Here is a 72089-nt window from a genome sequence, read left to right as displayed (position 1 = left end):
AATATTTTTTATTGCTTAGGGAGTCACCGAAAAGTTCCGTACGTTCAAAACGACCAGTATAAAAGACGGAAACCAGAGCACGGGTGTAGTGTTCGGGTTAGTGTGGTGTTCTGTTGTATTGATATTTGTGTGTTCCGTGTATGTGCTCAATGTATGTTCACCTGATGTTAGTAATAAGCGTAATGTGTGTATAGTAGAGGCTCCCCAAGCGCAGTAGTGGCTTGAGAAGAGCTAAATATTTATTTGTAGAACATGAATTGGGCGGTACCTAGCGCCAACTAGCCTAGCTACTTGCAATTAACTCTGCTTGACACCGCCATCTGGTGGCTAGCGAATTAACCTTTCACGCTACGCGATAAACAGCGGCTTCGAGTTTGTTCTTTCGAGAGCGGATTTTGGTACCGCGGATTGAGTTTGCCCTTGTCCGTGATGTGCGGTTGACGAAGGAATTGTGACTCGAGGAACACCAAAGGTAAGACGCAATGTGCGCGAAGTAACTGGGTATCGGTTGTCTCCGTTTAACATCGCAGTGCTGTCGACGAGAAGACTGAGTAACTACTTTCGAAACGCAAGTTTCTGTACCTGTGGGGGGAATCTGGCTTCGGAAATAAACACAGTTTGCGGAAAGCTCGTGTTACGCTTTGTTTTTGCTGCTGCTCTCGTCTTGTACAAGAGACGTAGCGTCCTCGTCAAGCCTTATTGGGCTCGATTTGCTCGATTCGGGGCCGCCATATTGAGATGCAAGCGACGGAGGAACTTTGCTCCCCTGCTTCAGGGACGAAAGTTTCTCCCTTTCTAAAGGAACATAGGTTATAAGACCGTTCCTCCCCTAAGGGAGGACTATCCATACCCTTTTTTCTAAGAGTGCAGCCAAAGGTACAGCGTCACGCCTTTCGACTTCTTTGTGCGTTTGCTACCGCCGGCCTAAGCAAACACGAACAGTGGGTGTCCCATTATCCTGCTTTTTTTTTTTTTTGTTCTGTATTGTGCGTGATTATTTTAAAGATAGCAAGCGCCGTGACGAAGCACTTTTTTCGTTCCGTGTTTGGTTCTGTCGAGTCATAGCGCCGGATGCGGTCGAACTTCGAAAATGGAGTAAATTTACGAGGTTTCCCCGGAGCAGTGTGCCGCCTTGTACCGCAATGCCGCTATGACGTAGAGCTGCCCGAGAGACATAACAAAACTGTATAGCCAGCAAAGCGGCGAAAGCGCGCGCCGCTCGACGCAGCACCTGATAAATACCACAAAGCGACATTACGTCACATCGCGATAATGGAGCGGAAATAAGCCTCATTCCCTAAAGCATCGACGTTATTACGCGGATCATATATTCCAGGATAATATTTATACTTTATGCTTCGCCTAATACTCATGGCAGAGTGACTATTTTTTTATTTTCCAGCTCAGCGTGTGCAACTTGCTGTTGCTGTCCTTTGTGCAGTGCCGCACGGCCACGTTAATGCCACTTCCTGAAGTTCCACCGGTATGTTTACATTGAAATAATTAGGGTCGTATTTTTTAACTCCAGAATATTTAAACACATAGTTTACTCCAAAGAAATTAAAAACCCAAGTATATTTTGAAATTATTATTTTTTCTAAATGTACCTTTATGGCATTGGCCAGTATGACATCAAACATTTATTTCTGTCCAGTGCATAATTTTCAAAATCAATTTGTAACGTGCTTCGAGAAAGATCCGGCATAAATATTGCTATATAATTTTTAAAGGTATAATACAACAAAATTTCTGCGCTTATTTTTTGGTCTATTCATGTTCAAAGGAACAGTATCACCTCAAACACAACAATCTCTTCTTGAAAAAGACACTAAAAAGGAATTTCAAGACAAATTAAACGATTAACAAAGAGCGCCTAGTGTATGTCGCCAGCGCATCCTTTGTAATGCCCGTCTAGGATCCTTGACAGGCAGTGGCAATAACTGTCTCCGCTCTGGCCACCACGAGAAAAGAAGGAAAGTAGGAACTCCCCTCTCCCTGAGACTCTCTTTCGCGCATCCCAGACGTCACTATTTTCCCTCTGCAAGATTATTGAAGATTGACCCCTTCCTCAATATTCGTACACAAGCCAGCTTTGGGGTTATAGTCCTTCTCACCTTACGTCCGAGCGCAGCGGAAGCTAGAATCTATCGGAGCCATTTCAAAGCCCTCTGAATGTCACGTAACCTTGGAAAGAGGAAGATTAGAAAGTTTTCGCATATCGTTTCCGCTGTCCCGCAACGCTCTCCGTAACCAGCTATGCTAGCCGGAACTCTACAGTCAAGGCCATCGGTGCGCCTGCGCAGTAGCGGCTTTTTCGTTGCGGAGGGCTTAGCGGAGGGAGAAACGCAGTCTACGAAAACTCTCTAGTGACGCCCAGAAACCGTATCACAGACTACGTCCACAGAGCGAAATCAGCTAGGATAGCTCGTAGCATCTGCTGCGCCCGGACGTAGGGTGAAACGGATTATAGTTGCGGGGGCGCGATCACTAGCATGCTTCGGCCGCACGGTGGCGGGAACGGCTAGGACATCTTCTCGACGTCAGCCTCGCTGCAGCTTTGCTCGTCCCGAGACAATCTACGTCACGATCGCGGCGGATGTTACGTGCTCTCCACCGGCTTGTCTCCGAGTGCTTGCAAGAGTGGGCCGTTTATAACAAAAATTACAGCCTCAGGCTCAAAATACAAATGAGCGATTGTCATTTACGGACATAGTGGATCATACTCAGCCTATTCCTGAATACGATGGGTATATTTCAAAATTAATTGTAGTGTCCCTTTAATAGTTGCAGGTTGCAGGCTCATAACCTCCAGGAGAAAAAAAAAACCAAAGCGACACACGTTAAGTACTGAAAGATACTATTATGAGGAGAAACAATAATAGACACTTTTTTTAGGGTACGCAAAAGCTATAGAAAAAAAGGTTTCCCAAAAGAGTAAGAAAATATCCGGAGATATTGAGAGCTATGTAATATTAAATAGTTATAAATACTCTACCCAAAATACAGGAACATTCTGCAATATAGTTTGTTGAATACGTTTATAACTCAACTGCAAAAATCTGTCTCTCAATATTTGTATCATTATTTTACGTGTCTGAATTTAATTTTGGGCAAACGGAACAATATATTTTATCACTTGTCACCCTTAATTTGAACGATTCAATGTTTTGCAACAGTCGTCCTCATAAATGTTGTATTTGTATATTTATTTGTTTATTTTACCTTCAGGGCCAGATGCGTTACAGAACAGAGTGACAAGAGAATAAACAAAGTAACAGTGCACAATACAGAGTAGTGGAGTGACGGGGAACGCAGGGTTTCGAACACTTGCACAAGAAGAACATAATAAAGAATTGATGTAAGATATGCCAGTAGATGATTCCAATTTTCATTCATTTTATACTCGAGCGATAAACGATGCAACCTATTTGTTAAGACGGCAAGATGGAGCCCATATTTTGCGACGGAGAGGAAAACATGCTCAAACCAATGATTTGGGGTTATCAGTTGATTTCTAAGTACAGTACTGTGATGAAACATCTTTTTTAAAAGACAAGAACTAAAAATGTTGCACCGGTGTGCGAGGCTAACTAAAAATAAAGTATTTTTTTGTATTTATGGTACGCTAGTGGTGGCATATTAATTATCTAACACAAAACGCGGGGACCTATTTTGAAATAATTCAAGTGAGTCAGTACCGGGATCCCAGATGGAGGCAGCATACACAAGTTTGACTGTAATCATGTGTTATGAAGAAATAGTTTTAACAATGAAGAGGTCAGTGCAAAATTACGTTTAAGATAACCAAGCAGCGTTTAGCGTTATAAGTCACGCAATTAGTATGTAAGTCCCACGGAAGATCGCAACTAAGAAAATTCATAAGGCTGGTTTACGCATGTGAGTTCGAGTGCGTTGCAACCAACACAACCACAGCTGCAGCTGTTAGGCCGCTTGTGACCGCCATCCCAGCTGCTGCGCTGCCTGTCGTAAGCACTCACAAGGGGCTTAAACACAGGTTGTGTCGGAGTCGGTCGGGAGTGTGTGAATCAGCCTTGGGATATTTGTAAGAGTTTACGAGCTCTAGTGTTGTATTATTAGGGTTATGTGTTCAAGTAAAACTAACCTTACGCCTCATGTGCATTAATTTACTCTTGCTAATGTTTAGTTATATTGGCCAGAGCTCATACCCTTTCAAAATTGAATCTAAATCGTGCTGGGAGTCAGACTAATTATATATTGTTCAAGAAATTGCACAGTCGTTAGCAAATAATTGGGTTGAGGTGGGGACAAGACGGGCGAGATCGTTAAAGGGGCGGTGCAACGATTTTCGGACTTCGGTCAAAGATTTCTGGAAGTTGCCCCCTGACACTTCTGAAGTAAAGAACAGAAAACCGATTTCGCCTGCGTGTCCTAGTTGTTGCGTAAAAAAAAAAGATAAAGATTGGCATTTCGGGCACCCCTCAACTAACTCCCAGTCTTCAGGGTCACACCTGGTCGCACTCCCAGTGACGTCATTCAGAGTGCCGTGTAGCTTCCTGTGTGCAATCTCGGAGGACGCTTCCCCTTCCTCTCTCTGCGTACATTAGCGGGCGCTATGCTGCAGCTTAGAGCCGAGCGAGGTCACGTAATCTTTCCGCCGTAGTTCCTTCGGCTGCCACTCGCGGATGCAGGTGGGGAAAAAAGCTCGACTTTCGCTTTGCCATTATGCAGCGGGATCGCGACATTTTTAATGAAGGAAGTGTTTTCTCTATCGTCCGGGACACGATAAACAACGTAAAAATGACAAGATGCAAATTCTTGGAATCATAAAATCGTTGCACCGCCCCTTTAAGTGAGAAAAAGCAAATGACCTCAAACTTTGGAGTACGCCGTCAGTAACAAATATTAAACTAGAGTTAATTATATTATAATTTACAAATTGCAAATGAAATGCTAAAAATGCGACAATTCAATTAAACACACCAGGGTCACTGTTCAGTTTATTTCGTTTATGAAGAAGATGCGGTGATACCTGGACAAATGCTTTTGCAAAGACAAGAAAACGCGTTCCATGTAGGATCCCTGATCAAAAGCCACTGAAAGTTGTTAGAAATGCTGAGTACTTGTGTTTCACAATACATATTATTTCGAAATACATGTTGAGAAGAAGAAAAAATGTTTTGGATTCGAAGAAGGCAACAGGTTGTGTGTAGATGATGCGTTCGAAGACTTTAGAAGATATTCGAGTAAATTAGATAGGCCTGTAATTGCCATGGAAATGCTTATTACAGCTTTGTAAATATGTTTTTTTTTTATTAGAAGAGCAGTGGTGTCGCATTTCAGTTCAAATATACTTTCAAGTGTAAAAGAAAAGTATTGATTTGTCGCTTTAATTGATTTTGTCTATACCAGTGGCTGAAGGTATCTTTTTTATCTTTTGTGTCAGCACCGGAAAACAATAAATATAAGGCTTCCTAAACCGAATGGCCGATTTGTATCATACGAGTGCCCTTGTGTAAAAGCCATGTGTATGAGAACTTTCTTGTGTCCGATAAACACATAAGAAAAATACAAAATATATAAAAACATATAACAACCATATGAGAACTATGTAAAAACTATATAAGATATATAATAACATATAAGAACCATATGAGACAATTTTAAGAAACTTCTCATAAGTTTCTTATATGGTTATTATATGTTCTTATATAGCTTGTATAGTTTCCATAGAGTTTTTATTTGGGTTTATATGGTTCTTATATGTTATTTTATATCTTATATCGTTTTTACATAGTTCTGTTATTGTTGTTGGCTTGGCAATGATTTTATTAGAAAGACAATAAAATACTGAGTAATTTTGCGGTGCTACATTTCCCGATCTTTAAGTTTAAATTTTTTTACGGGAGCTTAAAGCTGCTTGAAAAAGCTTTTTTTTTTTCGTTTCGTTCTTCATGAACATTTAAAAATAAACCAGGGCCTAGACACAAATTCAGGCGCCACAATATTGAAGACCAAGACGTCTTGAATATATCTCTTACAATATTTTTTTCCAGAGATTCTCATTGTGATAAAACTTTACTAAGTTTGTGGCCCATCAAAATGCCATAAATCCAGCTGTCAGCTGGCGCCATCTATGAGCGTGTCGCCAATACTACCTCTTGAAATTGCGTAATGTGTTATGGCGCACCGGACTACTTACATCTTCAAGGTCGGTCCGTTCGCGGTCGGCATTTGGGGAGAGAAAATCTCCCAAAAAGGAAAGCTGTCTTTTTTTTTTGACGGGTTGGTGATTAGCGCGAGCGTGACATCACCCGAGCACGTCGTTTGCGAGGATGTTTCGGTCTTTGTTGGTGTATTGGGGTCGCACAAATGCGAGTAAAAAGTTTCTACTCTTCTTTTTCTTTTTTCCTTTTTTGTTTGGAAACGAAGATATTTCGCGGTTAGCACGGGTGGGGGATTCCGTGTTTTCGGTGGTTTTTTTTCGTGAAATTGGGCGGGTGTTTTTCGGAGTTTAGTTTTCGCTGGGGATTCAGAGTTTATCGGAGTTTATTTTTTGTTATATTCAAAATTCTTTGAAATTCAGAGTTTATTTTACTGTGTAAAATTTGAAGAATTTTAATTAAAAATAAATAAGGTCCGGGCACCATGACCAGTTGTCCCGAAGGAACCTAAAAGTGATTAAAGGCTAACCACTTTTTTCAGTAGTTCTAGATTTCAAAGGAAACTGAAGTGAAATCTCCTGAGGACCACTCACCTTGTGCTCTTATAATGTTTAATGGTAAAATACCGTCTTTTTCGCCGTTTATTTTGTCGCTGTGAACTCGAAATTTAGAGTTTTTCGAATTGACAGAAAATTTACCGGCGAATGTTTTTCGGATTCTTCCAGATTTATCCGAAAACACGGAACCCTAGCCATAAGTCGTCAATCGCCCGAGCGCGACGTTGGGAGGATGCTTCATTCTTTGTTGGCATTTTCGGTCACAAAAATGGGGGTGAAAGATTTCACGCTTCAAGCGGTTCTTGCGTGAGGGCTGAAGTTAGCAACTGCAGGTTAGCAGAAGCTACCTAAGCGTAAATGAATTTATACTGTTTTACCACTTCTTTGCCTTTGAAGTAGGAGAGGTGATTTGTTCTGGCGATGTCAAATATTCTACAGACAGGCATTTATAATAGTACCTTTATTTTTTCCAACAAAAACAATGTTGAAAAGGTGACTTGGGAAAAAAAATAGAAAAACAGCTTGACGAGCCCCAAACCACCTACACCAGCAGTCGCGATGCAGGCACTAAAGATTTATACAAAATTGAAACATGACATGTGTACTACATGTTTGAACAACTTTACAAAGAAAGAACTGACGCTAAACAAGATAAGTAGCATATTGATACAGTTTACACAATAGTGTATACACACACAGAACGTTAAACACCACTGAAATAAACGCGAAAGAAACCATCGATTCAAAAGATTTTAGCGCTTTTCACGGACAATTTGGCTCGAAATAAACATTTGAAATAAACATTTCTCGTAAGATGCTCACCGATATATTGCTAAGCTCAATGCCTTGCCTACTAAGCTGGTTAAGGGTAGAGGGCAAAGTATATTTTAAACTTTGGTGGCCGTAGTTTGTTCTAAAAAAGGGTACTTCCCAAGGTTCTTTAATTCGTGTTGGGTACCTATAAATTTTATCTGTTAGCTTCGCTAAGTTTTTAAGGTGACATTGGGATAAATTTGTTTCTATTTTATACCTTGCACATAAACGATATTTATATAAATCAAAAATTTTCATCACACCAATCTTACAAAAAAGATCATCGGTTGGATGTTCTAGTGGCACATTAGAGATACTTCTTAATATCTTTTTTTGTAGCATAAAGATTTTGTGGAGGTTGGTATAGGTAGTAGTGCCCCATATGAGTTGACCATAATTTAAATGTGAATAAAATAATGAATTATATACTATTAACTTTGTTCTAAGTGGTAGGATGTGTTTATGACGGTATAGAATACCGACGATGCTAGATAACTTTGATATGATATGATTGATATGGTCGTCCCATAACAAGTTTTCTTGAAAAATAACGCCCAAAGTTTTAAACGCGGGAACAATTTCTATTTGAGAAGAATTTATAAAAATATCCTTGGTAATATTAATATGTTTATTCTTAGGTCGGAATATAACTGCCTTTGTCTTACCGGCGTTTATTTTTAATGCATTATGTCTACTCCATCTATTAAGCTTTTCTAGTGTTTCGTTCGCGTTATCAATGAGCTCCGACACATCATTACCATCAAACAATAGGCTTGCATCATCTGCATAAATAAAAAATTGAGTTGAGTGACTAATATTTACGATATCATTTATATATACATTGAATAAGAATGGCCCGAGAATGCTTCCCTGCGGAACCCCCGATTCAATCGGTTTTATTTCAGATGAGTGCCCGTTTATATGAACATACTGTCTGCGGGAAGATAAATATGAACGTAGAAGTTTTGATACATGACCACGGAATCCATACATATCTAATTTCTTTAGTAGCAAATTATGATCTAGATAGTCGAACGCTTTAGTGAAATCTACAAATAAGCCGAGAGTGAGTTTCTTTTGTTAAAAATTTCTAAGTATATGTTCTTTTTGCGCAAGGAGAGCAAGTTCTGTGGATCGATGCTTTCGAAAACCAAACTGCGACGAGCTAATCAAGTCATGGTTATCAGCAAATGTTGTCATTCGAAGTAGTATAACCTTTTCCAAACCCTTAGAGAAAACAGGAAGGATTGAAACAGGTCGATAATTGCCCAGTTCGTTTTTATTTCCTTTTTTATATAACACTGTTACCTTCGCTAGTTGCATTTGACAAGGAAACACACCGTTTATGAAACAGAGATTGAATATGTGTGCTAAGGGAAGAGAAATAAGATCAATTACGTATTTAACTGGTTTGATCTGCAATCCATCGGAGTCGCAACTTTGGCTATTTTTTAGTACATTAAAGACAGATATTACCTCTGAAGCCGTAACAGGCATAAGAAACATAGATTCATTATTTCGAGCATTAATATATTTGCAAGCATCTGACTCTGGACGTTCTTTAACTAGATTTACATAATAGTCATTAAACGCATTTGACAATGCTTGTCCTGACAGCTCTTGATCATTGTGGCTGATCTTTAAAACTTGCTTCCTGGCGCACTAACGACCCAACACAGAGTTTAGTTTTTTCCACATAACGTCGACTCTGTTATTACAAGAAAGAAAAAAGTCACAAAAATAAATTTTCTTAGCATTTTGGAGTTCTTTGTTTAACTGGTTTCGATAACGTTTAAATACTATTAGTTGTTCCATTGATTTTGTTTTTACAAATTTTTGATACAACGCGTTTTTAGTACGAATTTTTGTGCGCAATTGTTTTGTAATCCACGGTTTATGACTTTTCCTATGGGTGCTTAATTTTTTATATGGAAAGCAGCTTTCATATATTTTTTTGAATTTGTTCAAGAACAAATCATATGCTTTATCTGCGTTCGTTTCATGAAGGACATCGTCCCAATCCACACAAGATAGTTTTTGTCTGAATTCGTTCATGCTATCAGGCGTTATATTTTGAAACTGTATAGCTAATTGACCATTATATTTTATGTTTATTGTTTGATTTCTCTTTATACACAAAAATATACCCAAGTGATCGCTTATATCAAGTATCACTACGCCAGATTTGATATATGATGTATCGTAGCTTGTAATGAATAGATCTAATAATGTCGATGATTCCGTTGTAATTCTTGTAGCAGTATTTATCATATTTTCACATCCATTTGATTTAATTAACGCATCGAATTGTAATTTACATGTCGTATCAAGTCGCATATTAACATTAAAATCGCCTCCCAAAATTACGTTGCATTTATTTTCATTCGCGAACTCAAAAAAAGACTCTAAGTAAGCAAAAAAGGAAGACAAGTTCCCACTTGGTGGGCGATAACAGACAGCTATAATGCTCTCTCCTATCAGTAAAGACAGCATCTCGTAGTCATTGTGAACGCAGCAATAATCAGATAGCATCTCACAGGAAATGTCAGCCTTTACTATTAGGGCAACGCCCCCGCCACGACATTCTGTGCGGTTTAAAAAGTAACTGTTGTACATTGGTAGATTTAAAACGTTAGTATTGTCCGTGAACCACGTCTCTGAAAGCATAATTATATCAAACGAAAATTCGAACTCATCAAAGAATAACTCAAGCTCATCTGTTTTATTTCGCGCTGATCGAGCGTTCAGATGAAAGCATTTAAGAGAATCGATATACTCGTTTCCTAAAAAAGATTTCACATTCGAAGGAAGAAAATAATCACTGGACATAAAGTTCCGTTTATTCAACACACTATCCGTGCCATCCATTTAAAAAAAAAAAAAGACTAACATCTTAAAACTGAGTGCGTGTCACATGAGGCATCACACCAGCTTCTCTAAGTCATCCAAAGACCTGATCACGTGCACTTGCTCGCGATCCTTCTTGCGCACAAGGACGTGGCCGTTTTTGTACCAGACGTACCGATAGTTCGTTGTTTTGGCCCATTCTTTTGTCTCCCAAAGAAGGGCTCGGTCTTGTTTGGTGAGATTTTCTTGAATGTAAGCATCGTCTTTTGATTTCCTTAGAATCTGCCGTTTACTGAGCCATTCATCTCTGATTGTCTGGTGAGCGAAGCGAACAATGATGCCTGGTATTTTATCTGCTCGAGATGATAGGCGATGGATAGCGGCCACTTCGTTGAGATCTAAGTCTGGCACTTCAAGTTTTTTTGCAACCTCATTCACTTTGGCAAGCAAATCCTCGTTGTCAGTCCTAGGAATTCCGTGAATTTCTAGATTTTGTTTTCGGCTTCGCCGTTCCAGTTCGTTCACTTCCTGCCTAAGCCTTTTTATTTCCCCACCGGAGTCTGTTTGTTCCAGAGTTTCTACTCGTTTCTTCAGAAGTTTTGTCTCTCTTTTCTGCTCAGCAAGGTCCTTGAGCACTTCGTCGTACTTGTCCGACATTACCTGCATCGATCTTTCTATGCCACTCACGGTTTCTTTTAGGCACATTAAACTATCTAGTTTTCCATTGATGGAGGCCAACATGACAGCTAAGTTAAGTTCGCTTTCCTCCTTGGCACCCTGACTTTCACCTCGGGATTTTACAACTTTGCACGTTGGGCAGCGCCATATCTTACGTAAGGCACTGCCTTTTGCCCTAAAAGTCGCTTCGGAGATGCCGGAGCAGGGACTGAGGTGATACGCGTATCCGCAATCCAAACATGTTAACCCTGAATCAATATCTGACACTTCCCTATTACACTTTGGACAAATATCAGCCATGCTTCAGCTATTGAAAGTAGACAGTGTCAGCAGCGGCAGCAGCGGCATGCACCAACAAGGTATGGACGTAGTAAAAAAAAATTAACCAACCTGCAACGATAGCAGTCACGATAAGTCTTGCAGTTCGGTGCGCTGCCGCCACTGCTGTGAGCCGCACAAGGGGGAAGCAGTTCTTTTTCACTTCGGCGGCTAGTGACGCAGTCTTGTGACGTGGACCAACCGCAGCCTGTCGACGAGAGCACTTGCAGAGGCGATCGCTGCACTTTTATGACGTTGATGAACGGCCCGTGCTCCCAGTATGACGAGGCCTGCAACGATAGCAGTCACGATAAGTCTTGCAGTTCGGTGCGCTGCCGCCACTGCTGTGAGCCGCACAAGGGGGAAGCAGTTCTTTTTCACTTCGGCGGCTAGTGACGCAGTCTTGTGACGTGGACCAACCGCAGCCTGTCGACGAGAGCACTTGCAGAGGCGATCGCTGCACTTTTTTGACGTTGATGAACGGCCCGTGCTCCCAGTATGACGAGGCCTGCAACGATAGCAGTCACGATAAGTCTTGCAGTTCGGTGCGCTGCCGCCACTGCTGTGAGCCGCACAAGGGGGAAGCAGTTCTTTTTCACTTCGGCGGCTAGTGACGCAGTCTTGTGATGTGGACCAACCGCAGCCTGTCGACGAGAGCACTTGCAGAGGCGATCGCTGCACTTTTTTGACGTTGATGAACGGCCCGTGCTCCCAATATGACGAGGCCTGCAACGATAGCAGTCACGATAAGTCTTGCAGTTCGGTGCGCTGCCGCCACTGCTGTGAGCCGCACAAGGGGGAAGCAGTTCTTTTTCACTTCGGCGGCTAGTGACGCAGTCTTGTGACGTGGACCAACCGCAGCCTGTCGACGAGAGCACTTGCAGAGGCGATCGCTGCACTTTTTTGACGTTGATGAACGGCCCGTGCTCCCAGTATGACGAGGCCTGCAACGATAGCAGTCACGATAAGTCTTGCAGTTCGGTGCGCTGCCGCCACTGCTGTGAGCCGCACAAGGGGGAAGCAGTTCTTTTTCACTTCGGCGGCTAGTGACGCAGTCTTGTGACGTGGACCAACCGCAGCCTGTCGACGAGAGCACTTGCAGAGGCGATCGCTGCACTTTTTTGACGTTGATGAACGGCCCGTGCTCCCAGTATGACGAGGCCTGCAACGATAGCAGTCACGATAAGTCTTGCAGTTCGGTGCGCTGCCGCTACTGCTGTGAGCCGCACAAGGGGGAAGCAGTTCTTTTTCACTTCGGCGGCTAGTGACGCAGTCTTGTGACGTAGACCAACCGCAGCCTGTCGACGAGAGCACTTGCAGAGGCGATCGCTGCACTTTTTTGACGTTGATGAACGGCCCGTGCTCCCAGTATGACGAGGCCTGCAACGATAGCAGTCACGATAAGTCTTGCAGTTCGGTGCGCTGCCGCCACTGCTGTGAGCCGCACAAGGGGGAAGCAGTTCTTTTTCACTTCGGCGGCTAGTGACGCAGTCTTGTGACGTGGACCAACCGCAGCCTGTTGACGAGAGCACTTGCAGAGGCGATCGCTGCACTTTTTTGACGTTGATGAACGGCCCGTGCTCCCAGTATGACGAGGCCTGCAACGATAGCAGTCACGATAAGTCTTGCAGTTCGGTGCGCTGCCGCCACTGCGGTCATGTTTACTTATATTAAAATTTGAAATGTTTACTTATATTAATTGCGGAAAAAAAACACAAGTTCGTCGATTTTGTTTTAATTTCGACATTCGCTTTGCTTAAAGTTTAGGAGGCTGGTTTCTACCGTAATAAATGAAACATCGCGAAAATTTCTTTAGTGAAGCTAAAAAGAGAAAAAAACTTTTTGGTAGTAGGTGTCACACGTTGCTATTTGGAAGTTGTGAAAGTCTCGCGGTGAACATTCTTTATTCGACCTTAACCAACACAGTCTTAATTCATTCAGTATTTATGAAATGGAGGCGAATGTTTTGGACAAGAACCCGCACACATTTTATTGTGGTGTACGTCGATTCCACTGCCTTGGCTGCGATGAGCCCTTGGCCGGCTGTTACTGTTGTGCGGCGGAGAAAATCTCACCGGAGAGCGGGCGGCGGAGAAAAGCTCACCGGAGAGAAGCTCATCGGAGAGAAGCTCACCGGTGAAATGCTCACCGCGAAACCGAAAAATGCGGAGAAAAGCTTATTTACGAAGTATTTTATTCAATATTCAAATTTTAATATTTTCAGCATTGTTCGCACTGCGGTGTCTATATTGAGCAAAGTACGTCCGTACTTTGTCCGCGTTGAGCAAAGTACGTCCGTACTTTGCTCAACGCTTATGCTGCGATTTTTGCATGTTCGTGTATTTGTAAAACCAAGTGTTCTTGTGCAACCCCAGAAAAATAGATTACTCTCTAAGAAAAATGGGGAGCGGCAGACGAATCCAGTTTTGAAGAATGCGAACTAATAAAATGGGGAACGCGTCTTTTTTCCCTTTCTTTTCTGTTTAATTTCACATGGAGACTAGGACATAGCCTCTAAGCTGATTACTACGAACAGCAACAGTGACTCTGTCTTGGCACCCGACGACTTCTGACATCCCCAAAAGCATCAAGTTCGTCTTAGGCCACATCACCGAAAGAGGTCATTGTTTACTACAAAGCAAAAGAAAAACGGAACACAATATTGCCGCGTGCGCAGCTGGCCAGGTAGGCAGAGCGCCCGTGGCCTAACTGTTACCGTGCTTGTCTTCCACGGGAATAGCTGAGGTTCGATGCCTGGCCAGGGATACACCGTTTTATTATTTCTGTACTTTCACGTTATGGTAAATTTGAGAACCCTGTTGCTTATGCAAGGTTAGAATGTTCTACGCGCCGAACCTTCTACGCCGATTGTTCCAGAAGCCCACGCGTGTAGCTCAGCGTGGCCAGGAGTCAGTCTCGATCCTGCTGTTTCGCCGACATCGACGCCAGCGACGCTATACTTCTATTTCATTCTCCCATTAAACGTTTAGTTTCTCTAATTATTCACAGCCTCATCACTTGTCATTCGTGGCAAATGATGAGCTCTTCTCTCGTGAGATTTTCTCCGCCGGAGAAGAGCGCAACCCCGAGAAGCTCACGGGAGAAAATTTCACTGCAAAACTGAAAGATGCCGAAATAAACCCACCCAAGAATTATACGATCAACCTTTTAAATTTAGTATTTCCGGCTCTACTCCGGGGGCCCTGGAGAACACAAACGGAGATATATACGAAAATTCGTGTATTAAGACACCAATAGGAATGAAGAGGCAAAAGTCCACAGTTATGCAATGACGAAGTGACCTCGTCATTTTACCCGACGACCACAGACAGCCCCCCAAACTGTGTCAGAACCCATCCGCACCAAAAATCATAAGTTTCTCTCTCAAAAAAAAAAAAAAAAAAAAAAAAAAAAAACGATAAACGGAAAATATTGTTGTTATTATTCATATACCGAAAAAAATGCCATTTCCGAACACTAAAATCGTAGGTGAGTTTCCACCACATTCATCAAAAGGCCGGAGAGCTTTTTTCCGCGTCGGTCGGTTTTGCGGTGAGATTTTCTTCTATTAGCTTTTTTCCGAGATTCGTAACTTTGTCATGGGCCTGCATCTTTTTTCTTTTTTTGTCGGAACCGCGAAAAGTTAGCACGTGCCTGAAAGACGATGCTGGTTTTCAGTCATCCTATTATCAGAGAGCGAGGCATCTGAGGTTCTGTTGCACACTAGAATATCGACCGCACCCGGGACCGGTCATTTCACCGAACGCCGTTTCATTGAATGCATCATAAGTTTCTTCCAATAATATTTGAAAATTTTTACTTTCTTTGAAACCATTGAATCTTGCAAACTATGAAGTCGTTTCGCATTGTCCGCTCGTACGACAGACGCTTAGATGGCACGACGGAAAACACGCCTGGAGTTATAACCAAACGGATGGATTCGGTGTTTCCACCACTTCCCCCTCCACCAGCCCCAAAATATATGTTTTTTCTTCGCTATAAGGATTTTTTCTTTAAAAATACCGGTCAATTTTTGCGATTGAAAGTTTCGGTACGGGACGACACTTTTCCGATGAAACGGCGTTCGATGAAATGTTATAAAACCCTACTCGTTTCCCGTTTTTTTTTCTTCTTTTTTTTTTTTACTTCGGGTTTTTTTTTCTTTTTCTTTTTTTTTTTTTGATTATTGCTTTGCTCGACGACAACTCAGGCGCAGGTTTGGAGCCCTCCTCACCCCCCCCCCCCCCCCTCTGCTTTTTTTTTTCTCCCTAAAGACAAATCGGCAAAACACAAAGAAAATCCAGACTCCTCGGAATGCAATGCAACGACGCCTATTCCAGCCACAAGCCAGTGGACCCCCTCTAATTAACTTTGAGAGTAGCGCTATCCATAAGGACAGAACGAGCGGGTGGGTATAGGATGGAAGAAAACGAGAAAAGATGGACAACCGTCCTTGCTCGTTCTCTTTCTCGAGTTTAATTAGCGTTATCCCCAGCGCTAAGAGGGAGCCGGCCCGAAACAAGCCAGAAACCGAAACTCGGCTAATGTTTGCTGAAATTTGGACTATATCTGTCGGTCATCGATCTCATGTGTTTAAACTGAAATTGGTCATGTTATGCGAGAAATAAAAACACTGCGGAGCTGACCACGGTATATGGCTCAAACATTACTGATACTCAATTTCGCTTGACATCAATTCGAAAAAAAAAGTACTTTACTTATGATCTCGTAAAAACGAACATGACCCAAAAAGGGCTTAGCGCTCCTTGACGCTGTTACTTGGTGCCACAGCGTTTACTTATTTGAGTGATTTGCGGAGGCGGTGTCTTGTCCGGGCAAACAAAACAAAACAACAACAAATGCGATGCTCGGTAAAAGATGCTGGGGCCTTAGTGGCAATTCAGTTTTGTGAAGTAATTAAGCGGAACACGCACTTATACAAGTTAGAACCTTTTTTTTTTAAACATAGCATTCTGACAATTGAATCACGCTTTGATCAGAACGTATATAAGACGCAACACTATCTAAACTTGTGGTAATTGACTTTTTTTGGCATTTCGGCAGTACAACATGCAGTTCTGCTTCCGTGCAATTTAGAAATCGCACACCTATTTAGAAATCAGGGTGACCGTTGAAATAAAACGAAATCCGGTGCTCTGTAAAAAAAAAGATAGTTGGGACTTTTAATGGCTGTTGATTGCATCGTGAAATGGTTAATTTCGTTTCTTCTTTTTTTTTTCTCACAAGAAGATTAGACACTTTTTAGAGTGAGTAGCTTTATTTTTCGAAGCACTGCTTCGCTGGAATGAAAAGTAGGCTCTGAGGGGACGCTATTTAGGACGCAACGATATTCAGACAAGTGGCAGATTATTTCGCAACATTTTAATTTATGACACAACACCACGAAAGAAATGTATGCCATATTTCGCTTTTGTACTGAAAATATCAACAATTTACTTGCTATTTAGAAATCGCATCGTGCGAAAAATCTCGGAAAACTGAGGCAGATATTTTTTTCCGAATTAAAACCGGGCAGCGAAATGAAGCGTGCTCCAACCGCCTGTTTTTTCTTTTATCTCTCTTTTTAATCCGGTAAGAATGGGACAAATGGCCTTTTCGCGATGGGCTTGGGGGCCCACAACCCTCACTGCTATACTCTTTCTAAACACCATAAAAAAAGAAAAAAAAAAAAAAAAAACCAAGAAAGAAAGTCATTTTCGCGGTTTGCAGTTCAAGGGACGGGAGGGGGGTGGGTTAAGGGGGGAGGGGGGGGGGGGATTTCAGGGTCAAGCCGTCCGCTGATAACCGGAACAAAAAGTCAAGCTTTTTCTTTATTTTTGTTTTGAAATAGCACTATATCGCGTAAACAGGTGAGTGGAAAGGCTTCGTCCCCAGTGCCATCTGGATTTTGGAAAAGTTCCCATCGGAGATGAAATTCTACTGAGATATCCTCTTAAAGGGATACTACAACGAAATTTCGGCGCTTATTTTATGGTCTATATGTGTTCAAAGGAGCAGTATCACATTGAAAAAAAACAATATCTTATTAATAAAGTCACTAAAAGGAATTTTAAAACGAATTAAACGATTAGCAAAGAGGAGCTGGTGGATGAACATGATTGTAAACCTGAGACTGGGGCAGAAAAGAGAACACAACAGAAGGTAGACAAAGAGGGGGCAACGTCTCATTGAGACGTTGCCTCCTATTTGTCTACCTTCTGTTGTGAGATGTTGCCTCCTCTTTGTCTACCTTCTGTTGTGTTCTCTTTTCTGTCCCAGTCTCAGGTTTACAATCATGCTCAACTTACACCAGCTCGCCCGCACTCGGACTATTTTTTAGCTGGAGGATGTCGCTAACGCCTCGTTTGTAATGCCCGTCTAGGAACCTTGACAGCTAGTGACGGAGGTTGTCTCGCTTCCGGTCAGGACGAGAGAAGGGGGAAGGAGGAACTCCCCTCTTCCCGAGAATCCCTTTTGTGCGTTCCAGAAGTAGCTATTGTCCGCCTACAAGATGATAAAAGATTAACCCGCCACTCAAAATTCGTACAAAATCAGCCGCTTCGGTGGCTGGAACGGCGAGGCCATCCCCTCGACGTCAGCCTCGCCGTAGCTTCGCTCGTCCCGAGACGACCTATGTCACGATTGCGTCGGATGTCACGTGCTCTAAGCTGGGCCTTCTCCGAGCGCTTGCAGAAGTGGGCAATATAAAAAAAAAATGCAACCACCAGGTTTAGAGTACAAACGTGCTATTGTCATTTACGGATATTGTGGATCATATTCAACCTATTTTTGAACACGACGGATATATTTCAAATTTCGTAGAAGTATCTCTTTAAGGGCGTGCCTGACGTGGAGCCACATATCCACAAATTACTTTTTCTTGAGTCATGGCACATTCAGCATACACCGGGGAACATAAACATGTGCCTGGGTGCCTCGCTAATCGTATACACCCATGGCCTGTGTCCCTGGCAAGCAAAGCTGCCAAAATGAACACACCTGGAAAAGAAGAAAAAAAGTATTTCGATCGGCAAAAAGGAGAAGAAGAAAAAGCTACTGCGTCTTTGTGCTATTTACTTCACCCTACTGAAGAAACGCAATGCCTTTTGGAACGTTGGGCTGTACTTTTTGAGGGCTTTAGTTGGAGCTCATTCCTTTTAAATATGTAGCTTTACCCAACCAGATAAAGCTTTGACTAATAGGTTTACTTTCCAGGTCTTATAAACGCAATTATTTAAATAGGGGAGGGGCATTTATATAGAAGGGATCACTGAGAAATATGTGAGCCGCCTCTTTATTAAGGTGTAATTTCGGTGACCCGTACTAACCTCCTGTAATTACTGTAATTTACCTCGGGTTCAAGGAGCCTTAAGTTATATAAAGGCAAAGCTATAAATGAGACATTAAGGTTCTGAAAGGACAAAGGAAATTACATTTTCAATGAAAATGTCGTTACTTTTGCCGTGTGATGGCTTATAAAGCTATTTTCAATGCTCTCGAGGCGGGGGGATAGGCTGGCAAGTGCAACTGCGCAGTCGTATATTGAGGCAGTAATATTTAGTCACTTGCTGTTAGTACGCGTCCCAGGCAGCACACTTGCTTGGGCAAGCTGGGGCCAGGATTGGGCCTTGGTCGTAATAGACTGGACCGGGGCCGCCCAGTGAATTCGGTAAACTGCCAGCCTGGCACTTCGCTGCTATTTCTGGGCCCGTGAATTCCAAGGAACTGCCAGGGAAGCGCTTTCCTTGGCGTTCCTTGTTTTTCCGTGGTCCGAGCAGACCAATGTAGCCAGACGGCCGCCAGCGTTGAAGGTTCAGTGGCGCTTCATTGTATTGCCTGGCCCTAAAATTTCTCGGACCTGCCAGGGAATGGGTTTTCTTGGCGTTCCCTGTTTTTTCTTGGTCCGAGCCGACCAATGTAGCCAGACGGCCGCCAGCGTTGAAGGTTCAGTGGCGCTTCATTGTATTGCCTGGCCCTAAAATTTCTCGGACCTGCCAGGGAATGGATTTTCTTGGCGTTCCCTGTTTTTTCTTGGTCCGAGCCGACCAAGCCGAAGCCGACCGAGCCGAGGCCGAGGTCCGAGCCGACCGAGCCGAGGCCTTCCTTGGTGTTCCTTGTTTTCACTTGGTCCGAGACAACCAGTGTAGATAGCCACCGATTGAGTACTTTATCAAGCAATAGCGCAAACAAGCGACGGAGATTTTTCACTGTCGCTCGTGGCGTCGCTCGGTTCTGGATCCGTAGTGGTCGCTTGCTCCCGTCGCATAAGTTTTGATTAGCGATGTTTTCTAGACATTCAGAATCCAACCGTCCAACGACGCACGAGCGACAGAAACCTCGATTTGGCAAGCAACGAAGGAGGGCGACGAGGACCCGCTGTCGGTCGATCAGTCGCTCGACGAGGCAAACAGCATGAAAGCGACGGGAGCAAGCGACCACCAAAGCGATGAGCGTTGTCTAGAAATCCAGAACCGAGCGACGCGACGAGCGTCCGTGGGAAATCTCCGTCGCTCGCTGAACTGCTTACAAGGGGTTCAGCCTTGACGCGTATGTACTTACTACACCGAGCCCATGGTCTCACCGCCACGACCGGCGCCAGTGGTCACCGGCACATGAGTCGAACTTCCCGTCCACTGAGCTCAGCCAGGCTCGGCGACCGCCGTCGGACACTCGGCACAGTGAACTCGAAGTGACCCGGGCCGGCGCACGGGCGAGGCTCGCGTCCCGACGCATGTAAGCGATTTCACGAGCGACAAGTGACGGCGACCCGCTTCGCTGTTGCTCGGTCAGTCGCGCGGCAAAGCAAACCGCATGAAAGCTCTGGCAGCGAGCGACCAAGGCGATGAGCTACGTTTTCTAGAGATCTAAAAACCGAACGACGCGACAAGCGACAGTGAAAAATCTCCGTCGCTCGTCGCTGACTCACCTAGCTTGTGCCGTCGCCCGTATCGTTGCTCGCAACTCGCATACATGCGATTCATGAATTGGACTGGCCACTACGCATCTGGTCTCAGGTGCTAATTGGAAGCTCTTACTTAGAAATCAACTTTGCAATATCAGACGTATACAAACATATAATTAAGAGCTTAAAGGTTGAAGATATTATATAGGTACAACTTGAAAAGAACTTTGTGAAGGCACAGACAGACGCAATGTTTTGCAACTTCAAACCTTCAAATTAAGTAATTTAGAAAGACATCCAGAAACTTAGGCTTCCGGAAGGTTCATTTTCCAAAGACGTACTGCTCACAGACAGTAGGAGAAATCGCAGAAGGCACTTGGCAAAGACCAATTGAAATTCAACCACTGCTACGAGAGCCACCGCAACAAGGACTGACTAATAATGACGTGCGGCAGAACGCAAACATACTTGACAACTTCATGCAGGGCAGTGAAATGAACATATGATGTGGAAATTTAGCCAATTCTCTGTTGCCAAAAAGTCAGTCATTGCCACAAAACAATACTTTGCTGCTGTATGAACACAACAAACTCATGCTTGTGTGAAAACATTTATTTCCACAGCCCCCAGACCAGTGCAACGCAACTCGCAACACTTTTCGCAAAAAAGGAGAAATGTCCAGCAGGAACTTCTTGCTTTAACCAAAAATCAAAGATAACTATTCCAAAGACTCGGTTCCATGCACCGCTCCGGTGCATGGAACTCAGTCTAGCAGTAATTATGAACAACGCCAGTTTGAGAAAAGTAGGCCGTCACTCATTATGTTCACGTTGCTTTTTCGTGATTACGTCTTCGGCCTTTCTTTCTTTCTGGCGGACATGTCCACCAGGAAGTTCTTGCCAGCCAAATGTTGCAGCCAAACAGGCCCAACACTCAGTTCCACACAGAGGAAAGAGGAGACAGCCACGTCCGCATGAAAGCAGCTTGCACACCCACACACTGATCAACAACCATGCATGCGTTGCCGGGAAAGAACTTCCAAGCAGCCGCCAACACAGCCGTCGACAGCCTCTATGACAGGTTTCAGCAAATGTCCGGCAGAAAGTTCTGGCCAGCCAAATGTCGCAGCCGAACAGGCCTAACACTCAGTTCCACGCACCAGTACGGACTCCAGAAAAGAGGAGACAGCCATGTCCGCAGAAAAGCAGCTTGTACCCCCACACACTGATCAACAACCACGCACGCGTTGCCGGGAGAGAACTTCCAAGCAGCCACCAAGACAGCCGACGACAGCCTCTACGACAGGTTTCAGCAAATGTCCGCCAGAAAGTTCCGGCCAGCCAAATGTCGCAGCCGAACAGGCCGAACACTCAGTTCCACGCACCAGTACGGACTTGAGAAAAGAGGAGACAGCCATGTCCGCAGAAAAGCAGCTTGTACCCCCACACACTGATCAACAACCACGCACGCGTTGCCGGGAGAGAACTTCCAAGCAGCCACCAAGACAGCCGACGACAGCCTCTACGACAGGTTTCAGCAAATGTCCGCCAGAAAGTTCCGGCCAGCCAAATGTCGCAGCCGAACAGGCCGAACACTCAGTTCCACGCACCAGTACGGACTTGAGAAAAAAGGAGACAGCCATGTCCGCAGAAAAGCAGCTTGTACCCCCACACACTGATCAACAACCACGCACGCGTTGCCGGGAGAGAACTTCCAAGCAGCCACCAAGACAGCCGACGACAGCCTCTACGACAGGTTTCAGCAAATGTCCGCCAGAAAGTTCCGGCCAGCCAAATGTCGCAGCCGAACAGGCCGAACACTCAGTTCCACGCACCAGTACGGACTTGAGAAAAGAGGAGACAGCCATGTCCGCAGAAAAGCAGCTTGTACCCCCACACACTGATCAACAACCACGCACGCGTTGCCGGGAGAGAACTTCCAAGCAGCCACCAAGACAGCCGACGACAGCCTCTACGACAGGTTTCAGCAAATGTCCGCCAGAAAGTTCCGGCCAGCCAAATGTCTCAGCCGAACAGGCCGAACACTCAGTTCCACGCACCAGTACGGACTTGAGAAAAGAGGAGACAGCCATGTCCGCAGAAAAGCAGCTTGTACCCCCACACACTGATCAACAACCACGCACGCGTTGCTGGGAAAGAACTTCCAAGCAGCCACCAAGACAGCCGACGACAGCCTCTACGACAGGTTTCAGCAAATGTCCGGCAGAAAGTTCTGGCCAGCCAAATGTCGCAGCCGAACAGGCCAAACACTCAGTTCCACGCACCAGTACGGACTCCAGAAAAGAGGAGACAGCCATGTCCACACGAAAGCAGCTTGCACCCCCACACACTGATCAGCAACAATGCACGCGTTGCTGGGAAAGAACTTCCAAGCAGCCACCAAGACAGCCGACGACAGCCTCTACGACAGGTTTCAGCAAATGTCCGGCAGAAAGTTCTGGCCAGCCAAATGTCGCAGCCGAACAGGCCAAACACTCAGTTCCACGCACCAGTACGGACTTGAGAAAAGAGGAGACAGCCATGTCCGCAGAAAAGCAGCTTGTACCCCCACACACTGATCAACAACCACGCACGCGTTGCCGGGAGAGAACTTCCAAGCAGCCACCAAGACAGCCGACGACAGCCTCTACGACAGGTTTCAGCAAATGTCCGGCAGAAAGTTCTGGCCAGCCAAATGTCGCAGCCGAACAGGCCAAACACTCAGTTCCACGCACCAGTACGGACTTGAGAAAAGAGGAGACAGCCATGTCCGCAGAAAAGCAGCTTGTACCCCCACACACTGATCAACAACCACGCACGCGTTGCCGGGAGAGAACTTCCAAGCAGCCACCAAGACAGCCGACGACAGCCTCTACGACAGGTTTCAGCAAATGTCCGGCAGAAAGTTCTGGCCAGCCAAATGTCGCAGCCGAACAGGCCAAACACTCAGTTCCACGCACCAGTACGGACTTGAGAAAAGAAGAGACAGCCATGTCCGCAGAAAAGCAGCTTGTACCCCCACACACTGATCAACAACCACGCACGCGTTGCTGGGAAAGAACTTCCAAGCAGCCACCAAGACAGCCGACGACAGCCTCTACGACAGGTTTCAGCAAATGTCCGGCAGAAAGTTCTGGCCAGCCAAATGTCGCAGCCGAACAGGCCGAACACTCAGTTCCACGCACCAGTACGGACTTGAGAAAAGAGGAGACAGCCATGTCCGCAGAAAAGCAGCTTGTACCCCCACACACTGATCAACAACCACGCACGCGTTGCTGGGAAAGAACTTCCAAGCAGCCACCAAGACAGCCGACGACAGCCTCTACGACAGGTTTCAGCAAATGTCCGGCAGAAAGTTCTGGCCAGCCAAATGTCGCAGCCGAACAGGCCGAACACTCAGTTCCACGCACCAGTACGGACTTGAGAAAAGAGGAGACAGCCATGTCCGCAGAAAAGCAGCTTGTACCCCCACACACTGATCAACAACCACGCACGCGTTGCTGGGAAAGAACTTCCAAGCAGCCACCAAGACAGCCGACGACAGCCTCTACGACAGGTTTCAGCAAATGTCCGGCAGAAAGTTCTGGCCAGCCAAATGTCGCGGCCGAACAGGCCGAACACTCAGTTCCACGCACCAGTACGGACTTGAGAAAAGAGGAGACAGCCATGTCCGCAGAAAAGCAGCTTGCACCCCCACACACTGATCAGCAACAATGCACGCGTTGCTGGGAAAGAACTTCCAAGCAGCCACCAAGACAGCCGACGACAGCCTCTACGACAGGTTTCAGCAAATGTCCGGCAGAAAGTTCTGGCCAGCCAAATGTCGCAGCCGAACAGGCCGAACACTCAGTTCCACGCACCAGTACGGACTTGAGAAAAGAGGAGACAGCCATGTCCGCAGAAAAGCAGCTTGCACCCCCACACACTGATCAGCAACAATGCACGCGTTGCTGGGAAAGAACTTCCAAGCAGCCACCAAGACAGCCGACGACAGCCTCTACGACAGGTTTCAGCAAATGTCCGGCAGAAAGTTCTGGCCAGCCAAATGTCGCAGCCGAACAGGCCAAACACTCAGTTCCACACACCAGTACGGACTCCAGAAAAGAGGAGACAGCCATGTCCACACGAAAGCAGCTTGCACCCCCACACACTGATCAGCAACAATGCACGCGTTGCTGGGAAAGAACTTCCAAGCAGCCACCAAGACAGCTGACGACAGCCTCTACGACAGGTTTCAGCAAATGTCCGGCAGAAAGTTCTGGCCAGCCAAATGTCGCAGCCGAACAGGCCAAACACTCAGTTCCACGCACCAGTACGGACTTGAGAAAAGAGGAGACAGCCATGTCCGCAGAAAAGCAGCTTGTACCCCCACACACTGATCAACAACCACGCACGCGTTGCCGGGAGAGAACTTCCAAGCAGCCACCAAGACAGCCGACGACAGCCTCTACGACAGGTTTCAGCAAATGTCCGGCAGAAAGCTCTGGCCAGCCAAATGTCGCAGCCGAACAGGCCAAACACTCAGTTCCACGCACCAGTACGGACTTGAGAAAAGAGGAGACAGCCATGTCCGCAGAAAAGCAGCTTGTACCCCCACACACTGATCAACAACCACGCACGCGTTGCCGGGAGAGAACTTCCAAGCAGCCACCAAGACAGCCGACGACAGCCTCTACGACAGGTTTCAGCAAATGTCCGGCAGAAAGTTCTGGCCAGCCAAATGTCGCAGCCGAACAGGCCAAACACTCAGTTCCACGCACCAGTACGGACTTGAGAAAAGAAGAGACAGCCATGTCCGCAGAAAAGCAGCTTGCACCCCCACACACTGATCAGCAACAATGCACGCGTTGCTGGGAAAGAACTTCCAAGCAGCCACCAAGACAGCCGACGACAGCCTCTACGACAGGTTTCAGCAAATGTCCGGCAGAAAGTTCTGGCCAGCCAAATGTCGCAGCCGAACAGGCCAAACACTCAGTTCCACGCACCAGTACGGATTCCAGAAAAGAGAAGACAGCCATGTCCACACGAAAGCAGCTTGCACCCCCACACACTGATCAGCAACAATGCACGCGTTGCTGGGAAAGAACTTCCAAGCAGCCACCAAGACAGCCGACGACAGCCTCTACGACAGGTTTCAGCAAATGTCCGGCAGAAAGTTCTGGCCAGCCAAATGTCGCAGCCGAACAGGCCAAACACTCAGTTCCACGCACCAGTACGGACTCCAGAAAAGAGGAGACAGCCATGTCCGCAGAAAAGCAGCTTGCACCCCCACACACTGATCAACAACCACGCACGCGTTGCCGGGAGAGAACTTCCAAGCAGCCACCAAGACAGCCGACGACAGCCTCTACGACAGGTTTCAGCAAATGTCCGGCAGAAAGTTCTGGCCAGCCAAATGTCGCAGCCGAACAGGCCAAACACTCAGTTCCACGCACCAGTACGGACTTGAGAAAAGAAGAGACAGCCATGTCCGCAGAAAAGCAGCTTGCACCCCCACACACTGATCAGCAACAATGCACGCGTTGCTGGGAAAGAACTTCCAAGCAGCCACCAAGACAGCCGACGACAGCCTCTACGACAGGTTTCAGCAAATGTCCGGCAGAAAGTTCTGGCCAGCCAAATGTCGCAGCCGAACAGGCCAAACACTCAGTTCCACGCACCAGTACGGATTCCAGAAAAGAGAAGACAGCCATGTCCACACGAAAGCAGCTTGCACCCCCACACACTGATCAGCAACAATGCACGCGTTGCTGGGAAAGAACTTCCAAGCAGCCACCAAGACAGCCGACGACAGCCTCTACGACAGGTTTCAGCAAATGTCCGGCAGAAAGTTCTGGCCAGCCAAATGTCGCAGCCGAACAGGCCAAACACTCAGTTCCACGCACCAGTACGGACTCCAGAAAAGAGGAGACAGCCATGTCCGCAGAAAAGCAGCTTGCACCCCCACACACTGATCAGCAACAATGCACGCGTTGCTGGGAAAGAACTTCCAAGCAGCCACCAAGACAGCCGACGACAGCCTCTACGACAGGTTTCAGCAAATGTCCGGCAGAGAGTTCTGGCCAGCCGAAAACAACAAACGAGGGAAAGATAAGGAGTTACTGCATATGGAGGAGTGGAAAGGCAACATGGCCGGACTTGGAGGGCAAAAGAAGACACTGTTGGGACCCATGAACATCTGAGATCTGCAATCTCTTGACTGTAGTGTCCTGGCCATCGGTTCTAAAAATGTCTAGGGCAGATGATTTCATCGGAACATTGAAAAAGTTCCTAGCATTTGTTAATGAAGCGACTTCGCACGTGCTTTGAGACACCTCTAAAACGATGACTGGGGATTTCCTGATCAGGTAGCAGTCTCCTTTGTTGATGGTGTGGGTGACTCGTTTTGCAACAGAGAAGCATGTTGCTCCCGCATGTTCAGAAAGCCTGCGGCTAACTTGCGCCAAAGGGTTGCTATGTGTTCGCAGCAGGGGCTTGAGTTTTCCGAGAAAACTCTCGAAAGGGAATGCACTAAATGCGTCAAGCGGTCCGTGGACAAGGCACTCCTCGGCAAGGTGGCTCAATGTGTGTACATTGTAGGTTAAAAACCGTGCTCCGTAAAGTCCTACGGTGCCATACTCCTGCACAAAAAAACGAAGCAGGTCTCTGGCATAGGCGTTATGCTCAACGTGGTGAGCTGGTGATGCAAGAATTCTTATGGCCACATGCAAAAAGAGAAAATGTTCGTACTGGTGATCTGGAAGCAGGCCCCTCAGAACAACAGGTCCAACATACAAGAGGAAGGTCCGGAATTCTGTTGCCTTCCACCGGTCGACCTCGTCCACACCTCTGGGCTTCCGTTGGAAGTGTCGGGGGAATACTTTGGCACACGACTTTAGTCTTCTGTTGAGTTTTTCTTTCTGCGTGGTCCTCAACGATCCACGCCCCCTAACCCACGTTTGAAGCAGGCGGCGCATCACACCTAGACACACTAGATGCATGTAGTCTAGGGGGAAAAGTGAAATTATATCATTTTTCAGCAGAGTGAACGGCGAGTCACCCACGTGGTGCAATGGGTCCTCTTGGTCACGAAATGACTTGTCAGTTCGTTTTGGTGCTTCAAGTTCCGGGAATGTCATCCTTCCCTCAATGTGCCGACCCTTCTGGCAGCACCTCTCACAGCCATGATACCCAGTATGGCCCTTGACCTTCTTAACAAAGCTCCTTGCAGGAGCATCGCATATGACGGCTGTTAAATGGACGGTTAGGCACGAACCTTTGTAAACGAAGCCGTTGGCTGTCATCTCTTGAATTTCCTTCAAGAAGGGGTCAAGAAAACTTGAGAGGTCTGGAGGCTTGCCGCTGTCGCAAAACATACTGACAACAAAAGGGGTGCTTTCACCACAGTTTGTCAGGCGACAAAGGATTGGCCAAAAGCCAATGTTTGAACTCTTATAAAGAGGGAGCCCATCAATGTTTGCTTGGAGGAGAAGCTCCTGTGGCACTGTTTTCCCTTGCAGGGCTTGCTCGATACCTTTCTTCAGCCCAAAATGAATAAAAGTTCCATCCTGCTCCAGCGGGGCCTTCCTCTCGGTGCCGAGAATAGTTCGGGCATCTTTAGGGACGTCGTGGCCGAGTCTCCTTAACGCAGCAGCGGTCTCATTCACTGCTTCATGTGTGAAGTTGAAACGACGCGCTAAGATAGCCAGTTCCTCCGTGGCCGTGCGCGGACAGTCTTCCGAGGTAGCTCCGCTGACCTCGAAACTTGCGTTGCATGGCTCGTCTTCAGATGCAAGCGCGTCTGCTGGGTCGCAGCCTGTCGCAGGGTCAGCTCCACTTCCGTCAGTTGTGCTGCTTCCACAAGAGCCGGGGCAAGGTTCGTCATCGCTTGAAGCGCTGCTTGTTGCGTCCCTTGAAGAGTCGCTTGAAGCGGCGTCGGCGGTGGACCTTCCGGCGGCGGCCGTAGCGTTTGCGGCCGCAATCCTACTTGCGATTTCATCAAATTCCTTTCGCAATGTTCGTGGCTTTTTCCACCTCGAACTCATGCTGATCAGCTTGGTGAGGGGAACAAACGAGTCAAGTAAATAAAAAGAAAAGCGGTCGCCCGTAAAATAAAAGGAGCGCAGGGCCTGCGTGGGCCTGCGGAAAAGACGAAGGGTCGGGGGCGCGGGAAGGCACCTGAAGGAAAGAGTTCAGAACATACAGTCGATACAGTACTCGAGAGGCTAGGCCGCGAGCGGCTGACAACGAGGCATTGTAGTGAGCCACTGATCAGTGTAGTGAGCATCTGATCACGTATAGGTGCCTCCAACCGAGTAAAGCCAAGACAGAGCCACCACCAGCCACGAGTAGCCTGTGCCGCTGTAGCAGCTGTGCCGCTTATGCCCTTCTTGAGATTCCTCCTGAACGGTGACATCTGGGCACAACAGCTACAGAATTTTTCGTCGTTTTCCTATAGTAAAATTAAAGCTTCTGTCTTGCACATAATTTTACAAGAGCATGAGCAACTCAATGTCGAGCAAGCGGTGCTGCTCTATCGGGTGCTTACAGCGTCTACGTTAAAGAAGTGGTTTATTAAATCGGTCGTAATTCCATCGCTACGCAGCAGGGTCCTTCAACCCTGACTTTGGGCCTTGGGGTGGGTGGCCGTCCTGGCTACGCGGTCGCTCCAGTGCGAGCTTCCTACCTTCGATAGCAATCGGGCGTTTCGCGAGCCTCGAGCGTGAAAGAACTCCCTGCCGGTGTAGAAGTTGCTAGCGGGAGCACATGAAAATCACTTTTTTTTTTTATTTATATTGTCTCACTTTCGTTAGAGGACGTGAGAATGAACCCCAAGTTGGAGCCACACGCTCGAGCCACCAGCTTTATCAGTATTGTACCGAGGTTGTACCTATGGCTGTACTATCAGTGAGTGGGGCACAAGCGAACGTGAGCACTTCGCTTGAAAAGATGCACCGATGACATGATTGTTTGCTTTATCACGTAAGCCAAAGGACCGTGTTTTTCAGCCCAGGTAAATAAACTATAAATCACAGAAAGCTCAAACTCCACGAGAATGTACGCTAGCGGTTGGGATATAACGCGGAAGTTTGACAACATAACATTGCTTGGATCGGGTCACATAAGCCTAATATGTGGGCGCCAGCTGTGGCATCTATTTCCAGCGGGGGAAAAAAAAACTTCTCACCAAGAACGAAAACAATATTCTCTTTCATTGACAAGTTTTTTTGTTTGTTTTTTCTTTGATATGAGTCCCAAAATCGTCCGCAATGTCAAATTCTGTTTTTACGATATTAGGCTTAGGTGGACGTGTCGGCTCGTAGAGAAATTCATTTTCTCTGTCATTTTTTTTATTCAGATATCGTAACGTTTTCAAACTTCCGCGTTCTATCCCAACCGCTTGCATCACATTCTCGTGAAGTTTGAGCTTTTCGCGGTGAATATTTAATTTATCCAGGCCGAAAAACACTGTTCTTGTTTCTCGGGTGCTCCCTTACAAGTTCCAAAAACAGTGGCCTGTGACCACTCCTGGCAAAACCTCAAAACAGTGAGCTTTGCCTCAATAAAAACACAATAACAATAGACTATAGCACGTTCGTAGTCAAAAATGCTCCCAGCCGTCTTAAAACCCGAGACCGTGAGCTTTGTGAACTTAGTGAACCACCAAACTCCACATAAGGCTATTTGTCTCTCGTTACAAAAGCCTGAGTTTGTCATATGGGTGAGGCTTGAGCGCAGGATCCCTGGGCTTTGTTTAAGCAGAATGGCTGCCATGTGCTAAAGTGTGCTAACCTATGACAATACAATCCGCTGGGTACCTCAGCAGTTCTAATTTCAGCTGTGATACATCTTCGGTTTCTCTCAATAAAATGGCATCAAAGCAGTGCCATTGAGCATAGAAGATCTCGAATCCCAGACAGGAACTCACCGGACAATTAAGCTCACCGGATAGACGCTCCCCCCACCTCTTCCCACTTTGTAGATCGAACGCTGCAGAGGAGGCGACCTCCCCTCCACCATTCGCTCCACTAAAGAGGAAAGGGGTGGGAGGAGCTTCCGCTTCGTTCTTGACCTGTCACCGGCTATAGGCTCATCACTCCAACATTGTTGTAGTTCTTTCGATGAATATTTTTTACATGAACGGGCCGCTTCAACAAGTTTCCCGTTCGACTAATTCGCCTAGTGCGAACTGTCTTATTCGATGAATTGTCCGTCTACCAGTTGTCTGTCGGCGAATGGGCTTTTGACGAATGGTCCTAGACCCTGCCTCTTATGGGCTTTTGACGAATGGTCCTAGACCCTGCCTCTTATGCCTAGTTTTGACAGTCATGTTCAGTGCTATTGAAATGACTGCAATGGTAGAGGCGTTGGTTCGCCGTTGAGAATAAAGTAGCTTCGTGAAGTAATCACGAGTTATATGGTTGTCCAGGTTGCCTCAATCGACGTTCGCTGCGCTATGCCCGCAACCGACGCAAATGTCTGAACTAGTAGCAAGACCTGCATTCACCAGTGAAATGTGCAAAACAATATTTTTGTTTCACGCCCCTCGATGTGTTCGCGTTTGAATTTGATCAATTCAAACGTTGCGTTGTGCTTGTTAACAACAGGGGTGGATCCAGAACTCCCTTTTTTGGGGGGGGGGCAAAAAATTTGTAAGGATACTATTCTCCCATTCTTTCGTCTGCGCACCGGGGGGGTTCAACTAGGTAAAATTGCCTTCCTAGATGAGGGGAAAGGGGAGGGGGGAGTAGACTGTCTGGGGGGTGGCCGGCCCCCCCCCCCCCCCCCCCCCCCTGGGTCCGCCCCTGGTTAACGCGGCCACCAGATGCTAGGCAGCTCGCACGGTGCGAGCGGTGCGAGAAAACAATGCTCGCCCACTAATCAACGACACCTAATATTTTTTTGTTTTTTGCCAGATGGCGCGAGTTATCGCCCAACGCAATTTACGATTGTTTCCCTACATCCCTAGGTCCCTTTTCTCCCTCGGTTTCCGTGATTCTACAGGTCTGTCCCCGTGCCTCCCGAGTCTTCTTCCGAGCACGACGTACCGCACCGAGCAGCGCATTTTCTTTGTTTAATATTATTTAGATTTCGTAGATTACGTTAGTTTTTATATAGATTATTTCGTTTTGTGTAATTGTATTCTTCATCTGTGTCCCCGTGTTTCCTTCCGAGCACGAGGTTCCGTATTGAGCGACTTTTCTTTGGTTCGTATTATTTAAGTTTCGTAAATTTAGGTCTCCTTTCGGGCCCGAGGTTTTGCACTGAGCAGCTTTTCTTTGTTTTGTATTTAGATTTCGTAGATTTAGGTTTTTTTTTTTAGTACTATCGACTATCGTTTTTGTAACGATTATTTCGTGTTGTGTCCCCGTGTCTTCTGAGCACGAGGTTCCGTAGTGAGCAGGTTTTTATTTTTGTATTTAGATTTCTTAGATTTAGGGATTTATTTTTTTAGTACTTTCGTTTTTCGTATCGAATATTTCGAGCGGTGTAATTGTCTTTTTGCTGCAACGACGCAACAAGCTCAACGTCGACGATGTCCTGGCAGCCCGGGTAAGTGACCCCTTTATTACTTGACTTTCGAGCACGGCTGAAGTTTTAATGCGGAACTATGCGATTGGGCGTACTGACAGAGCAGAGAGCACAAGAGTTTGTCGAAGTGTGATTGAGACGGCGCAGTGTGTGCGTCACCGCGTTCCGTGCATCTTCGTCTCTTGAGCGCACAACGATGTTGCTGCTCGAGCGACGCTCGTTGAGAAGCTCGCGCGCTCAGTTATCCCGCTATTACTCGTGAAGTACCGTACGCTCGAGCTCCGCTTTGCTAGGGGGAGCTCGTGCCGTCATTTTGAAGCATGGGTTGGGCACGCTATCTCTGGGCACGCTACCTGAAAGCGTACGGTCTACCAAAACACCCTAAAGCCTGGTTCAGACAGTTGCGTTTGACTGCGTTTGACTGCGTTGCGGCAGCGAGAAACCAGGACATCCCTGCTGCTTATATCGCGTGCTAAGATGATTCCTTGAATTGGAATCCACGCTTCATACGAAGCACAGATGTGCCGGTGACTCGCTTTCCGTTCTCGACGCAACGCAGTCAAACGCACTCAAACGCAAGTGTCTGAACCGCCCTTAAGGCCCGCTTCACCGCTCATTCACACTGAAAGCGGATCCGCGTTCGCAAAGCGGTTGCGAACGCGGTTGTATAAAGATGCAGTACAATTGCACGCGCACTCAATGACATCAAGTGCGCGTGCTATTTCGCCCAGTGCGCGTGCAATTTCGCCCAGCAACTTTACGTCGCAACACCAGCAGCACGGACCTCCCGCATTCGCACGCAGCAGCCGAATTGCTACGACTTGCCATCATCATCAGGAAATTTTATTTTCCTTGCACTATTTAGACGCACAGTTACATGCTAAAAACATGTTTTTATATCTTTAAATTGCGTTAAAAATACAAACTCATCTTTCTGAAACAGTTCATTTCCAAAAGCGATTAATTTCAAACCAGAACCAAGTCTTCAGTTATCATAAAAAAAAAAAAAGCAAATTGGGTTACGGGGATATTTATTCACCGCATTCGGTGGGAGTTAGTACCACGAGGGCGCCACAGTATTTGGTGCCCCAGTAGACTTCCGGTAGTGTATTTATTTCTTCAGTAACACACAGCGATCGGAAAATAAGATTTTCCTTCGGAGAGGTACCTGTAATAGGTTTGTAAGAACCTACGCGCTTTGTAGAACGTAGTACAAATAACAAAAGGATGTGTGGCAAGAGGAAAAGAAGAGGAAACCGGAAGCGCGCAGGGGTCCGCCGATAGTGGGCGGCAGCGAGCTTGTTTGCAAACAAACATTGGTGAATACAGCCTGTAGTTGGTCAGCAATTTAAAGTTGCGACAAGTCACTTGCTGTAGATGAGCAATTTAGCCAGTGCTGTACACCGCTAGCGTGGGGTCTTTAACGTGCACCACGCAGTAGTGATACACGACCGCACGCTGGTACGATGCTCATCGAAATCGAAATGGGCAGGGGTGGGGCTCGAACCCAGGATCCCTGGATTCTGCAGCGTGAGCTTTCGCTCCACGCGCGTCGAGCTGGGTGTGCGCTTTAGCCCACTCGTTACAGGGGCCGAACCCGATTTCAGCAATTCGTGTCGATCTAGGGAAAGCTATGAAACAACCCGCCAGCAACCCCGAAAGTGCTTGAAAAGTTGCCCCGTCTGAAGCGGGCTGAATGGGTAGTATCCGTACAGTTGTCAGCCTAAATAAATATTAAGAATAAGTTTTGCATGCTCCGAAGTGGTAAGTTAGCGCGAAGATGTGACTCTGTAATGCCCTACTTGGTCGCACTGTTCAGTGCTTGGTGCTCTGATCAGTGCTGATCAGTACACTTATCACCAGTAGACAATGCTTGGTCGCTGCAGCATGAGTGCGGCCACCGAAAGCTTTGTATTTGCCATCTTGTGCCCACAGGAAGTCAGCCTTTTGAGCATTAGGCTAGATGGCATCCGTGCTGGAAAACACATTCTTGTTTGCCATCATTCGACAAAAAATTTTCTAAAACCCTGTGGTTACTATGTTATCTTCAAGAGCATGTGGACAGTTTTACGAAAGTGCAGCATTGCAGGAAAAAGGCAGAACTCGTCAAATGCAAGTCTCATGACATGATCAGAGGACATGCCTTGGCACGCCGAAATGCTGCGTCCTTGCCTTCGCACGCTTGGACACTGATAAAAAGTAGACGTCGTGTGAATGTGTTAACCATTCGGGAAGGTTTTGAAGGTGTGTCGCTTTTTACATGTCTTAGCCGCATACATATCACTCGCAGATCTCTGGATAGTCCAGCAGTTCTGTTTGGTTGCACTATGAGTGGTTGCTATCATGCGCTATCGGCAGTGTTTAAAATGTACTCGTATGGATCCTAATTACTCATGTCACCTGAAAACAGAGCAGCACAGTTATGTATGGGTTACAAATCACATTGACGCTTTTGAGCTATGCTATCAGGGGTGTCGGAAGTGGGAGATGGGGGAATCGAGAAAGATAAATTTCTATTCCCTTCCACAGATTTGGTTGCTAGAAATGTCCCGGAGGAAAAGAACGATCTTCTCCGCCGCTGTGTTCTGTCGGCACAAAATCAACTAATTGCTGGCCCACGAGTGCTGCAAGTTACAAATACAGTCTTCAGAGTAAAGTAAAACGCTGCTTCAGAGGCACATAAATCTTCATACACGACAGACCTTCAGCATCATCTACACGATTTCAATGCTTGTTCAGTATGCCCAAGTGTGCAAGGGTGGAGATGCAGCACTTCAGCATTCCAAGGCATGTTCTTTGATCCCGCCGCAAGACATGCATTCAATGAGTTGTGACTTTTTTATGCCGTGCTATGTTTTCATAAAGATTTCTATGTGTTCTCAAAGGCACCTATAACCAAGTACACAAGGAAAAAAAAAAAAATTCAGCGAATGATTGCTATTAAGTCGAAAACGTGTCTTTTAGCACACTGCCGCCCAGCCTCTTAAAGGGATACTGCAACGAAATTTCGGCGCTTATTTCTTGGTCTATTCGTGTTCAAGGGAGCAGTATCACATCAGACGCACCAATCTCTTGTTGAAAAAGACACAAAAGGAATTTGAAAACGAGTTAAACGATTAGCAAAGAGCACCCGGTGGCTGCTGCTAACGCCTCCCCGAGAATATATTTTGTGTGTCCCAAAATGCCGCTATTGTTCCTCTACAAGATTATAGAAGATTAACCCGTCACTCAAAATTCGTATAAAAGCAGCCGCCTCCGTGGCTGGAACGTCTAGGACATCTTCTCGATGTCAGCCTTGACGCAGCTTTGCTCATCTCGAGACAAACTACGTCACGATTGCGGCGGAGGCCATGTGCTCTCCGCTGGCTGCTCTCCGAGCACTTGCCAGAGTGGGCCGTTTATAACGAAAAACACAGCCATCAGGCTCAAAATACAGACGTTTTATTGTCATTTACGGATATTGTGGATCATATTCAGCCTATTTGTGAACACGACGGGTATATTTCAAATTTCGTTGAAGTATCCCTTTAAAACGCTTTAACTGGTCAACATCCCGTTGGTACATGATGGCCGTCTGGTGGCTGCATTCGCGGAGTGGAGAAACGTGATCTAACAATTGTCATAGAGATCAGTAAATTAATGCATTTTTTTTTAATATCAAATAGCAAACTTAATTTAATCGTAAGTTACAACAAAAATATGAAACTCTTCTCTTTTTTTGGGTCAGTATGCACACCTTTTTGTGTGAATTTAGGAAAAAAACAAAAACATTTGTGACATTTCATTTAACAGGCATAGGTAAGAAAAGAAATCTGATTTTTCTCTCATTTTTTTTCCCCAATAAAATGCTCTGATTGCCGGCCCTCAGGAACTCTATCTCATTCTTAGTCGCTTTGTTAAACCCAAGGTACATCGTGCAGTATTTAAAAATAAATAGTGCGGCACACCACGAACTCGGTGTGCCACTTACACGGGCTTGCACTTGAGCCCGTGCATTGCGAGCGCTTGCCCGTGATCATAGGTCAGTCATGCTCAAACCTTTGACGGAGTCGGACGTCTTTCATTATTGGCGGGTCTGCTGGGCCGCAGAAACCGTCCATCTTCAGTTCCACGCGAGTGAGCCCTCATCAACTTATTCCGTGTCCTCTTAGGCCCATCCTCCCTTTCTCAGCAGCACGGCCCTAATCTTGAATTATTACCCACTGCTAATCAGCTGTGGCTTTGCCTTGCAGTAACGAAAATGTTATATTCATTACAGAAAGGAAAACCGCCCTTTTTGTGCGGTTGAGTTTGTCGGGGATGACAGCGTGGCCGCTGTTCCGACGGCCTGGCTCGATGCTGACAAGACGATGTGTTCTTGGCCAAAAAACGTTCCACCGGCATCAGTGATAAAACTGGCCCAGTCTCAGGCCCCACCTGGGAATGAAGAGGAGTGGCCCCTCCACCCTGTGCGGGTGTTCTCCTATTGCAGTAAGTGGTGTTTGTATGATATCCTCGTGGCTTCAAGTTGTGAAATCTTTGCACATACCTAGGGGCATTAGTCATTGATATGATCATGTAGTATATCTAAAGGTAAACAATGTTTAGATTTGGACTGAGAGTGTAGTTTGCACATACAGGGATGCCTCGTTAATATGGACACCTCCGTTCCTTCCTAAGATTGTCCATAATGTAAGCTGGCCACATTAATAAGACAAAGGTTTATCTAGTATTTACCCAATTCGATCCCGAAAACTTTGTCTATATATATACACAAATTCAGCTCTGTTATGTCATGGTGCGGTGGTGGTGCGTCAGGCACACTTCCGGTCTGGGGCTGTGGGTGGAAGTCACCATGCGGGGCGTGCATGCCTGTGTTGTTTTAGAAGAAACCAGGCAAAAACTTGCCTTCTCGTCAAAATGCAGCAACTGAGGCTGTACCAAAACAGTTGCGAAAGGTTTGAAGATCAGTATTCATGAGTTTTCTGCCTGCTTGGTTCATCCAAAAACATGGACAGGGCTAGTGAAAAGGAAAACCAGATGGCATTGGACCACGATTGCTTGTACAGAAAGCACTTTGAGTTGAATTCGCGGATACTTATGGCCATCGAATTCATTTGTTTTGTTCCAACATGAATGTGAAAAAAACGGCCAAGTTGTTTGGACCACCCGCGGACTATGTTTAGTGTGTCTTCAAGTACGGACGGCTGCCTGATCGTTCAAACCGTTGTCTGCTCTTCCAAACGTTCCTGCTCGTTCAAACGACAGCGGCCCGTAGCGAAAACATTGACCTGGTAATTGCAATATGGAGTAAGCGCAGGCCTTCAAAAGACCTTTAATTTTGAAGGTTGGTCAAGGTAAGCAGGCTCAGTGTAAACAGTAGATACAAGATGTTGATAATTGTTACTAGTTGCCATCACCGACTTGTTATGTCTCATTCACTTGGACTGATTCTGCTTGCAATGTTTCGTATCAACGTCAACCATCTCCGCTACAGTTCATGCTTTTGCAGCTGGAGCGACATAATGACTGAAAATAGCAAGCAGAATCTCATCCTGCGAATCAGGCTTTAGCGTCCATTCTGCGGCGTCTACGCGGAATGAATCGCCACATGCAGTGAAACAAGCCTAGTTAATTTTGCTTAGGCTGCTAAAGTAGTCTGACTCTGCCAGGAGGACATAGAAGCAAAAATTGCAACATAGAAAAGAGCATGGGGACACACATCGACGCCAAAAACGTAGCATTCCAATGGTTTGTTGACAGACGACGGCAAGCTTGTATTGATCATATCATGTCGTATTGCACCTGAGACTGCGGTGGAAGAAATCGGAAGAACTTTCAGTAGAAGGAACAGACACAGAGAACGTCTCAATCAGAGAGAACGTCTCAAACAGACACAGAGAACGTTCCTTCTACTGAAAGTTCTTCCGATTTCTTCCACCGCAGTCTCAGGTGCAATACGACATGATTAGCTACCACCAGCTCACGTGCTCTCTCACCGTCTTTTCACTAATTGATCATATGACTGCTTTGAGTAATTTTCACTAATTGATCATATGACTGCTGATTCCAGTCTACGTCCGGCAGTAAGACCAGGGACTACGTCCCTGGTCTTACTGCCGGACGTAGACTGGAATCCTCGTCCAGCACCAGAGCCTTCACAGCCCGACAAACCCGCAGACACGATCAAAGATGACGTCTCAGACAGGTCAGACAACCAGAGAGCCATTCGGGAGTGACCAAGAATCCCCCATTTATTGGTGCAACCATAAATATAGACAGATGAAACAAATCATGTGACTTGTGATAACAGAAAGGAAAGAGTAGCTCGGAGCATTATCACAATGACATGAAAGATGCAGCACTTGATCTGTTTCAGTGCTCGATCTCACTGTGATGACTGCGAAATGCTAGTGCAGGTGCTTTGATTATTTTAGATGGTGTTGAGCTAGCCCATCGAACCTGACAGCAGCATCAGAAACTTGACTGGTAATGAAATGCGAGCTCTCTGGGAGTATGATTGCAATTGAAATTTCATAGTCAAAAATATGTATCATGTGGCAATAGAGCAGAGCTTTTACGTGCACGTTTTCCCTCACAGTTGCCATAGCACTGTCAGCAGCCAGTGTAGGAAACGAGCGTGAGCCTGGAGTATCTCTGTTCTTCAAAAAGCCGTAGTCTTGCACTGCACACGCACGAAAGGGAGCGTAGCACTTGCTAGGTCGCCATGTCTGTATTGAGTGACACACGTTTACATGTTCCGGCTTATAGGTCTTATGAAAACCCGTTAACACACAGATGCATTTGACTAGGACCGACTGAGACAAGACTGATTTTTTAAGCTTCTTGCGAAGGCCTATGACCAGCAGTCCAGCAATGGCAGCCGGTCGTAGGCAGTCGCAAGAGGCTAAAAGCTGATCGTGTCTCATTCATTCGTAGTCAAATGCAAGTGCGTGAATGGGGCTTTACATACAATGGACAGATTTGAAGCTCGCAAGCAGCAGCTAAAGTTGCTTCGGCTGCTCCTAGTGCACGCCATTTCAAAGTTGCACTCGCCCTACAAATGAAAGTGTCACCTTATGCGGCGAAAACCTGAGTGAGAGGAGAAGACGAGGTTGGATGGGGATGTCAAAACGCTGAACTCTGGTTGGAATGATTGATGCGTAGGTCTAAAGCTAGCTATCTTTGTCTCAACTGCACTCGTCGAACACATCAGAATGGGAATGCCAGCGTCCGGCATTGGGCTTTCAAATTCAAACACGTTTGATGAGTGCAGTGGAGATAAAAACAGCTAGCTTTATTTCTACCACTAATCATTCCAACCAGAGTTCAGTGTTCCGACGTCCCTGTGAGCTCTCGTCTTATTCTCTCAGTCATTTTCTCAACACATAAACCCCAATACACTACTAAGTACTTCAGTCATGGGTGTTTATTCTCTCGGCATTGCTGCTTTTTGAGCCAAAGTTAATTTTGCTCTGTGTAGATGTTTGTGGAATCGCGACAACTGATTGTGCAGCTGCAGATGTTTTGCATTTCTTCTGACCATGACTGCATATGGGGCCTTTGCATTAAATTTCAGAATGATGCAAGCAACAGTGCGCTTCTCATGCTAGCAGCAGACACCACACTGTGCTGTACATAAAAAAAAAAGTATTTGAAGCCTTTACAAATGCTGATCTTGAAAGAGTGCTGCTATCAGGCATTGCCCCCAAATGCCGGTTTCCCGGCAGAACACTACAATAATATATCCTTTTGGTATTGTAAGCTGTGAAAGGAACCATATCTAGAAAATTGTAAATTGGTTTTAGTGATTTTTTGCTCTGTTATGGGTTGGCATTGCAGTATTGTAAACCAGGTTTTGCACGAGCTAAATAATTAGTGGGTCTGTATCAATTTGCTTTCTCTTAAAGAAACATACAAGAAGGCCAAAAGGAAGGCCACCGAGGGGCTGGAGAACTCGTGCTTGGAAAGCACAGATGTCGGGGAGCCCGATGATGGAGGTATGTTGATCATAGCAATTTAACATTTTCAGCAGAAGAAATGGTTCTTTGTTTAACCTAATTTTATTCTGATAATATGTCTGTTCTAGCCACTGGGAGAGACAACACGGCGGACGCTCCTGTGCGTCTCTCAGTGCCCATTCCACGTGAGTTAGCCTACAGTAAAGAAAAATATATTTCATCTTTTTTTTACCTTGCGAGAGACACTGACAATGTATTTACACTTGACATTGATTTTGCAGCTACTGGCCTGGGAGGTGCCTGTGCAAGGGGTAAGTGTCCTTGCTTTATTTCCACATGTTTTACACATGAGAATCTACACGTTATTCATGAAGGTTCAAACCTATCTAGAACTGTAAAAAGTGATTCCTCCATTTGACTTTAGAAAACAGTTAATTTGAATTGGGATTTTAAGATTTTGTTATTTGAAAGATGCTCGTGGATACAAAATTCCTCTTTTATGTGAATATAAGCAAACAATAATTTATGAAATTAAAGAGAGTTTGTTTTAAAATCACGCCTAAACCTTTCTGATGTTCCATTTTGGCAGTATGGCAGCAAGAAAAAAAGGGGGGGGGGGGTTCATGCCTTTTGCATGCATTGCATTCTAAACGAGTAGATAAAAGTTGTCTAAGATTTTGGAAAGAAAAGGGGCACTCTGGCCAAGCCATAATTGCCCATGTGGAAAGTAAATTGTGATACTTTTCTCCAGCCCCTCCCAAGCGCAGGGCCCCAGACCCTCCATCCAGTAAGGGGTGGTCCAAAGAAAGTCGGGCTCCTACATCTCGTAAGTTTCACAGTCGGCTCTTTCCAATGATTCACAGATAATCTAAACTGACATAGGAAAGTTGTATATTTAACCCGCTTGTTTGTATTTCTAGAGATATCACATACAAGGTTATCAGCTATTTTTTAAATGTTCAACAAACTGTGGTTAGCATTAATCTGCTTCGCTCACTGATCTCTACGATAATTGCTGGATTGCGCTTCCCCGCTATTCGAATGCGGCCACCGGTTGGCCATCGTGCCACAGGTAATCAACCTTTTGGAGCGCAGCGAGGCTGGGCGGTAGCGTGCTGAAGATATGTTTCTGCTCGTTCGTTATCATTTGCCGGAGAATTTTTTGAAAACCTGGTGTAACCGTTGACAATTACCTTTAAGAACGCGTGGAAAGTTTTACGAAAGTACAGCACTGCAGGAAAAAGGCACAACTCGCCAAGTGCAAGTCTTGTCGGTGTCGCAACGTGATCAAAGCTTCCTTGGCACGCCGAAGTGCTGCATCTCTGTGCCTTCGCATCCTTGGATACCGGTCAAGCTAACAGCTTGGTGCTACTCAAAGATCAGACTTCACCGCCAGGCAAGGCGGTTTATAGAGCACAGCGCAGGCCTAATCATAAGATCCAGTAACATTCATACTGTAATTTTCATGGGTCAGTAAAGAGTCTAACCCGGAAAATTTTTTTATGTGCTTCATTATATAACAAGCATAAAGTGTTGCGTTCATTGGAACTGCTGAATGCCTCAAATAGCACACTTTATTTTGTTTGTAAAAATAATTGCATATATACTTACTGCAAACTGCTCTATTGTAACCTCATGCGATTACTCATGAATTCCACCACCTCGGTAAGTGCCCACAAGAAAGCCTCCCTTCAACCACCGCTGCCGCCCCCCCTCGTCCGTCGCCACTGCATCAGACTTATCTGGACCACGAACGCCGCAATTTACAAATGCCGCCGAGACCGGTTATAACGAAGTCAACGGGAATCGAAAATCACTTCGCTGTATCCGCTATTTCGTTATAACTGACTTTGGTTAACGAAGTGTGAAAGGGAATGGGAAATCGAGATTGCTTTGATGTAGCCGCTATTTTGTTATAACCGGTCTCGACACTACAGTCACCACAGTAAAGTAAAACGCTGCTCCAGAGGCACATAGATTTTCACGCACGTTGCACATGCAAAACACATCAACACGGCGTCGATTCTTGATCGCTATCCACGTGTGTGAAGGCACAGAGATGCAGCAGTTTGGCATACCAAGGAAATTTCTATCATGCCGCTAGACCGGCTAGACTTGCTTTCAAGGAGTTGTGCTTTTCTCCTCTGGTGCTGGACTTTTGTACAAATTTGCTCATGTTCTCGAAGGCCAACGAAGGTCACCATTTACGCCAGGTTTTAAACAACCTCTACGACAAATGACAATAAGTAAGCAGAAAACGTGTCTTCAGCACGCTGCCGCCCATCCTAGCTGCGCTCTGAAAGGTAGATTTTTTGTGGCAAGGTGACTGTGCGGTGGCCGCATTTGTGCTACAGCAACCAAGCGGGGATGCGCGATCCAGCAAATTGTCAGAGATCAGTGGCTTCACTCTTGAGCTGCTATGCCTCTTTCACTCTGCATGTAAGGTTCTTGTAACTGTTGGAATTAATGATTTGATGAGCATAAATGAGACAGCTGAGATGTTTCCCCTTGTCCACCGTCTGATACAGCCAGTGTTATTAGTTTAAAGGGATGGTGAACCGAAATTTGGATTTCAGAAAAAACAATGCAGGAAATGTAGGCGGGGCGCTACAATCCCTACACCACTACTCGTAAGGCGATATCTCGAATGGATGGCCGCATTTTTGGAAAAAGAGGTCCAGATTGAACTAGGCCGACGAGGCGCGTGACATCACTATACCGAGTTTCCTCCTCTCTCCGCTTCGCTCCCTCAAGGCTGTGAGGCAGAGAAGACGCGAGGCCGTTCCCTCTCCTTCTCGGAGAAACATGGCGACATCATCTCTCTCAAATGCGCCTCCTTTTCTTGAAAAATTTGGTCATCCGTTCAAGATATCGCTGTATGAGTGGTGTTTTGGTGTTTGTAGCATCCCATTGCACACTTTTACCGCGTGTTTTGTGTAATCAAAATTTCGGTTCAGCATCCCTTTAAAGGGGTACTGCAGCAAAATGCCTAGTCTATTTTATGGTTTAAATACCAAGCACATTTTGGCCACACCACAAAGATGCCAATTTTTAGTTTCAATTGACACCAAAAAACTTTTTAAAACAAAAAAAAAAATAAAAAAAAAAAAAATTTATTACCAGATTACACCTGGTGGATGCTTCCGAACGTTAAGTAAAACTTCACATAAAAGCAGTGCCACTCCCTAGAGGTATTGTGCTAAGCTCTGAGCGTGCATAGACTGTTAAACTTGGCGGAACTGAACTTCCCTTCTCTCCCTTGGCGGAACCGAACTTCCCTTCTCTCCCGTGCCTATTCAACTTCTGCGGGAAGCGGGCCTCTTGAACCGCCAGATTGTAACATGTTGACACTACCAAGTGGCACAGTTCACAACCACACCAGCCTCCTTGTAGCCTTGCCCGCGAAGTTAAACCTTACATCACGAGCGCGCTGTAGGTGCTGGTTTTCTCAAGAAGCATAGTGCTCTCCGACAGCTGCTCTCGATGGAATTGGCTGTTTGGAACGAAAAATATAACCATCTGTTAAAAATACTAACGTGTGATTGTCATTAGCTGACTTCAGTGATTACATTTAACTTCTTTCTTAACGTGGGAAGTATATTTTAATTTTCATTTCAGCATCCCTTTAAAAAAGGCTGTCTATACCGGCATTTGTGATGACACGTTTCACATGCACATTTTTTTGGCAGACTGCAGAAAATTTGCTGTCGCCTCCAATCTGCTGCCTCCGGTCATTCATAAAATTTTTTGCTTGCCTCGAAAACCGTTTATAAAAGAAGTCACCAAGCTTAAGCTTTGGACACCTTATGCTCATTTTGGAAGTGGAGCTGACAAACATACTTTGCCTCCCAAAAAGGTGTGCATTTGAAGCGTATCTGTCAGATTTCTTGACATTGACTGCCCTTGAGATGTTGGGCAGAGATGGACACTGGCTGTGCCAAAATGGCTGATATGTAGTTGCTGAAAAGTGTGAATGACTTGTGTGACGAGTTGAAAGACCTTAATCTGAGACTAAAACATACTTTACCACAGCCCTGGCAGAGCGGCAAGCCCCCAGGAGGCGGAATTTGGAGGCAGCTGAGGCAGCTCAGGTGGTTGAGGCTACCATGTCCCGTAAGCATACCAGATGTTTCATTACGATCACTGCTTAATATTGACCTGACCAAGTTTAGAAGACTGGCACAATCACATCTGTACATTTCATTTTTCCAATGCCCTTAGTATGGCATTAAATGCCCATACTCTCGATATAGTTCGACCACCAAAACAAAACCTGCCCATCACTCGTAATGCTCTGTTTTACATTTCAAGAATGAGATGTTTGATTGCCTGTTAAGAACAACATGTTTGACATCTTTACATGAACCGGTCATTGCTGATATCTACATAATCTCACTTCAACATGAATTGCAAGTCCCCCTGCTTTAGAAATAGGCCTTGGCTGCATGAATCCTTGTGCAGCAGAAGCACCTTTGAAACCTTAACGTGAATGGCAAGCCTTCTTGCTTTAGAAAATGTGCCTTGGCTGTATGAATCCTCGTGCAGCAGGGGCACCTTTGAAACCTATCTGTTCATACTTCTAGCTTTGTATGAGACCAGTTCTGCCTTTTGAACATTGATGCTTGTCATGATGGCAGTTGCACTGTGGCACCGACAGGTGGCAGCGGTGGGGGTCTTGTTAAATAAACGTTTTGAGGCCCAAGTCAGGCACTCGGTGCTTACACCAAAACAGGAGTGTTGGACATGCCTCGACGTGGCCTTGCCATAAGTCTGCAGTTATGGCAATACTCCGTATACAAACGATCATACTCCAGAATCACAAATTGAAGACCTCTCATGCTCCTAAGCAAAAAATAAACAAAATCGTTATGAAAGTGCAAGTATTGCCAACCTGAGCAAAGTGTACTATCGGGGAAAAATGAAATGCGAACAGAGGAGCGCGTGGCTCGCGGTACAGGCTGCGCCGCCTGGAAGTGAACCTCGGGGCGAGGGTGCGTGGCCTACTTCGATGTGTTCACGCCCCTCGATTGGCGCTCGCCCAGCTTCGGCAGTGCGCCTCTCAGTGCGCTGAAAGCCGTCACCGCTATCTTTGCCTGCTTGGCGAGTGCGGCGAGCTTCTTTCCACCGCTCGCGCTGAGCCAGCAAAGATAGCGGCGATAGCTTTCAGCGCACTAAGAGGCGCACTGCTGAAGCTTGAGGAGCACAGAGGGAGGGGCGTGAACACGTCGGAGTAGGCCACGCACCCTCGCTCCTAGGCTCACTTCCAGGCGGCGCAGCCTGTACCGCGAGCCACGCGCTCCTCTGTTCGCATTTCATTTTTCCCCGATAGTACATGAAAGCATCCTAGTTGCGACATGTCATTTCATCAACTCTGAGATAAAATAGTTTTCCATATGTCCAACGGTTGCGACCTCTTTATCAGTGGCATTGATATCAGTATCTTAAGGAACCCCAACGTCCGTCGGTATCAGTGCCTTGAGGGACCCCAAAGCAGACTTTGTACACATGATGCCAGCAGTCGCTTACATCAGTAAAAAATGTCGGTGACTGTGCAAGTAAGCACACACATAGGGCAGCAGGTGGCACCATTTAGCCGGCAGTAGTGGTGGCGGAGAAAGACCTGCGACCTTAACCCCTCCGCCACTCTGGGCTAGGTGGGGCAACCTGGTGCCTATAGCTTGGGTTGATTTGCATGTTCAAGCTAGCTGTTTTATTTTTATTATCAGTGACAGCTGTTTTATTTTTATTATTCAAATATCTAAAAAAAACTAGTGCCTGATTAAGAAAAGTGACTAATGTTTAGCTTGTTTTAAGAAGCTTACCTATTGTGTTGAAATCTTGTGGAGTGATGAGGCTGTTTCCTATGCTCTATTTCACCTTACACAAGACAGTAGTAGATGCTATAAACCATAATCACCAGTCCAGTGCCACAACGTATCATGAGGCTGCGCACCTTCAGTGACGCTGTGCCCCTTCCGAAAGTCTTGTGACGAGAGGTGAACTTAACATTTTGCCACCCTAGGCCTTCAACAGTGCTGCCCTCAAACCTCACCTCCCCCCCAAACCCTGCTTTCCATGGTCACTGGCCAAGGGGAGTGGTTGGGGGGGGGAGTAGCTAAATTTGGGGATATCATTTTCAAATATAGCTATACTCGTTTTCACCTTAAGAAAAAAATGAACTTTTGCACATTACTCATACGCTGCAAGTAGTAGTTCTCATACGATTTCGTTGTCAGAGGGGGCAGCAATGCTTTTGGCATTTGAAATGTGTACGGCTCCATAAGATAATATATATTTGATGTAAAATGTGCCTGCATGTATCTTAATTCTCTACATAAAGGGGGAAATTAGTAATGATCCGCTAGGAGCCGGACTTTTTTTTACTGTGGTCCTTGAGGTGATAACGGGTACAGATTTGGAGCTGGAATTTCTAAAGTAGCTAAATTTGAAGCTACAATCACGTCTATGATTTGTAGCTTTCTGGTCTCTCGAAAGGTGGAACAAAATATAATTTATTGCTTGGACGTAAACAATATGTGCGATGAAAGATCCACTGGCAGGACGGCCTACATTTGCTGCCATCAATTGCATAAGGCTTGGAAATATTTTTTTGAGCTATAATTTTTTTTATCATTGTTTTTTTCTTTTTAGTCTTAGGTGAAGTGTTGTTTTCAGCACGTTTCCTTCGTAGATCTCTGACCACAAGAATTTTCTTTGCCTCTATTTTAGCCTTCCAGTCGGAGCTACTGAAGGTGGTGCTGGATGTGCGGCACGAGGTGCACCTTCTCCGCCAGGACACGGCGCAGGTCCTGGCAAACCAGGAACAGCTGGCAGTGCGCATTGCTCAGCTTGAGCGTGCGAACTGCCCGCCTGATGCCCCAGTGCCGCCAGCGGTTTTTATTTTACCGCTGGCGACAATGGAAGATTTTGAGGCAGCAGAGAGGCGCCTCATCAACCCCCCTGATCAGGCTGTCCTGGTGAATATCAAACGTTTTTTCACTATATGTTAGTGCCTTGTGGCTCAACCGGTTTGAGAAATGGAGCGACGGCATATGTTCAACTGCTTCGTATCTAAACTTTACCAAAATGTTAGCTTAACCATTATCTCTATTTAGTCACAGACAGCCACTTATTAAGGCAGCATTACGATTGAAGATATGGCCTTATTGTTTTCACACCTCTACATACTTTTGAGTCAAGAACAGGGGCATATAGAATGATTAAGGGCAATCAGTGCTCGCTGGAAAGTATAAAATGAAGGGAAGAAGGCAACAAGAACATCAAGAACAGCAGGGGCCAATTACCTGATCTATTAATTACTTTCAGTAAAAGTCTGGATCGATCTTCAGTATGATGATAATGCAATAATTGCAGAGGTGGAAGCTAGCTGGACAATAACAGTAGTAACTCTGGAGAAAAGGTATGGCGACAAAAGACAAACACAAATCTCCAAATGCAGCTAGGTGTGTTTCGAGATATGTGTTTGTCCTTTTTTTTCCCTTGCTCCCCTTCTTCTGGGTTTATTTTCATTAGATCTTCCGTACTCTCTTTTATATAATAGTGTAGTAAATACTGTCAACAGAGTTAATGCAATTTCACATTACCTTTTCACTTAGGTGAGATGGATGCCATACCATAGTCAGTTTTCATCTTACTCATATTAAATGAACTGTGATTCTTAAAGTGCAATATTTTTTTCTTTTATTCGTGTAGAAGGAGCAGCTCTCCGGCCTGGGTGGCAACACTATCGCGGAGGCTGTGCGGCGCACCCTGGAGCGGCTCCTGCGGAAGCAGGTGCAGATGCACTTCAGCATCTGCGGCCGCAGGGGCAACAAGCGGCCGTTCAGGGGCACGCAGCTCTGTGCCGTGGCCGTTGGTAAGGTGTTTTCATTCCACACCTTCATTGCTAATTAAAAATGATGGGAACTTTTTTCTTTTAATTTGTCAGCTGCCAAGAATCTGAAGAATTACTGGATCAGTTTTAAGCAAAATTTGTGGTTTGTAAACGTGCGCGTAAAGTGGCAAGAGTATTTTCATATAATTCCTGAATAAGTGTTTATAAAGCAAGCACTTTCTTTATCATCATGGTTAGTCATTTCCCCTGATTTTCTAATCAAGTCGAGGCTTTTCCCTTCTGGCTAGTGATCTTAGGCGGTGAGCTGATGTTTCAAGTAATGCACCATGTTAGTGGTATTGCTATGGAATCTGGATTATGAAAAACTTAATCTTTCAGGGACTCTAAACAAATTGCACTGAGTTGAAAATTATACTTAAGATTGAAAGAATAACACGCAAAGGACAAACACAGGACAATTACGAAAGAATGTGGTTGTCCTGTGCTTGTCCTCCACATTTTATTTTATTCTTTCAATTTTAAGTATTGTTTGTATATACGGTAGAGCCTCATTCATACATTCCCAGTTAAAAATTATTTCGGCTGTTTCAGTCGGGAACTGCAGTCCTGTCGAACTCTCATGGGGTTACCTGTTTTAATTGTTTCTTATGTTTGCCTTTTCAACTGTTACACCTCTTTTTCATTTTGCCTCTTCATCTCTTTGTCCAGCACGCATGCTCTCTTCTGTCATTCACAGCGGCTTAGGTCCCCTGGTCGCACAAATTTAATTTCACATGGAGCTCAGAGTTCATAATCATGCACTGCCCATGGTGCGCGTGCATGAAGCTTCATTGCTTTGCAGTGGCTGGTGAGAGCAGCGTCTGGGTTCTCTCAAACGGGGAATACATTAGCTTATTCTTAGGTTAGTTAGCAGATTAATATTGGTGTTGAAATAACACTCAGCACTGCTGTCAATGCCTAAAGCTGGCTCTGAATTGTGTGTGAGCAGGAAAAGTGGGGTCATATGCAGTGATGCCATTATAGGGTTGCGTGGCCCGCCATGACACCCCCCCCCCGAGCGCTGCACCTAAGGTGGTGCCCCCCCCCCCCCCCCCCCCCCACCTTTTCCACTTGCGAGTTGTGAATGCGAAAGCATGCAAGCCACTCGTCTCGTGCACTCCCCCCCTCCCCCACCCTTCCCTCTTGTGACACCACTGGTCATATGCAAAGTCGGTGCTTTTCACTGAGTTGGTGCTGTGATGTATGTGTGAACAGGCCTTTGTAGACGAACACATGGCTTTGATGCCACGCCACCGCAGTGACGCTGTTGTCAAAATGGTGCGTGCACAAACGCCTCACCTCACAGGAAGCTCATTTCCGCGCATGCACAGTGCCTACATTTAATGTGGCCAAATGCAGGCTTGTTTAAAACAGTGCATTGGTCTATAGGTCGACCTTGTTTGGTTATGATTACAGATCAACTCCTACTGGTAAAGAACAGTTTCCAGCAAATGGTTAACCTGTTTAGAATAAATATGGTAATTCTTTCTCGGCAGCCCTAAACTCGACTTGGAATAAATTACTGCACGAGAGTTTCCCCCTGTTTCTATAGGCCCCTAATGCATTTTGTGACTTGCTTTGTGGCGTGCATAACATTCGCTTCTGCTGTTTTTTTGTTTTCTTTTTCTCCAGCTATAATCCGGAGCCGAGTGGGAGGCAGCGTGGTCGACGTGGAGCGTGCCATTGGCGACTACTTGTCTGGGGCCCCGGATCGCGAGGGAGGCAGGGCTGAGAGGATGGCCAAGAAGATTCAAGACGCGGCCATCCTCTCAGCCCAATTCGTCACTGTCCTGCCCAGCAGCCTGCCAGAGGGCGACTTTGACGTCAACGCTGACATCCTGGACATCTCACAGACGTGATGTCAAGGACAAAAACGAAAATTGAAAATATAGAAATAAAAGAAAAAACATTGTTCTGAGTCTTCTTTCTCGTGCATTCCATCCACAAACTTGTAGCAAAATTGAAATGGCAGACTTTAAATTGTTTTGTTCTGTTGCGATTTAGCAACTCATGAGGACATTGCGAAAAATCGAATTGAACTAGGTAATTGCAAATGGGTTTTGTCCACTATCATATTTCTTGATGCAAAGACTCATGTAATGCAAGCTTATCAAAGGGTACAAATTGGGCCTCCCAGGATGGTTGCAAGGTTTGCTCACAGCTAAGTGAAATGGGTCCTTGGCAATGGACCGTGTTTATACTAAGCTCGTTCAATTTACCTGCACTTTTTGCACTGGTGCAGAAAAGTGTAGGGCAGTGCTTCTGGTGTGTGTATTGAGATACCACTGAAAGCACCACCCTGCACTTTTATGCACCGGTGCAGGTAAATCGACCGAGCTTTACTGTACAGCTGAGATTGGCTGACGACTGAACTGCCACCCTGGCCCGAGCTACATTTTCACCGTATTGCCAAGCTTGGCTGACTGCTGAAATGCCATCGTGGCCCAGGTTGTATTTACTCCGTTTGGCCAAGCTTGGCCGACCGCTGAACTGCCACTCTGGCCCAGTCCGTATTTACACAGTTTTGCCAAGCTTGACTGACCACTGAACTGCCAGCATGGCCCAGGCTGCGTTCAGACCGTTTTGCCAAGCTTGGCTGACCACTGAACTGCCAGCCTGGGCCTGGCTGTAGAGACGCCATAGAGCCAAGCTTGGCTAGACAAGGAACCCCCACTGAACTGCCAGGGTGGCTAGCCAGGCTGGGGATAGCTTGCCCCTTGGAGCAAAATGGTGCTTGGGCCGGGGAAACTTTCCCCGGCTGCCCAAGCGGGCTCAAGCTTGAACCAGGGAATTGTGCTGCTTGGGGTCCTTTCTTGCCATTGTGTGTTTTCCGTACAACGCTGTTTTTGTTCCGTTTTCATATAGGGTATTTTGGAATAACACCCCGATTCAGCGGATGATTTTTAATTTGAAACTGTCGCCTCCGTCGCTTCATTCGATGTTGTGGATCAGAGTATTCGGGGACCATAATGCGGCTTCAATTTCGTCCAAGTACTAATCGATGCCTATAAGAGCCAATGACAGCTTAAGAAACGCGGATCGTGTCAAGTACTGAGCATTTTATCACCTTTCATCACGCAATGAAATTGCAACATTAGCCAATAAAAAGCCCGAAAATTGAATGTGAGGGCAAGAGGGTGAACATCATAAGCAATGCCCGGTGTTTTATAGTGGACAGACTACTACCCCATGAGAGCAGCTTTCCGAGCTGGAACCCTTTCCCCTGTAATTAAAATTACAACCCCTGTCGTACTTCGAAAATTACTAAAGAACAACTATAGATGTTAGGTGATTGACTAAGAACCGCAATGGTGGCAGCACAGGCTCTCGAGAAACACGGCGTATGAGGCATCTGGTGGTTGCGCAATAGGTAAGACAGCTGCCGTCGGAGAGTAACCAATAAAAAAAAAATGACAGACGTTTACAACACTCTGTCATGACGAATTGAAACGCAGCTTTTGAGGAGGAGGAGGTGAGCATTCGGAGGGGAGGGTATGCCCCTACTCCCCTCGCCTCCTCCTCTCCTGCTCTCCTCCCATTTAGCGGGAAATTTTCGCTACACTTCCCGCTAAATACAGGGGTTATGTTTGCGCTAAATTTAAGAATTTTTCCACTAAATTTAGCGGGGAAGTTTTTTCGCTAAACTTAGCGGGAAAATCTTCTGCTAAATTTAGTGGGTAATTTTTACGCTGAATTTAGCGGGAAATTCTTCCTGCCAAATTCAGCAGATAGTTTTTCCCGCGAAATTTAGTGCGTAAATTTTTCCGATAAATTTAACGGGAAATTTTTTCCGCTAAAATTAGTAAAACATTTTTCCCGCTAAATTTAGCGGGGAATTTTTTCGGCCAAATTTAGCGGGAAAATTTTCCTGTTATAGGTAGCGGGGGATTTTTTCCTCCAGATGTAGTGGGGAAACTTTCCCGCTAAATTGAGCGGGGAAACTTCTCCGCTAAATATAGCCTGGGGAAATTTTTCCGCTATATTTAGCATTAACATTTTCCGCTAAATTTTGCAAACAAAAATTACCTCCTCTTCCTTCTTCCTCATGACGTCACACGTGACCCTCGTGACCATCACACGTGGCGTCACGTGTGACGTCATTATGGGAAACGTCCCATCATGCAACGCGCGGTTACGCCGACGGCGACGGCAAGGGCGACGGCGACGGCGACGCCACTCAAGCCGGAAACGGGCGCCTGAGAGCTGCACTCTGCAACAGTGGGTACGTTCGCAAAAGTAGGGGAGAAACGCAATCACCAAACAGTGGATGCGGGCGATTAGCCGAAAAAGAAGAGTGGAGGTGCGAAGCGAGTTTTATTTTGGACGTAGTTAAAATGTTCCCAGTTTGTCAAAGACGTGTTTCCTCTGCCAGACTGTATGTCAAGTACCAATATTTATTCTACGACTCCACCGTGTAAACATCTCAATGAAAAAGAAAAAGCAGAACGGAACGTTAATTAGGCGAGAAGTTGCTTGGCAGGAGGCTGAGAAAAGTCGACAAGGAGAGCAGATGGCAAAAGGAAGCTGAAACCTAAGAGACAGCCAGGAAAGGTAACGAGAAATTTCGTTTACTTGTAAGCTAAAAATTTGTGTTCAAGGATTATTAAAAAAGAAAGGTCTGACCAATCTTCTGGTCACAGGCACGCGCTTCTTGTCGTACCTTGCTAAAAATAGAAAACATTCAATTGTCCAAATAATTGTGCTGGCAAAAACCTCCTTCGTGTTCCTGTGACCGTATGACAGAATCAGAAGCTGCGTTCCACTACACTGAGTCGATTGCCTTTTTTTTTTCTCATTACTGTCTGCTTTTAATTTCGTCGCGTTACGTCGAGGAACTTACCTTGGGCATCATAAAAGCAAAGTCAATAAGTAAGCACATTTTTGGTATAAAGAATAAAAATCGCGTGATAGACTGCTGAGCTTAAAATATTGTTTGGCCCTCTACTAAACTAAGCTGCGGCTGGTGGTCCAGCGGCCAGCTGGAAGCTTACATCTTTCTAAAGCATTCTCAGTATGGCAGTGCCCTGAAAGGGTGCAAGAGAAGAGCAGTGCTCAGCAATACGGTTTTACGGTGTCGATATCGAAACGTCCGCGGATATTTGTCACAGGACGTTGAAGCAGTATGGACGCGCCTGTATGTCACTTCGACAGGCGCACGAGTGGCAAATGAATTTCAAAGCATGAAATCAAGTCTCACTGACGCACCTCGCTCTGACCGGGCTCACACTGCGCCGACGTCGCTCTTCATATCAGAAGTTGAACGGCTTGTACACATGACCGCCGTAACCCTATGGATCAAATGGCTGAATAATTTACCATTAGCCATGACCCAGTGTACCACATGACTCACGATATTGCGGTGCGCGTGGCGCAGTTGGCAACGCATGCGGCAGTCACGCGGAGGAGGTGGGTTCGAACCTCACTTGATACAGGTCTTTCTTTTAAAAATATGTGCTCTTCTGGCTGCGATCGAGTTTACCGGTTCCAACTTTCCGCACGTATAAAAACAGCAATAACTCGCTGCTTCGGGGCAGTCGCTTTTTCGTCCCCGACGTAAGGTGCTTGGTAGTTTTGTATTACGTCTGTAAACACAGGTTTGCTTCAAAAATGTTTAATTTTAATTTCACATCTATCTACTTGTATTCATGACATTTCTGGTAGAAGTGCGAATAATTATTGGCCGGTGTTCAACGCTCCTGTTAAGATAACGACGAGCGCGATAATGATGAGGACTGAAAATGCAAACGGATTACGGCGACAACCTACGGCGAAATCCAACGACGACCTACGTCAATGACCTACGACAATGACATGCAAAGATGACCTACGGCGTCGACCTACGACTACGACTTATGACGACGACTTGCGACGACGACTTGCGACGACGACTGAACACAAAGGCTCAAGACGACGACTTAATGTGACGACTTAAGACCACGACTTAAATCGAGGACTTGCGAGACGATTTACGACGACTTCAAAAACGATTTAGGATGACGACTGCGATGATGACTTCTAATGACAACTTGAGACGACGACTTTCGACGACGACCTAAGACGACGACTTGCAATGACGACTTGAGGCGACTACTTGGGACGACGACTTGCGATGACGACTGGCGACGACGATTTGGGACGACGACTTTACACTTCAGCTTACGGCGACGACTTACGAAAGACGACGACGTACGACGGCGACCACGACAACGACCACCAATTTTGACAGAAAACAATAAGAACAGAATTCTCACGACAAGAGCGACCGCGGCGAAGTACCTACGGAACTGTTACTGCGATGAACCCTGAGAATGAATGTCAACATTTCGATATCGGATCAATTGATTTTCCTTCTGCCTGTCTTTCAGTAAGCCAGCGGCCCACTGCTTCTTAGAAGCAGTGGGTTGCTGCTTCTTAGAGATGGTGTAATGCCGCTTGCGTGCTTCGAACCCCGTTTTGCCCAGAGCTTTTTGCTTTTCTAAATATCTTGCACTTCTCTGGAAAGTTCTATGCTATTCTCGGCAGTCATCGAGCGTTCTGGTCCAGAACATTATTGAACCTTCCGCGTATATGAAACCAGCAGTAAGAAGCTCCTTCGGGACACTCCCCTTTTCGTCGCCGACGGAAGATGTGTAGTCTTTTAATTATAATGCAATTAAATGAAAAGGTGCAAGCGAGCTGGACAAGAATGACGAAAGTAATCCCTGGAGAAGGGGAACAACAGGGACAAAGGACAAACATAAATCTCCAAACACAGCTAGGTGACTGGTGAGCGACCGTTTGTCCTTTGTCCCTCTTGTTCCCCTTCTCCAGGGATTACTTTCGTCATTCTTGTCCAGCTCGCTTGCACCTTTGCATTTAATTGCATTATAATTATAACCTTAAATTGCAAGCTTCACCCTTGTTGGTGTTCGACTGGTGGCAGCTGATAAAACCCGTTTGCTCTACTGACGTCTAACCCCTGGTTAGCTCAGTTGGTAGAGCGCTCCACTTGTAATGGAGAGGTCCCGGGTTCGATACCCGGACCAGGCGGATTTTTTCGGTCGCTCACCAGTCACCTAGCTGTGTTTGTAGATTTATGTTTGTCCTTTGTCTCTCTTGTTCCCCTCCTCCAGGGATTACTTTCGTCATGTGTAGTCTTTTCGCATTACGTTTGTAAACACAAGTTCGCCTCATTAAATGTTTATTTTAAATCTATACCTTTTCGAGCGAGTTTGCAGAGATTTCGATCTCGTGGGTTGTCCTCACCGCGCGCGCGAAGAATGAAAAAACCTTTTTTCTCACCCCTCTTGGCGCGAGGAGAGTGAAGTTGGCACTTTCCGTCGGCCGTGCCGCGCGAAGAGAGCGACAAGGGCAGCTCTGGCGTTCCGCCAAGAATGGCGTGAGGAAAATAGGATCTTCGTGTCGGTCTCCTTGAAAGATATTTCAAAAATTACTCGCGTTATGCGAAATCCCTCTTTATCAGTATCGAGTTGCTACGCGTAATGATGGATAGTTTCAGAAACTTCCCCCGCTCTTACCCACTTACTTCAAGGATCACCGAGCATTCGTGGCGGTCGTCTGTGGCATCAACGACGGCAGCCACTATATGGCTAGGAGAATTACCAACGTCGCGCCTCTGACTTCAGCTACGTGACGGCACCATTTCACCCGCATTGCCCGACTCTGCTTCAGCTATCGCTTTTGTTTCTTCGAATATTGTGGGCGAAATATGCCAATTTTTAGTTTCACCTTCATATCCTATATTAATGCAGGACTATACACTCCGTGCGGGAACTATAGGGGGCGCTTTGAAAAACGCGCGCAGCGCCGCTAGCGGAGGAGCTGGCGTTCGACCGTGAGGCGCGTTCAGCAGCCTGCGGCGCCTTTTCGCATGCCAAGCTGTGGCGGCGGAAGCGCGCACAGACGAAACTTTTGCTTTTTGAGCCGATTCGTTGAGGGTGACGTTGCATGGGTGCTGGGGCAGACCTAAGAAGGGCATTTACCTGTTCTCCTCTTCTTAAATATTGAGTTTTAGTCGTTATTCGGGGGAATTTCTCTAGTTGCGGCCAAAAAAGGAGTCGGAGCAATTTTCCGAAAAGCAAGACGGCCGCCACCATAATTGCTTTGAGTGGGAAATTTATTTCGCTCGTCGCTGTAAACGTAGGACTGTTGGAACGATGATATTGGAGGCGAGTAAGATGTCCACTAAGTTTCTGCACGAAGTGTGCCAAGTTTCATTAAGACAGCAGGTGTGAAAGTTGTGTTTCTAACGAATAAAGAAATAAAGCTGTACGGGATATCCAATATTGGACCCAAAATGTTGTAACCGGGCTGTGCGAAGTGCAGTTTTGGGCACACAGGTGCTTGGACTTGACAGTAACATAACACAGCACTTATTATACAAAAAAAATAAATTAAGTGGCATTGGGAAACCAGGGGAAAATTTGGTTTGGGCGGCGTAACTCAATGGGAACCGGTTTTGACCATGAAAAGGCTGTCAAGAGAATACCACTGGTCGGGGGAGGTGGAGACTTTACAGGTAGAAAGGGACTAGTGGACTGTACTTCCAATTGAAACAACTTTACGAAAGGTAATTCCAAAGCCGAAAAAACGAAGTTGTCCGCCAACACACGGTTTGGCTGCCAAGGCTTTTGCGGTCAGCTGCTGTGTAATAACCTGTTGTGCGAGGTGCTGATTTTCGGCCCACAGGTACTTTGACATGACCGTCACATGACACAACACTAATTATAACAAAAATAGTTGGCATAGCGAAACCAGGTGCAAATATAGTTTGGGCGGCGTAACTAAATGGGAACTGGCTTTGACCGTCAAAGGCTGTCAGAAAATACCACTCACCGTGGGAGGTGCACACTTTAGAGGTAGGAAGGGACCAGTGGACGGTACTTCCAGTTCGAACCAATTTGCGATAGGTGGCTCTACAGCCGAGAAAAAAAATATTGGTGTCTACAGAACTCGGGGTGTCAGTGTTTCCACATCCAAAAGGAGGCTGACCAAGAAAGAAAGCACACCACATGAACTTCCATACTCAAACGCCGATTCTCCAGTGATTCCGAGTTTCATGGTTGTTTTCTTTAGATTTATATTTGTCTCTTTTTTACCGTTCAAATCTTTCTTCATGAAGTACAGATTGCGTGCCATATTTGTCCCGAAATATCATCGACACATACGATGGGGACGAAACTTCTTTGGAGGGCATTCCTCCAACGAAATTGGCACTGCATACCCGCGAGTGTGGGATGGCATTTCAGTTCGTCCCATCGGCGCTGACACATGTAGGCGTTACTGGTACGAAAACAAACGCAGAGCGCAAAGCGGCAGTGTAGAATATGTCAGCCGTGCCGACACAGTGGCAGACATGATCGGCACACCAAATATCTCGCGTCGTAGGGCACGGCTCCATCGTTGTCGCTGTCCCACAAAACATCGGCGAGGTGAAAAACTGTGAAACTTTGTCTCCACTAGATACGACGCATAACTATTGAAGCACTTAATGACGCAGCACAGACAGCACTTCATGCTGTGAACCCAGCGCAACAGCACCACTCCGACTTCAACGCGTACCAACGTACGCGGCGTGGTTTCGGTTTCGTTTTCTCTGGGGTGCTCACTGCCTACCTTCGGTACCGGCCGCGCGGCGGCGCGCCAGTGGCGTCGCACGGAGTGTATATAATCCAGTACAATAAAGTGTCCGCCAGGGGGGTGTCAAGACAACTTAAGCCAGACATTAAGTAGCGCCGTGTGGTTTTGTACGAGACGCGCGCTTCGACGCTTAGATGCCGAGGAAGATTGTTTTCTGCAACGCATTGTCACTTGGGACGAACGCTGGATTCACTATTCCCAGCCAGATACCAAGCGGGCAACCAAAGAGCGGAGGCGCACTTCGACACCAAGAATAAAAGTGTTCCGGGAACTTCCGGCACAAGGCAAGGTTATGCTCACGGTCTTCTGAGACCATGGAGGATCAACAGTGAACATTGCATTCTCAGGGAGGTATGTGTAAACAGCACGTCGCATTGTGACCTGCTGGGAAACGACTGGAAGTTTGTGATCACGTGACCTTTGGTGTTTTTCTGCAGCACGACAATGCGCGCCCCCCTAAAACTTGTGGGACAACGAAATCAAATCAGGGGTTCACATTTTCGAAACAGATTCTGCATCTGCCATATTCAAAGAGCGTAACATTGAGAGATTTTAATTTTCTCTGACAACCCAAACCAGTTCTCTGCGGAATGCAGTTCCCTACAGGAGACGTGCTGAAAGCGGCGCTGAATCCTTGGCTTTGGAGTCACCATGGAGACGTTTCCTTCCGTGGTACCCACGCGCACTGGTGAAGCATTGGCCCTGGGAGGAATATGTTACAAAGCTGCATACTGCTTTTGATTTCGTTTTTTTTTTATCCGGATAAAAAAATATAATGCTATTACTCTATGTCTCTCTTGTACAAGCCGTGCTTCGTCAATCACAGTGTGCGTTTTGAGTGCAGGCCTACTTTAACTAATTAGCACACATCCCCTTTGAACTTCCGCCGCAATGAGCAGCAATAAACTGAAGGCAATAAAACAAGTGGGATATTTTGTGTTTTAATCTCAAGTTCAAAGCGCGTCTAATGAAATGAGAGGTACCTTGCAAACATACAATATCTGCGAGACTATTTTTTCTCATACGTCTCCGGAAACATGATAATTTCTTGCTTTTAGGCGTGTGATTAAATTTAAAATATAACATGATAATAGGTATTGGAAAGGAACAGGGATGGGCAAAATACATTCAAGTATGTATCGAAATACAATTACAAAATACTTCGTCAAAAAGGTATTTAATTACAAATCTCATTACGTTTCCAAAAAAACATTTAAATACAAGATATAAATACAACCAAATGTATTTGGTCTCCTCCAAATACTTTTCCAAATACATTCCTCAAAATTTGCGTCAGCGACTTCAGTGCACCTGCAACGGGTTTCTGGGTATCTCATTTTAATTTTGCATTGCACGCTCGGGAGTTAGTGTGCGAGGCTCTAGTAACGTAATAGAAATATAATTAAAAAAAATGTAATCAGCTTAGGCGTAATAGGTGAAAGAAGTACCGAGCTTCAAGCAGCTTTTTTTGTCGATTACATTTTGGAATAGACCAACAAAGAACCGAGACGACCAAGACGCGCAGCCCTAGCCAGACTTGTACACGTTACTGAAAAATAGTAAGGAATTACATTTACAATTACTCGAGGCTAAATTGTAATTTATTACAATTACAATTACCCTCCTATAAAAGTAACTGACCGTTACCCCAAAAAGTAATCCGTTACTTTCGTGGCGTTACTTTTAACATCATTGCCGTCAAGTAAGAAACAAATTTACAAGGGTTATTCAAGTTCTTATTGTTGCCACCTGTTCCATTTAATGACCTTGAGTAGTTTGACCAACAGCTGGCTCTCGAAAGTCTCGTCAGACATTTTAGGTTATTTCTTTTTCAATATGTCGCCTGCTACACTGAACACCATTTGAGCTGAGGCACTGGATGGGAGTGCAATGTTGTTCCTCACGAATGCTTCATGCTCTGCATTGAGCTTTCTCAGCGAAGCAAGGGAACTACTATTTACCTCGAATGTAGAGCAAAGCTTCGTCGTTGCAGCTGTTGCCTGCTATTCGAGAGATTTAGTAGATCCTTCCAATACCTCCGATACTCGCGATAACGGTACCCGATAACGATATGATGCATACGCATAGACGGCGGCGAAGTATCGGATATCGTTATCGGAGTCATCGGACCGATCTACTAAAATTGTTCGTTCTCTAAATCGCGAAGCTGTAGAAGTCATCAATAGCAAAAAATTTTGTAACAGTGAGGTGATAATTAAATAATAAATAAGGTTTCGCTCGATATTCGTCTTCCTTTGGTTCTGAACAGTTCGAGCCTCACTTGAGATGTCGGTGAATAAAAAAAAATGTTTCCAGTATATAAATATAAGTAATAAAAGAAAAAGGACACTCATAACAACAATTAATTAGAACGTCGTTTAAAACAAGGAAATGTAAGCGCACGTCTGCCGCGTGTACCTTTCTTGGTGCCGTTCAAAAACGCATGGAGTACGAACCGATTGCAGTTTACTCCGTTGTTCTCCAGATAGACGTTGGCTGATGCCACGGGCAGCAGAAGGTAGAGTAAGCCGCGCTATGGCCCCACTCACGGATTTCACTCTCTCTTCAAGCCCAGAATATCAAGTCTACGTCAGCCACCATTATGTTTTATTTGTAAAAATGTCTGCTTGTGATAAGATGCGTCCTGCTGGGGCAAAACAGGAAGAAGAAAGTAAGACTATTACCATTTTCTAAGTGCTCGCAAAAAGGTGACTCCCGAAAAGGGTAGGGTAGACGGAGCGTTGTCTCGTGTTGTGACATTATGAAAATGGTCGTTGTCACAATAACCGAGAAAGACATTGTTAGTTATTGTCTGTGCACTTACCTCATCGAGCTTCTCGAAGAGGCGCACAATCACTTGGTGTCCTCCTCTCCCCGTCTTCGACCGCAAAGACAAAACAAAGGGACTAAAAAAAAGCGGAAATAACTCGCCCCCCCCCCCTTTTTTGTTTTTTTTTGTTGTAGAATTGTTTATTTAGATTTTTTGACACTGATGTTAGGGTCTAAAAGAGAGATAGTTCAGGGGCTTGGTGTTGCAAAAAGCGGCTTTGCGGAACTGAAGAGTGCCAAGCCTCCCCTTGTGCTGGTCGATTCGCGTGACAGTGTCACTGCGCTCAACATTACAAAAAAGAAGAAAAAATAAAACTTTATTTAGAATTGTTGGGGGGGGGGGGGGGCTTCTCCTGAGAAAAAAAATGTAACGGATTACAAGGAATCCGTTACGTGAAAAATGTAAGGGAATTACTTTAAAATTACTCTAGAAAATATGTAATTATTCCGTTACTAAATTACTGATAAATGTAAGGGATCACAAGTAATTTCGTTACTTGTAACGGATTACGCACAAGTCTGGCCCTAGCTAGAGAATTTTTTATTGTTGCAGCTGGCACCAGTTACGAAAATCTGACGACCCGCGCACTTAGAATGTTCCAGGCAAAAATATGGATGGAAATCAGGCTGGAAGACATCACAAGTTGTCACAGGCACTTATTTAGCCAGTCTGCTTGTGAACGTCGATTTCGTCACTATAGACCCCTTGCAGAAAACCCGGCAACAGTGTGTCTCGGCATAGTACCCATGGCAACAGCGAGGCGGTCAGCAGCTGCGTGACATGGTGAAGGAAAGCAGGTCGCAACCTCGCTGTGCGCCAACTGATCTTTAGGCGCTTCATGTGTTGTTTTAAGGACAGTTTACGCGCTCCAGAGTATCAGTGAAGATGCCAACACAGTGATGTTTCGCGGTCTGCACGCAGTATGGATACACTGACGAATTTGGAGGGAAGGGGGTACTTATATGCCGATCGGACCGTCCGCTGCCGCGACTGTTTGGCTAGCCTCACGAATTCGCGTGCATTTGCTTAATATTGGTTCTGCATTATACTGCTTTGCGTTTTCTTTACTATCGTTGTTAGCCAGGTATACGTTTGACGCGGGTAAACGAGCGTCGGTTTTACCCGATGGATCCGTTGCCTTTCGGCCGGCCTCACTATTTTGCATGCGGTTGCTTCATACACTACGTTGGTATTTCACCGCACATTTATTTGGTGTTGCTCGGTAGAAAGGTACCATTGGCGAGGCTAAATAAACAGTCGAATTCCCGCATCAGTCCTGCGAACATTTTCTACACTTTAACAATTAACACACAAAAAAAAATTTACCTTGCAGGCGCGTTTTTTTTTTCTTTTATGCTATTGAGGCATCCACTAACACCATGTTACTTCATGCTTCCATGCAGGATTGGGACAGCACCGCATTAGATTCCTCTTGAGGGCATGTTTTTATGCAAGTTTAGTGGGGACTTGCAGACACATCATGATTTGTCATATTTGTCATGATTTATCATTATCTCACTACCTTTGTTTTCAGGTTTCATACCTAGCAAGCTAGCTAGCAAGGTTATTTTCCCGGCCGGCAGCGGGAAGCAGCCGCGTTACTTCATTTGCCCTGCCACTTTTTCACGCAGAGCCAGCGGGCCGAAGAAAAAAAACATTCCTTCACCATGAAGAGCGCGCACACCGTTGCCTGAGGCGCACAGAGTTGTCACACTTTTGAAAGGGGTCTATTCTTGCCCTGGACTAGCACTGTAATCATAAAGTCACTAAACGCTTGTGCTTGATTGAGAGACACTGCATTCGGTGCAGAACGTAGTTTTCTTCTTGCTCTGGACAGTGCCTTTAAAACAAATCCGGAGGAGAAAAGGAAAAAAAGCCCCACGGCCGAATAAAGGATTTAGACTATATCTTACAACCACATGCATAAAAACAAGAATTGTAACTTTGGCAATAACATTTATTTAACGTAATACAGGCAAGTGCCGCGGGCGCCCGGCGTGCAAGGCGTCCGCGGTGAGCGAGACGCGAACTGCCGCAGGACTGGTGCATGAAGAGATGAAGAGTTTCTTGGTTTGCTGTTGCCGTTGGCGTTGAGATGAAGAAAGAGCAGCTTTGGACACGTCTTAGGATGAGCAAAATGAGTCGTGACAATAAATTTAAGGGATGTATTTTAGCCCACAAAATTGTATTTAATTACAATTGTATTTGAAATACCCACGTTTTAGTATTTAGTATTTGAATACAGAAGTCAAATACATTACCCAATTTATAATTAAATATAAATGCAAAATACACAAAGTATTTGAAATACGTATTTCAAATACTTGTATTTGAAATACTGCCCATCCGTGGAAAGGAATATAATATCACTTGACGGCCTTGATAATTTGTTGGTTTAGAGCAAAGAGAAAAGGCTGAAAGGGCGTTGAAATCTACTGTAAAATTTTCTATTTTCGTGGCCCCGATTTTTCGAGAATTTGGCAGCTTAATCATATTTGCGAGCATTAATTTTTGTGAATTCTAAATGCTGGAACTCGCCTGTCTAGGCAATAGAAATACTCACGCCCCCAAAGTTCGCGAATTTTCTAAGTCGCGATATTCGCGAATGTTAGGGGCTCGCGAACATTTGGGGTTTTCAGTCCCTGCTCGTTGCATCAGTCAACCGTGGGTCCGGCACCCATGGGATAACATTCTCTACTCATAGTCCCGTTAAGAAAGCGGGTGTAGGCGTCAAAAGCGGGTGACTGCTTGTTCTAGTGAGCACTTAGTTTCGACTGAGCCGGGAGATTACTGTAAATCGAATATTGGCCACCCTTCTTCCTTTTTTTTTTTTTTTTTACTGCCCATTTTAAGGCATTTAGCAGAAAGATTGAGAATTCGTATTAAAGCAAAAGGCTTTTATGAGGTGGTTTCCACTTCAAGAGCTTTACCAGAACGGCATTAATTGACCACTGTTAGCTTTAAGTGATCGGCCAAAGTTACGGGATCACGTGATACCACTATGTGGCGACGTGACGTCATGTGACCTGACGTCCGGTGAAACAACGCTTATGTAACGTGGCCGCCGTCACGCTCCTGATATTATCTAACCATCGTCCACTGAACTTAGTGGCAACTTAGTGGGATTTGGAGCCGGCACGCTTGGCGACATGCAGCTAACACTACTGTTGTTCACGCAGGTTCTTACGTCCCTCAGAGCAACTGCTCCGCTCGGCGCGGTCACTAAAGGGGATGCTTTTCCGTACGTACCCGAACCTTCTACGACGGTTATCACCGGACTGCACGTGCCGCCGGGCATCGCCGAAGAGGATCTGCCAGTCATCACCGACTGCAACGGCTCCTTCGATAAGTCGATCGTCGTACTGGATTTGCCAATCTTCTTCGAGCAAGGGACACCACGTGTCTTCGTCGATGGCTACATAAGCGCACGGCACTTTGACTGCGTGGGATTTGGAGCCGGCACGCTTGGCGACATGCAGCTAACACTACTGTTGTTCACGCAGGTTAGTCCTTACAGTCCTATCTGTGTTCGAAAGTCCCTGTTTGCGTTGCCGGCTCCTCCCACGTCAAGTGCTGATACCTTCTGTGGCAGACGATTGAGACTGCGTATATCTCGCAAATATTTTCGCCTCTTTGCACATCGAGTACTTTACCTGTTTCTCTTGTTGCTACTTTCCGGGGATGTAGAACTTAACCCTGGCCCCCTTGACGCAGTAGAAATTGACCTTCTTAAAAGTTTGCAGAGTGGTCAGGCTTCCATTATGAGTAAGCTGGACGCTATCGACAGTAGGTTTAAGAAGCATGAAAACATGATCGAGGAAATAAATAAGAAGCTTGTTGGTACGGAGGGGAAAATCGGGGTCGTTAATCAATTAGTAACAGAACAAGCAAAGCTAATTGAGCTTTTGGCAAGACAAATTAACGAATTGGAAAACAGGAATGTTGATCTAGAAAACAGAAGTCGTAGGCAAAACCTTGTTTTCTATGGTGTGGATGACACGAATAACAAAGAAACATGGAATGAATCTGAAAATCTCATTAAAAGTATCTGTAAAGACAAGCTCGGTGTGGACCTAAAAACGGTGCAAAGGGCGCACCGTGTAGGTCGCTATAATGAGAACTTTAAACGACCAATCATCGTTAATTTTGCCTCCTACAAGGAAAAACAGGATATTCTGTCTAACGCCAAAAAGTTCAAGGGATCAAACTACAGTGTAGACCAAGATTACTCGCCGAAAACCCGTGAAATTCGAAAGAAACTTTGGGAATATGCTAAAACAAAAAAAGCGGACAGTGGCAACCGTGTAAAGCTAAACTTTGATAAGCTCATCGTAAATGATAAAGTGTTTACATGGGATACGGAAATAGAACAAGTTGTTCCTGTCAAAAAAGACTGACGCCCCACGAAAAAAGGAAAAAAAGAAAAGCGCGTTCATCGTGACCTAGTTGCTGTTGTAATAAACTGTAGAAGCATCGTAAATAAAGTTGACGAATTGGCAGGCTTAATCGACTCAGTAAAGGCTGATATCGTGTTCGGAACCGAATCATGGCTAGACGCTTCCATAAGTGATAGCGAAGTCTTTCCGAAAGGGTTTGTTTCTTATCGAAAAGATAGGTCACGCCTCGGCGGGGGCGTTTTCTTGTTGGTTCATTCATCGCTGAGATCATCCCCACTCGAACTTGGTCATGACGCTATTGAATCAATCTGGTGTACAGTCACGTTACCTGGTAGCTCTTCCTATGTTCTTGGATCGTATTACCGACCACCGAATTCGGATCTTAGTATAATCCGATCGCTATACGACATTGTTTCTGAGGCCTCAAACCAAATTATTCTCCTTGCGGGAGACTTTAATTTGCCTGACTTAGAGTGGAGGGATGGCACTTGTGTATGCACGATTGGTAGCCGAAATAATCTTGAAATGAAAAACATTGTAGATACGTTTGGGCTTCAGCAGTATGTGAGTGAACCAACAAGGAATAATCACATTTTAGACCTCTTGTTTTGTAGCTCTCCCTATCTTATTAACACCGTTAATATTATCCCTGGTATCAGTGACCATCACGCTGTTGTGGCAAATATCCAAACTGAAATCAAACGAGTAAATTCATGCGAATCGAGGAAAGTCTTTTTTTTGAGAAGGGCAATTACTCTGGGTTTTCTGAAGAGCTTCTTGACCGCCTTCCCGTATTTGAGTGTCTTTCTGAGGAATATGATGTCCATATTTATGGGATGTTTTCAAGAAAATGTTGCTTCAATTAACGGATAAATATGTTCCCTGCATAGATTCTAGAAAGCTAAAAAAACGAAGAAAACCATGGGTAACTTCAAGTACTCTTAGGATAATTAAAAAGCGAAGGAGAGCATTTGATAGATATAAGAAGACCAAAAGTAGTAATCACCTTGAAAAACTGGCTGAGCTTACGCGTGAATATAAAAGGAGCATAAAGGGTGCTAAGGAACAATATCTTAATGCACTCAATGACAGATTAAAAACCAACCCCAAGCTTTTCTGGAAGTATTTAAAGGGATGTGGATCGGATGCAGTAGGAATAAGTGAAATTACATATAATCAACAGACAGTTTCGGATGATACAGAAAAAGCAACGTGCTTCAATAATTACTTTCAGTCTGTCTTTTTGCCCAAACACAACTATGTTAATCCATCCACTGTTAGTACGGTGGAATTAATGCAGCCAGTTGAGCTTGGCATGAGTGGTATTGAGAAGGCGTTAAAGAACATAGATGAAACAAAAGCAACTGGACCGGATGGCATTTCTCCGCGTGTACTAAAGCGATGTGCTTACCCGATTTCGGTTTACCTTTATTTAATTTTTTCCAAGTCACTGAACACAGGACTTTTGCCAGATGACTGGAAGGTAGCTCATGTCGTCCCTATCCATAAGGGGGGGCCAAAAAAAGACGTCGTAAATTATAGGCCCATTTCATTAACTTCCGTCTCATGCAAAGTCATCGAACATATTTTATATTCAGAGGTAATCGGTCATATGATAAGAAACAACTTGCTGATTAATGAACAACATGGTTTTCGTAAGGGGTTTTCATGTACTACGCAACTTGTTGAATTTTATCATGACCTTGCATCTGATGTCGATGAGGGAGGGCAAATAGATTGTATATTCTTGAATTTTAGAAAAGCGTTTGACACGGTCTCACACTCACTTCTTCTCAACAAACTAAGAATGTTAAATCTAGACTCGGCTGTGCTTAGATGGATAGAAAATTACTTGTTCCAGCGTCGTCAATGTGTAGTACTGAATGGCAAGAAATCTGATTACGTTGATGTAACATCAGGAGTTCCACAGGGCTCTGTCCTGGGTCCACTTTTGTTTCTAATTTATATTAATGATATTTCTGTTGGAATTTCCTTTTGTATTCGACTTTTTGCTGATGATTGTGTAGTGTATAGAAAGATTAAGAGTTCAGATGATGTCGCCCAGTTGCAAGCAGACCTTGATCGTATTCAAAGTTGGTGCTCTACGTGGAAAATGAATTTAAATCACAAAAAGTGTGTTAACCTTTGTTTTACAAAGAAAAGGAAACAAATTGAATCTCAGTATTTTATAAATAATAACCCTATAACCAAGGAACTTACTTACAAATACTTGGGTGTCATATTGTCATCTGACTGTTCATGGAATGCCCACATAGAGGAAGTAGTCTTAAAAGCTGGCAGGGCAATGAATTTTATCCAACGTAACTTAAAATGCTCACAACCTAACTTAAAGACAACTGCTTATTTAACATGTGTTAGACCCATTTTAGAGTATGCATGTGCTGTCTGGGATCCAGCCCAAAAAACGTTGATAGATAAGCTGGAGAAAATACAAAACAGGGCGGCTAGGTTTGTTCTTGGTCGATACGGGAGGAAAGAAAGTTGTACAGAAATGAAAAAAATGTTAAACTGGGAACCACTTTCCGTACGTCGGGAAAAACTGCGACTAAAATTTTTATACTCAATAGTTAAAAATAAAACGGGAATAAATAGCGAGACTTACTTAAAAGAACCCTATTATGTTTCTAGTCGCAATGATCATAGTCTTAAAATTAGAGAGTACCGCGCTAGGACATGCATGTTTGCAAACTCCTTTTTTGTACGAACAATTGCACAGTGGAATCGGCTGTCTGAAGAGCAAGTGTGCTGTTTCAATGAAGACGTGTTCTTTTCATCCTTGTAACCCCCCCTGCTGTAACGCCCTCGGGCACTGCGGGGTAATCATTGAATAAAGAATAAATAAAGAAAATATTATACTGGCTGTTTTTTGTAAGGCATTTCATACTGCTTTTAAAAGAAGTCGTGACGGCTGCACTCATCCGGTACTTGCAGGTGGGTTATGTGGGCAGGGGAAAATTAGATAAAGAGAAAACCATAACGATAACTCGGTTATAAAATAAAAAGGATTAAATAACTTTTTAATTATGCGAGATAAATATATGCTTCCCAACAAACTTTTTGACCCTCATAGAAAGCAACATAATAAGCAAATTTTATTCAGATTTTAGGCGTGGGGAGCGTCATGGCGTTCTAAAGTATCACTCGTTGCGCAGGTGCAACGCTAGTTGCGCGAAAATGCGTCCGCGTTTTCTTCCGGTCTTTTATCATCCGTATTTTCGAACGCCAGCATTGCGTCTGTTGCATTATTTGTAACTCTATCGCACCACTGTGCTTCCCACACACCCCAAAATTTTCTCAATTTTATTCATTTGATGGATTTAATGACGCTGGGCAAGTTTCTGGTTGAAACCATATGTAAGTACTTTGACTACTTCAATGCTGATAAATACATTTTATTTTATTATAGGACTGTGACAATTACCCGCTTTTATTATGCGCACATTGCAGTATAGTTCACTTGTACAAATCTCAATTGTGTAGCTTTCACGGCTATTCTAACAGAAGTACGTTAAGAATAAAAAAACACAGCTATGATAAATTATGCCCGAAATTGAGGTAAGAAGTATGAAACATCACACAGCTCAAGGGGCAGAACGCCCGTTAACAGCCCTCCAGTTCGCATTCTGCCTATTTCTGAGGGCATAAGTAAACCCAGATATTTTGAACTTTTTATACGTCTCTTCCGCTGGTACCTTTATTGTAGTTAGGCTCTACAGTGGTTACCGAACTCGACCGCAGCTGCCACCAACGTCAATTCGCCACTGTTAGCACAAATTGACTGTGGACCGTTAGTGCAATAAAATAATCACTCGGTTTTCCCTCCGGCTGAGTAGTACTTACACCATCTAAAGCCCTATCAAGCAACACCGATTAACTATAGGTCTTCGTATGTTGCGTTGTGATACGACCGCAAGGTGTCGCGTCTAAGGATTGATTTGGTTGCGGCGCTTTATAGGAAGCACGGATGGGCCACGCTCCAAAGAAAGCTCGTGAGTCTACTTTCTAGCTCAACACTTGGAGAACCAATCAGCTCAACTTGCAGAGGCAGCTCAGTGAATGAGGATGCCGAAACATATGTTTGGACCGAAAAATACAGTTGTGGCATTGAGCAATGCAAAACGCCACGCTTTCATTGCTTAATGTCACCACTCAAACTGCTTTTTTGTTGGCCTAAACATATGTTTTGGCATCGTCATTCGCTGAGGTGCCTCCGTAAGTTGCGATGATTGACTCTCCGAGTGTTGTGAGAAAAGTAGACGCACGCTTTTTTTTTTTTTTTTAGAGTGCAGTGTTTTTCTGTCATAGCTCTACTGGAGCGCTCATAATCTAGTCATGTAAAGTCAAAGTTTTTTTTTGTATTTTTGTTCAAATTAAATTTAAGTTGTCAAAGCTTACCTAGACGGGATGGAAGACCTCTCAGTACTTCGTTGGCTTAAACATAAACGAGTTATTCCCACCCATGGTAGACAATAAAAGTTGTATGTCACTCAAAGAAATAATATTGATGCTTCCGGGATGGGCAGCGCTTTGGGTGGGGCGATTTGTACCATGCTAGCTGCAGGAATGAAGTAGATGACAGACGAAGAGACTACGTGGTAGACAATAAATGAAAATGTTATATTTTGGGGAGAAATCACGCAACAATGTACAGAGATACGATTTTTAAAGATACGTTCCCTGCACACCTTTGAAAGACAATTTTTGAAAATGATGTCAGATGCACCAAGACCTACATCATTATGCTGGCATTCTTGGTGACACACTCTAAAAAAGCAAGTACGTCCGCTTTCCCGCACAACATTTGGAAAGCCATTCACCGCAACGCTTGGCGAATGACGATGCTGATTCATGTGTTTAGACCGAAAAACGCAGTCTGAGTTGTGACATTAAGCAATGCAAGCGTGACATTTTGCAATGCTTAATGTCACAACTTGGTCTGCGTTTTTTGGTCGAAACATACGTTTTGGAACCGTCATTCGCTGAGCTGCCTCCGTAAGCTGCGATGATTGGCTCGCCAAGTGTTGTGCGGAAAAGTAGGCGTTTTTGCAAAGAGTACAAGGCCGTAGTGGCTTACAGGCTGATGTACAAAGTGTCGCAGACGAGATAGCTGACTATCTTTGCGCAACCTCCGTAGCCCTAGGCCAGAGTTTGCAACATTGAATCACTCGTGTTTGTCGAACCCGGGAGCCCAACCAATGTCAGTAACCCCCATCTGGGGCCTCTGCAGAACGTACGATTAGTCGTAGCTTAATCCAAACCGTTAAAGCTGTAGAACCTTCGATGTCAAGGAGCATTTTCATACTCGGTAGTTCAATATGAATTAAGACTTGACTGCTGGGATGGGCAGCATCGCATTGAAAATATGAAGCGACAGTACTTCAAAAATGCATTTTTGTATTTGTATTTCTGTATCGCGATACAAATTTTCAAATGTGTCTTGTACTTATTTTTTAAAATACATTTTCTAATGTATTCCTAGCATCGCGACACTTCATGGGGCTGATGTATCTCGTTACAATGTTCAAGGAAATGTTGCCATCCCAACAAAATTTTAAGTGGGCTTTTTTTTTTACATGAGAGGGAAAAGTACACTGAGGTTTTGTTATTGTGGAAACGTGTCCCCGACCATACTTGTCCACTTTTATATTGTGAAAATACAACAAATCTAAATCTTGCCCCGGACTTTACCGGTGGCTATTCTAGATGATTCCAAAAAAATGTAGGCACTGCCTGCACCTGCGACTAACATATTAGGTAAAACTGATTTATTCCACCTCGACGACATAAAATCGATCTGAAAGAAGCACCTCGATAGGACAATTGTATGGTGACATCTGGAGGTACTTGTGAGAAAACGAAACTGATCTAAAATTCCCTGCAAATTCTAAAAAAAAAAAAAAAAAAAATTCCACTCCAGCTTTGGCGAGAAGTGTTTTTCAACCCATTTAAAAATTAGCTGCTAAATTACTAAATCGCTATTTAGAACGCAAAATGCTAATTTTGAGCAAAATTTGTTTCTAGAATAAAAACATCAACGTCAAAATTAAGGCTGAACCTTAGAATGAGTTGTTTGTTTTAAATAAGATTTTATATAATTGTTTAGAGTATTGTATATCATATCTGCGACTTTGTTTTTCGTATACATTAGCAGGCGCAAGAACAAACATTTCTCCGTAGTATAATATTATGAAAAATAGTAATTTTGAGAAAAATGATTTGCAATTTAGATTGTTGTGTCATGAAGGCGTATTCCTGAGATTGTATTTCAAAATTGTATTTTATATTGAGATGTATTTCTGATACATATCGCACTACCTTTTTCTATAAATATATTTCAGTATCAGTATTTACTAGTCTTCGTCATGTATTCCAGCATTAGTATTTCCAGATACTTTTTAGAGTATTTCTGACCAACCCTGCTTGGCAGGGACACACTCGTCACAAAATGTTGTATATTTAGGTTTATTTCATACTAGACTTTGCTTCTTTGGTTCCGGTCTAAAAGCATTGGTCCCATCTCGCCTCCACGAGCGCTCTCAGGCCCTTGAGCACTTGCGAAGAGGCCGCCATCAGACAGGCACTAAGCCAACACATTCCGGCTAGCCGTTTGGGCCGGGTGTTGCCTTTCAATAACCAGTTCCGCTAGCCTAGCATGTCTAGCAGACTAACTTTAGTAACTTTTGACAGTGACAAATTCTCTTCTGCTCATGGACCGGAAGCACCTTCCGCGGGCAAGATGATGTGCCCATGGCAAGGGGCGTATGTTGCGGACTCCGGCTCTGTGGGTCAGTCGCTTAGAATACAACGGGAATTTTCCGAGTATCCGTGGAAAGCTTCCCCCCGTTATATAGTGGGCTAATGGATCACTATTACCGGCACGCGAACTTTATGGCCTCAACGGGAACATCAATCGTGTGTTGATGGTATGGAAAACAGCTGACTCAAGGATCGATAACGCAAATGAGAACTCCGTATCGGCGACATCCAGCAAAATGTATTCCTTCTATTTTTCATGCATAGACGCGGCTTATGCAGGAGCACGTCTATGCAACTGAGATGCAAGTCCTCGAATATCTCGAGCATCCATATCTTAGTCTCAAGATATATGGGGTACCCACGCGACACCGGAGTTTATGTATTCTCTTTATTTATAGACTGGTCTATTTTTTTTCTAAAGAGCCCGGGAGGACAGACACGAGCGCTAGTCAGGGCCCAATTTTATATAATATTTGGTTAAAATAATATTGTACATATTGCAGTCTCCCTAACCTGCAGCATCCCCTGAGTGATGGAAGAGAGGACTGGTGTCGTAAGAGCGAGGGCGGGCGAATCGTTGAAGTTCTCGTCTCGCCCGTTTTTTTAAATTCAACATAAAAATCAATATTTTTGTGAGGAAAGAAAGCTGATATAATCAATTCTTAATGTTAGCAAATATTTAGCAATTAAAAGTAAACATTATGGAAATGGAATAATAATAGTAAAAAACAACGCTTGTGAGCTAATTTTGATGGAGAGCTTTACATTTCAGTTGCCAGGTAATTTTGATGGAATCATATGTTTGGTTGACGTTTGAAGATAACAAAATGTTCCTCAAAGTGCA

At 45.0% G+C, this 72089-nt stretch overlaps 2 protein-coding genes across 2 annotated transcripts; one reads left to right on the top strand and one right to left on the bottom strand.

The window, feature by feature from the left end:
• Window positions 1-26252: 26252 nt before the first annotated feature.
• On the bottom strand, window positions 26253-27612 carry LOC121837253. The gene is made up of 2 exons (XM_042292835.1): window positions 27513-27612; window positions 26253-27242 (listed from the first exon to the last, which is right to left on the bottom strand). The coding sequence occupies exons 1-2, from the start codon at window positions 27610-27612 to the stop codon at window positions 26356-26358; spliced, it is 987 nt and encodes a 328-aa protein (XP_042148769.1). The 3' UTR covers window positions 26253-26355.
• A 3505-nt stretch (window positions 27613-31117) lies between these two features.
• Window positions 31118-49461, top strand: LOC121837413. The gene is made up of 10 exons (XM_042293036.1): window positions 31118-31789; window positions 36027-36238; window positions 39658-39747; window positions 39837-39893; window positions 39990-40019; window positions 40460-40534; window positions 43741-43821; window positions 46438-46685; window positions 47422-47584; window positions 49235-49461. Exons 1-10 carry the CDS (start codon window positions 31773-31775, stop codon window positions 49459-49461), a joined length of 1200 nt encoding a protein of 399 aa, XP_042148970.1. The 5' UTR covers window positions 31118-31772.
• The last annotated feature ends 22628 nt before the right edge of the window (window positions 49462-72089 follow it).

This window comes from Ixodes scapularis, unplaced genomic scaffold, assembly GCF_016920785.2.
Source record: "Ixodes scapularis isolate PalLabHiFi unplaced genomic scaffold, ASM1692078v2 PGA_scaffold3__209_contigs__length_174095766, whole genome shotgun sequence".
In the NCBI taxonomy this organism is placed as follows: domain Eukaryota; kingdom Metazoa; phylum Arthropoda; class Arachnida; order Ixodida; family Ixodidae; genus Ixodes; species Ixodes scapularis.
This window is presented reverse-complemented; position numbering and strand designations above follow the sequence as displayed.

Coding starts and splice junctions, on each gene's coding strand:
- LOC121837253 (XM_042292835.1), bottom strand. CDS start 27,612: ATGTTTTGCGACAGCGGCAAGCCTCCAGACCTCTCAAGTTTTCTTGAC. Junction 27,243..27,512: donor CAACGGCTTCGTTTACAAAG/GTTCGTGCCTAA, acceptor TTTTCCCCCTAG/ACTACATGCATCTAGTGTGT.
- LOC121837413 (XM_042293036.1), top strand. Junction 39,894..39,989: donor TCTCTCAGTGCCCATTCCAC/GTGAGTTAGCCT, acceptor TTGATTTTGCAG/CTACTGGCCTGGGAGGTGCC. Junction 40,535..43,740: donor AAGTCGGGCTCCTACATCTC/GTAAGTTTCACA, acceptor ACTTTACCACAG/CCCTGGCAGAGCGGCAAGCC.